The following is a 72,089-nucleotide window of genomic DNA, read 5'->3' as shown; positions in this document are numbered from 1 at the left end:
TTATGGTAACTCCCGTGGGAACTCAGCAGGACAGCGTTTTGCTGGTAAACGCCAAGCTGGCATATAACCAATTACCTAGGAAACATTTTACCTATAGGTTAATCAGTCATAGTGACTGAAGTTAAAGACGACAGATATCACTCTCGGGCCTTTTTATAAAAGTGGAGATAATGGCAGAGTTGGGATTCGAACTCTCAACCTTGTGATTATGAGTCCAATGCTTAACCACTGGACCACACGACCCGTTAAATTGTCCTTTTCATTATCATTAACTAGAATTAACATCGTCATCGATATCATCATCGATATCATCATCGACAACTTCATCATCTTCATCACCAACATCATCCTCGTCAATATCGACATCAATTTAAGTTCATAATCAAATGGAAGACATTATAGTAAAACTGAAATTGAAAACAACATGCTAGGTAGAATATTTATGATTCAGATGAATAGCCTCCGGGCTTGCTCTTGTATCATTTCAACAAGGTATATCACAGACTTTGACCAATGACCTTGCCAGAGGAGGATACGTCAGAACACAAAGAAAGTCAAAGAGGTGGCTGTCCGACGCCAAGGTATCAGTTTGTTATATGAGCCCCCTCTCTGTAATTATGCATCATACAATACCTGTGTTACTCTAGGCAATGATAATGATCATGAGAGTGCTTGCAATTCAAATTCGAACAGTCGAAAGAATTATGCGACGCCAATAAACAGCGATGAATATTAGATTCCTAAGTGGAAAGGGTTTCAAATCTTAACAGAAAACTTAAAATATAACATTGTTTTTAATATCTCTCAAAACACTTTCTTCCTCCTTTATAAAGTTGTCGTTCGCAATCAAAATGGATGAATTCCCTGACCACAAACATGACAAAGCAACTTAATATTTGTTTCTTCTGACTGAACTAACAAGTTAAACATGATGTTAAATAATATAAAAACAACGTTTTCAATTTGAAGGGCACAAAGAGAGGGTGATCGTATTCAGCTTTTAATTCCGGTGATCAAGATGACAGGTAAAAGTGTTGAAAGTGCTCTGAACTTGGATTGAATGCATGTTCTCAAAAAGATTTTCATCATGATTTATCTTTGAGTAATTGCGTTTTAAATCGACTCTCGGGAAACGTTAACATGGTTTAGAGGAGATGAGAGTACAGAGCGTATGACAATAATGACTAAACAAAACCCGTCAAAATAAAGAGCACTAAAATATCAAGCATCCTTGAAAATTCATGTTATTACAAAGAAAATGAAACCAATATTGTGCATTGGTTTCATCGGACATGACCTTGGGGTATTTATTTCTCTTTATTCGTTTAAAGAAGAAAAGGGCGAATAATAATACTAAAAATCTTTACAGCATATTATTACCCCAGTCATTGGATTCATTGCAATCCCGCACGAAAAGTGCACAATTTCCACTCCCTGGGGAGCATTCTTTGCATTCATGGCAGCCTCATAATAGCGCTGGAAAATTCAAACATACAATATCTTTCGCATCCCACCGGGTACCCATTTAGCACGTGGGTCGAGAGTGGCAAAGTGTGGGTTAACGCCTTGCCGAAGGACGCTAGACCGCAGTGGGATTCGAACACACGACCCTCGGTTTTCAAGGCGAGAGTCATAACCACTACACCACGGCATGTAGGAAGGAAGAAGAGGGGAATAGCAGAAAGATGGGGGTAAGAAAGAGTCAATTGTAACATTTTGAAGAACGAATGTGGCCCGTATTCTGAAGTCGGGTTTTTTTTAAACAAGGATGTCCCTGTTTTAAACTCTGGTTTAAAGTTGCGTTTGATCTATGGATAGCCAATTGTGACACAAATATCTAACACTACAGATTCTATCAGATCAATTGACACTCAAATGATTCACATGTAACTATCTGGAAAAAGTAACTAAAACAGTTTCCTTCATCATTTAAGTATGACAAAAGAGCACAGAAAAGATTGGCAATAAACAATTTAAAAAAAAAAGAGTTTTGGCACTTTTGGCTTCCCATAATTTAAGCACAGAGTTAGACAATGGCGTAAGTTAATCCCAGCTTCAGAATACAGGCCAATATGTTGAAAACGTTTCATCACAAGTAGATCATAAATTAAGTTTAAATGGTGTACCCGGGTGTTTACGAAGTTTACAACAAATAAATCACAAGGGTGACGAATTCGATGGACCTGTAAGAAAGTCTTAAATTTTCTAAAATTCGGTTCTCGGGGATGATGATGTTCTGAATCCAACACCCTCCTCTCTTTCTCACTTTTTTCTGTTTCCCTACCTCCTAACTTCGTCTTACTTGTAGCTTTGAATAGATCCATATTGACTCGTATGTTAACAGAAATAAGGCTAATTGCATTTTAATTTGTTGACGTCGATCACCGATGATCTTTCAACGGGCTCGAGAACATAAGCCCCGGAACGTGATTATATGTAAAGTGTCACATGTAAGGCTATGTTTTTTTTTCCAAGGATTTCTGTTACTATTCATCCGCTTTACAGCCCATAACCTCCGCCATTCCACGGTCACTTTCTCCCCTCCCCTTCAGTATATCTTGGTATCCATCTATGTAAAATAAATTAATTTAGGTCCCATCTATTCTTAAACCCTAAGCTTGTCATTACGTGACTATAAAAAAACGATAATTTGGTTTTAGGGCGCTCACTATAACAGAAAAATGATTTCCATAGGAAAGAATATAAACACAATTTAGAATTCGCAATAGAATTAGAATATAACTTCATAATTATGCTGTTTTGGTATTGGATCTAGTGCATAATATGTATATCTTTACCTCAAGATTTGCATAACTATTTTGACAATGACTGATACCAGTATGGCTTGATAATGAGGCAAGAATTGTGAGAGGGTTTAGGTTTAAATGTAGTACACGATTTTTAAACATTTGCGAGAAAGCGAAGCAAAGTATTCTGAATAAATCACACGTACATCAAAATCACGCCAAAGCTGGTACATTATGCAAGCAAATTATATTGCAATTATTGTTGTGGAAAAACGCAATGTTTAACATTAATAAAATTGTGAAAAAATTGGGGGTCTCAATCCCCCCCCCCCCCATCCAATAAAATGGGAAAGCTCTCCACCGTGAGTATACACCCTTTCTCCCTTTATGTCTGTTTGTATGTCTGTCTGTCTGTCTTACCATCGTTTATCAGTATGTCTGGCCGTCTATATGTCTGTCTGTCTATATTATCTGCCTGTATATCTGTTCAGAGTTTGGAAAGATAACCCGACAGTCCGAAATTGTTGCCTATTGACATATCAGTCCTCCGATTTTTTTTAATCTGTCTGTCTGTATATCTATCTAAAAATACGCCTGTGTGTCTGTCTGTTTGTTATGTCTGCATATTTATCTGTCTGTATGTCAGTCACTCAGTCTATATATATATCTGCATACTTGCCTATCTGTCTGTCTGATCGATGTTTGTCTGTCTGCATGCATGTCTATCTATCTGTCTTTCTGTCTGTCCCACTGTCTGTCTGTCATTCTGTATACCTATCTGCATATTTGCCCGTCTGTCTGATTGTTGTTTGTCTGTCTGCATGTCTATCCGCCCGTATGTCTGTTTTCAGAGTTTGGAATGGTAATTTTACAACCCTATATCGACATCTCAGTCCTCCGATTTTGCGATGAAAACATTTCCTTCTTCCTCGTATAACCAGGATATGACAGTCGGTATTTATAGGGCTCTTCGAGTTCATGGACACATTAAATGGATCCAGAACAAACGAAGACAAATGGGTATACTTGTACAACGGGGGAAAACAACCGTGGTGGGGGTTAAAGAGAGAACTGTCCTTTTAGATTCACGAATGGTTCATGATATGAACGACATTGTGGCTATTCTCCGTTAGAAAAAAGTCAAAATATGGAAATGATCGAAAGTCCTAAAATTATTTAGATTAAGATCTCATGTCATTTCTTTTCAATTTCCAACGTACAAATCAGTAATAATAACAAAAACAACGAATCAATGATATAAAACAATAAACATATGAAAATCCGAATTATGGTAATATTTTTACAGAGGAATCTTAAAAAAAAGAACTCATATGATTTCAACTAGATACAATCATATTAAAGAATTAAAATTTTGAATTAAACACAGACTTATTATTACTTAAATAGAAGAAAAGGAAAAAAATGAAGAAAAAAAGCAGCATTGATTTAGGTATACTGGCTGCATTTTGTTTTTAAAATAATGAGATAATTTGAGTATGGGGATTAAATAGATACTCCCTATTGTATATAACTATAACTCTAAGTACCGTCGGGGCGAAAGACAGAAGTCGATCGTATTTGTTATCCCTTAACATATATATTTAAGAAAATATTTTATTTACATATTTTGTACATATTAGTTATGCCTACTTATGCGGTTTAGGAATGATCGAACAAAGCAAGAATACCTGTCTTTCTTTAAAATACATATACAGTCGAAGACCCCCCCCCCTCCAAAACAAAACCCCTTTCATTGTCCATTTTTTTGTTGTGTTGTATATTTTTGTTATGGATGGGTATTTGAAGAGCAACTATCATCAGAGGTCATTCTTACTTGTATGAAGTTAGCAGTATTACTGTATAGAAGTTTAATTCGTTACATTACTATGGTGGGCCCCTTTGCAATGAATCCTGTAAATGATGGCACACCGTATAGAACAAGGACTGGCCTAACTGAACAAAAAAAAATCGACGTTTCCTAAAATTGTATTTATGGTATTGGGCTCGCCAGGCAACCGAAATAGAAATTTCAAAGCGAGTTATCTTAAAAAGTTAACATTAAATGGGTCATTTGTAGGTAGGCAATGTTTCATGTGAGCTTTATATATTATGAGCCCATAAATAAACGGGGGGTGGAGATGTTGCCAAAAAATTATTCGTTTACGTAATGACTTGATTGAGAGCTATTCGATTCCAAATTACCATTAACTATTGCAGTGACATTCTATCAAACTCTTGTACGGTGAAGGAAGCCCACAATGATATTTCATATCTACCAATATGCCTACCTATTCGTCTCTTTAAAGTGATTTGTTTTCTAGCTCCGAAAGTACGTTGGCTGAAGTACACGTTGTCGAGTCCCTGTAGGAAAGTGATTTATATTTAACCTAGCACGAGTGGTGTGATGAAATAGGAGCTCTGTTCACATTCTCATTTAATATCGCTTTCAGTAACTCGCTGGTCCAGACCAGGCCCGGGCTATAAGTCCTTAAAATGTTTGAGTTTATGAATACCGCAGGCTATTCAGCCCGGGCTATTTTTGATTGATTGATTTTATTCGTCAAGAATATCACAGATGATTACAATGAATTTGAAGAATACCTTGACAGGATAGCCCATGAAAGCCGTAAGGCTTATTTCCAATGGGGCCCTATTGTTAGTATAAAGCATTAATATATTGTAACAACAAAAAAAGTATAAACTACAATAAGTACTGGAATATGGTTTAAAAAACATGAAAATATAAAAAATAAAATAAATAAATAAATACATATCCATCAGTCAAATAATTTGCAAACACCTGAAGATAACAAATAATCTACCTAATATATGAAACAATATTACATTTTAGCATACCCTACATCATCTAAACACTAGAAACCAACTGCACAAAATGTGTGATTTTGATTTTTTTTTTGCTGCTTTTATCAGCACCAGACCAGCGCCATCGTAAGGTTAGCGTAAAAGTAGCGTGGCTCTGCTACGAGTCTGAACGCTTGTGATGCGGACTGTTTTAATGCAGGCCTGATGCGGATCCAAAAAAAGAACCATGTTACTGAATACGGCATCTGTGTTACAAATTGTTCTGACGGACATACTTTAAGGTATACGTATATATAAAAAGGCATGTATATATTATCAACATTTCCCCGCGAACATGCCGAATACTGTGTGCACATTGCATGCTTCTACATATTTTTGTCTGATTATTTTTTAATTAAAAAAACATTTCATTTGGTTTCATTATACACTATTAGACTTTATTTAATAAGGGCTCTTATTTAGTAATTTGCCATTTTCCGCCCCCCCCCCCTCTCCTCCCTCGCCGCCATTTTCTTTCATTGATTGCAACCTTTGAGTATCATCATTGGCCAAAACCATAAGACGAATTACTCTTGGGGTTTACTCTTTCATTAATATAATATAAAATGAAATAAAATACCTAATTGCAATACGTTACCAAATGAGGTGTAATAATAATAGCACCCCACATGTTACTTCAATACAGTTTTATATTTTAGAAAAGAAAATGATGAAAAGGTAAAATAATTACAAATATATTAGAATTTTAAATTTAAAAGTGTGATATTTATTCGGGGCACATACACTCTGTGTTTAGTATGCAAAATATCAATGTTACGGTCTGTCTACATGTAACCTATACACTTAACCAAAAATATTGTTTACCTATGTTGTTAGGCAAATCGATAAAATTATCAACCTTTTTTTACCACGTCCGACCCCCATTTTTCTCAAGTCTTATTTCACTTCATAAACTGACCAAGTCATGGTCCTTTGAGAACATTACAGACTGTCAAAAGAACAAGAAATCAGAGACAGAAATTTCATGACGCTCCCACGTATAGGGCGTCGGAGGTACATATTGTATGGAATTGCCCTGTTTCATTCCATCCAACTTGAATTACATCCATACCTTCCATTATCCTATATTAAATAAAATTCACTTCCGCTTGATCACTTCTCTATTTTTTTAAATTAAAATTGGTTGACATTGAGGCATAAGTAACGCATAAATAAATTAGTGGATGTTTTCCTCCTACTTTTGACATGTTGTTAATCTTAGATACATGTATTCAAACGCACGATAATTTAGGCCTATTTAATCCAGCACAATAGCCTATAAATGTGATTTATACTCCGAAATTATGAAAGTTGTACAAATGATTTAAGGATCACATCACAATGACAGCGCGTCCTTGAATAGATGTTTTATAACCTCATTTATGTCCTTGTTTTAGTGACCTAAAACTTTCTCTCTTTGATTTTTTTAATCTTCTGGTAGCAGATTGTGAATTATGTCGTTGATTGTGATAACTGGGAGCCGTATTTGTTAGGGTTGTTGACCTTTTGGTTCGAACCATTATTTCATATTTATCATGTTCATGAGATATATTCTCTTGAACTTTATCACATTCCCTCATCTAATAAATCAAATGATTTACATAGCATATGTTTTGTTGACAGTCATAGCATTGATTTATGTCACAGACAATTGAAACATACTTTAGAATATAATGATGCCAGGGGCCCGTCTTACGAAAAGTTGCGATTGATCCAATCAATCGCAACTATGGAAAGCCAGCAAAGTCATCATATAAAATGCATGTTTGTTAAAAAAAAAATCTAGATATGAATGAGATCCATAAATTCATTAATTTCTTGACGATTTGGTGTGTTCTCCTTTGTTTACAATTGACATTCTGCAAATTTCCTGCAGAAAAAAATTATGACACTGATGGATTTCCAAAGAGTGACGATTGATTGGATCAATCGTAACTCTTTGTAAGACGGGGCCCAGATCTGACATAGTTTCTATCTGCTAACAATAAACGGCATTCACCTCGATCAGTTTTTTCATTCCTTTCATATTCATTTGTCTGTACTGTCGTCCACTTTTCCTATACTTTTTCCTGTTCTTCTTCCTCTTTTTCTTCTTCTGCTTATTCTTCTATCATTATTATTATCAATGTTATTATAGTTATTACTATCGTTATCATTGTTGTTACAATTAATGTAATCATTATAATCTAAGTTATTTTTTATTATTACTGTTAGCATTATCATTATTGTTTATTATTATTATCATTGTCATCATTAGTATTATCATTATTATTATTATTATTGTTGTTGTTGTTGTTATTATCATTATTGTTATTATTGATATTATTACTATTATCATTTTCATTATTATTATCATCATCTTCATCATCATCATCATCATCATCATTATTATTATTATTATTATCACTATAATTATTATCATTATTAATATTATTATTATTATTGTTGTTGTTGTTGTTATTATTATTATTGATATTATCATTTTCATTATTATTATCATTTTCATTATCATTATCATTTTCATTATTATTATTATGGCCTGTGATCATCTATGATGATACCATGTGCAGAGGAAGTGCAGAAAGTAATATTTGAATATGTTTGCGAACAAAGTGGCTTGTATACCACACGGGGAGATAACATTTTCAATCAGGGCTATTTTTAATTATACATTTATTTATTCATTCACAATATATATTTATTTATTTTGTGCAGGGGATGGTCGAATTGAATCTGTATTTTGCTTAACTGATTTAAAGTTGTATCAACGTGAATAAACATGAAACAAATAGTGATAAAATGTAAAATTTGATTTTTTTTTTTTGAAATTACGAATTTGTATTTTTCAATTGTGGCGTTTGGGGATTCATTTGATAATACTTCACTTTTCTTCAATGTATAAAGTTCCTGACCTACCGAGAGCCCTGCATCTTACCCACCCCCCCCCCCTACACACACACACACACACACCCTCCCGCAGCGGCAATATCCGACAATACCCGTCTACATTCCGCATCATTCTTGTGATCACATACTTAATGGCCGGGCTTAGCCAAAATGTATCAATCTTAAATCACGTCATTATAAAACCAGCAAAGAAAATATTCAACCGAATTCCTACCTGCTTTCTCCTTTGTCTCTCCCTGTGTGTCTCTGGACATGTCCTACTTCACTACCGGTAATTTACTGTCGCTGGCTTCCAAAAAAGGCCACACTGGGACTTCCAGCAGCAGTTTGTTGCCAAACTATCATAAAAACAGCACTGAAATCGTTCTCTTTCTGTCAACTTTTTTTTCCCTCTCCAGGTGAATTTCCCGCCTAAATCGGGCAATCAATAAATTGCAGTGTCGGGAAATCTCCAATTGGACATCGATTGGTCTCAAATTGCGATTTTATAAGTTCAATGCACTTTGGGCAACATTTTCGCCAAGATATATAAAGACAGTGGTACAGTGGAGTACTTTAAATCGCGCCAGTAATAGTTACGTCTCATCTGTATCCCCGGAATATTCATCACTTATTCGTCTGCTCGTAATTCTCCTTCGCAGTGTGTCCCAGAAACAGGCAACTCGGTTATCCGAGACTTGAAGTTGAAAGCTGATGCTTGTTGGCCCGTGGGCCCTGGTCACTTGCGTGTGCCGTTGCTAAACGATGGCCCGTGTTTAACATGTGGGGGAGACAGACAAGTAATTGATGTTTAACTTCAGTCAGTCTTGATGCATGCTGAGCTGTGATTCGCCGGTAATGAAGCCCCCTTTGAAATCACGGAGTGTCAAATTTGAAGCGTGATTATTATTCATTTAAACAATTATTGTACATAAACCACGCACATGCATACACACCTGAAAACATTTCTCATAGTTGTCGCAATCTGCATTCTTGCTATACTCGTACGTGCATGAATTTCTTTCCAAGAGAGAAAACATATTTTTCACGAGCTTGCCCGAGAAAGAGAGCGAAGCGACCAAGAAATAATAATTAATAATAATATAGGATTTGTATAGCGCACGTATCCACCTTGCTAGATGCTCAAGGCGCTCCTATATTACCCCGGCTAAGCTAGTCTACCAATTCCGGTGCATTTATGAGGTATTACTTCCTACCGGTACCCATTTACCTCACCTGGGTCGAGTGCAGCACAATGTGGATAAATTTCTTGCTGAAGGAAAACACGGCACGGCTTGGAATCGAACCCACGTCCTTCAGATTGAAAGACGAGAGTCTTAACCACTAGACCACGACGCCCCCGTATATATAGTAAATCGCATTTCTGAATATAAATTGACTGATCTGCTACGGGGGGGGGGGGGGTGAGGGGTTGAGGATGAACATTTCTATCGAAAGGGAAGGCATTTGAAATTCGAAGTAGAGCATCATCGCCCCGACCTGAATAATCTGCTACACATGGGGGGGGGGTTGACAGTCGTCAGAAGCTTCGGGGGAGGGGTGCAAGTGCTATTTTTTATTCACTTTACCTTATTCATTGTTTTTACCTAGTTTGAAGAAACTTTACAATTTATTTCTACTACACTGTAAAAAAAATATTGGGTAAAATTTGTATCACCACAAGGGTAATTTATGTGTCCAACCAATATTTGGGGCAGTATTTTACCCAATGCGGGAAGCATATTGTCCAGCAAGATTAAAAAATAAGCAGCAATTACTTTAGAATGGTCATAATTTTCATCACACTGGATAGATGAAATGCCCAAAAGAAATGCCCAATGTTGGTTGGGCACATAATTACCCCCATGGAGCACTTTACCCAATATTTTTTTAGAGTGTAGGATATATGACAAAATGTCTTGGAATGTATAGGCGGTAGGAAGCACAAGCAATGATCTCCGTCACAATCGATAAACAGACTTTGGCAGCTCAAAAGGTACGATAATCATGAATCGCTGCTAGAAATATTTGCAATACCCGATAGCTATTTATTTTGTTGTCTATTCTACCAATAGTTTGGCAGGTCCCTTGGGATTAGAATTTCTTTTTTTATTTTTTATTTAAGTCTTTATTGATTTTCAAGATTCATAGAAATTTTAAGCATAGCAATTAATAAAGACAAACAACCGAAAATGAAAAAAAAAAGGGAAAAGGAGGACAGAGCACTGCTGCGAGTCTGCAAATAATGAAGAAATTGTTGGATTGCCATGCAGAAGGCAATATGCCTTCCATAAAATAAGAATAGATTAAGCCCAAAAGACCAATGCCCCACCACAGGACTATAAATATGTCTCGGAGACATGCAGACATCGTTTTACAAAAAATCGGGAGCTTATTAATAGCTGACGATGGGCCAGCGGGAAATTTACCCTGAATTTTAACTGCCTAGTAAAAACGGGGGTTTATTGTTATCTTGGATGCACAAAATATCAATCACTTCGCGGTCTTAAAATAGCGAAAGTCTATAGCGTCGACGTCAATGGCGATATCGCTATTAGGAAATGCAAGATAATTGGGTGATTAACATGAGATATAAACACAAAAATATGGTATACACCTTAAAAAATAGATGAAATAATAATAAATTTCTATGTTGGCGCGTCGTGGTCTAGTGGTTCTGACTCTCGCCTTTCAAACAGAGGGTCATGAGTTCGAATCCTAGCCATGACGTGTTTTCCTTCAGCAAAAAAAAAAATATCCACACTGTGCTGCACTCGACCCAGGTGAGGTAAATGGGTACCGGCAGGAAGAAATTCCTCAAAAGCTATGTGCGCACCAGAATCGGTAGACTAGCTTAATTAGCCAGGGTAATATAGGAGCGCCTTGAGCACCTAGCAAGGTGGATACGTGCGCTATACAAATCCTTTATCACTGAATGAAGAGATACCTTACTCAAAAAGAGTTTCCTACGGTTTACTTGTAACTGTGACTTGTGAGTTTTGATCTTGGTTATATTGACAAACCTAATTCCTATCAATAACTTTAAAGGAGAACTATATAGATTATGAATATGGTCTTATTATATGTCAATGGAAAGGTAATGATGTGGGGATTATCAGTGGGTCATTCAAAAATAACGAAAATAATACATAAGGTGAAAATCGCCGATTAAAAAACGCTCAAAATGCCTCTCCGAAATATGCCTCGCATCGGTCTCTGAATTGACTTGAATTTGATGACGTCACTTTCTGTACGAGATGCGTGATTGGCTCTCCCACGTGAAGCTCCACTTGCATGCAAAACCTGTTGCGAGGGTACGTTTTCTCCACACTGTCACTGAATACTTCGATCACGAAATGAAAGAAAACCCAGAATTTTATCTAGATTTGGATTTTCAAATTGATGATTTTGAAGATGAAGAGAATGATGGTGAAATGAACAACAAAGTGACGTAGTTGGAGGTAAATTGGGGGAATTACGCCGATGATGATGAGTCGGACAATTCAACTTGCAACACGATCACATGCCGATTCGCTACCTAACTCATGCAGCTGCTAAGTGCTAGCTACACCGCGCGGGCCAAATTGAATTCATGAAAATGAATTACCACACTGTCCAGACAGAGTCTCTTACCTCTGTGACTATGAAGAAGGAAAATAATGATAAAACTGTACTTACAAACAAGTGAATGAAATCCGAACCTGAAGGCAACTCAACGAATAGCAGCAGACGATATGCACCGACGATAAACTTCATGTGGCTGGGATAGATTGTCACTCGTTCTGTTAGATGTAATTTTTATCTTATTAATTTGACAAAATTACGAAACTCGGGGAATTATTTATCTATATAAAAATATAGTAACATCTCGTATTATTTTTCAAATTACGATAAAACCTTTTAAAAGCTCGTATATGTGATCGTAATCAAAATCACAAACATGCCGTATTGCTTGCTCGCCTTGGCTGAGAGAGTAGATCTATGCACATGTTGCACAGCTCTCAATCAAGCTACGCATGTTGGGGATCTTTTACATCTAATTTTAATTTACCTCAACGTTTTCCTTCAAAAAACGTTTTATCATCTTTTTTTTTATAAATTATACGAGATGTTACTATATTTTTATATAGATAAATAATTCCCCGAGTTTCGTAATTTTGTCAAATTAATGAGATAAAAATCACATCTAACAGAACGAGTGACAATCTATCCCAGCCACATAAAAGTTTATCATCGGTGCATATCGTCTGCTGCTATTCGTTGAGTTGATTTGCCTTCAGGTTCGGATTACATTCACTTATTTGTAAGTACAGTTTTATCATTATTTTCCTTCTTCATAGTCACAGAAGTAAGAGACTCTGTCTGGACAGTGTGGTAAGTCATTTTCGTGAATTCAATTTGGCACGCGCGGTGTAGCTAGCACTTAGCAGCTGCATGAGTTAGGTAGCGAATCGGCATGTGATCGTGTTGCAAGTTGAATTGTCCGACTCCTCATCATCGATTCCCCCAATTTACCCCCAACTACGTCACTTTGTTGTTCACTTCATCATCATTCTCTTCATCTTCAAAATCATCAATTTGAAAATCCAAATCTAGATAAAATTCTGGGTTTTCTTTCATTTCGTGATCGAAGTATTCAGTGACAATGTGGAGAAAACGTACCCTCGCAACAGGTTTTGCATGCAAGTGGAGCTTCACATGGGAGAGCCAATCACGCCTCTCGTACAGAAAGTGACGTCATAAAAAAATCCCCAATTTCGCGGACGTAATTCTGCGTGTTTAAAGCATTCAGAGAGAGAACTTTAAACTATCAATTAACTGAGTTCCATCGGTCTCCATGATAAATGATGTACACCATCGTGTTCTCCTTATTTTCTCCTTTGATTTGATATATGATTCTCCATTTTTACGATTTTCAATATATTTCTCCTTTAAACATCATAGGCATGACTTGTGACGATCGTCTGCATTCGCGGAGCGGATGTTTCCCATCGCAGTTCTGGAAGCCGAAATGAATATTCATGGCTTGCGTTTTTTTAATAAGAGTACGCATCTCCTTTTCATGACAATGAGGACAAAAATAAAACATTTTTTAAAAATTCAAAAGAAATTGTGGGTGGGTGACGTCATCAGTTCCCTCATTTGCATACCGAAGAGGATGTGCATATAACTATTTTTTGTGAAATTAAGCGAATTTTTAAAATTTAATAACTTTCTTATTTTACATCCGATTTTTAATGAAATGTTCATTGTCATGCTTGTTGGATCTCCTTTTATCTATTTAAGCTAAACCAAGTGGCAATTCCACATTTGGGGATGAATTCAACTCTGATTCCCTCAATAATAAAGAGAGAAAAAAAAATATTACAAATAAAATACAAAAGATAAGATAGTTAAAGGGAATGGTCGGGGTCGTGTTTCATGTGGATTACCATTGTTTTAACATAATGGTTCAGTCAACTTGGTCATTATTGTCAGATGTGTAAAAAATGAAATATTGTAAACAATAATAAAAAAAATAGTGAGGGACATCTGCATTTGCATATAATAAGCAAAACTTATTGTCGTAACTTTCTTATTTTACATCCGATTTTGATGAAATTGTCAATGTTGTGCTTGTTTGATTTTCTTTTATTGATTCCAATAAACGTTTTTCTGGGGTGGACTTGACCTTTAAATCTGCAAAAACGGAAATAATGTACAATTCATTCATTAAACACAAAATAAATAGCGAGTGTCGGAATGACATCATCGACTCTTTCATTTGCGAATTTTGCGCATGTACCGAGTTGTGCTTGTGTATTCTTTTCTTTAGAAAACAAGCAAATGTTTAAAACGTATTAACTTTCTTACTTTACAACCGATTTTGATGAAATTTTCTGCGATATGTTTGTCTGGAATTTCTTTGTTTATTCAATTCAAATTTTTTCTGGGGTGGACTTGACGTAAAATGGCGATAACTTCCTCACCTGTGTTTTACAATAATTTTGTATCATGGTTAGCATGGTTAGTCTCCTTGCTACAGTTCGGGAGTTTTGGATTCGTGTTCCTTAGGGGGGAAATCCCGATGGGGTAGTTGACGACGGATGCTACAGTAAAAAAAACCGGGGGTGTCTGTCTCCCACGGGAATGTTGTCTTCTCCGCATCTTTGCGCAGCTGTAAACTAGTGTGACAAACATTGATTTTCTCTTGATTTGAAGCGTATTAATGCACCCTTCACTAGACGCCTGATTGGTATTGTGTCGTTGAACCATAGAGCTATTAGCTCCATGGTTGAACCATATAAGAGCAGGTTTCGTCCACGGAAATACATTTCGTGGTTTCGTCTTGGTGCCCGGAGACTTAAAATCAAATGCGTGAAATGTAAACAGATTAGTACCGTTACCCGCTTCCACACACACAAACACACCTCCACATACACACACACCCACACAGTTGTGCACCCTCGCACACACTTTCCTTTAACAGGTAAATACAGAAAAAGATATCGTTCAAGTGCATTTTTGCTCTGTATCACGTTTACTTTGATTATTTTTAACTTTTCTTAAAAAAATAAAGTCATCTTAAAAAGGGGTATAGAAGCCCCTCAAAATTTCCACGGCTTAGTAAATAAAACAAAGAGAAAAAGATTGAGAAAAAAGGGCAACGAGAAACAGTGACCTTCATTTCCTCAATACTATGTAGAAATCTGTAACGATTTTAATTTTAATAAAGTAGCTTCAGTAGCTCTTTTTTTTTTTTTTTGAAATTTTGCCCCTTGCGGCATGTAGGGGTATTGAATCCCCTCACAAGTTTCAGGGTTAATAACAAAAAAAGAGAGAGAAAAAGATTGAGAAAGAAATGGAAACGAAAAACAGTGACAATTATTGTTTTCCTGAATATCATGTAGTAACAAAACTAAATTTTAATTTTGATAAGTTAGCTAGCTCCTTTTTTGGAAATTTCTGCCCCATACGCCATGTTCTTCCGCTCAAAATCTTTTGCTCTTTATGCCACTGATCACCTTTGTAATTGAAATCTGCGACGGTGAACTATTTTTTCACTCGGTCGCCCGCGTATTTTCATTTTAAAAATATTGCTACCTTCACTAAAAAAATATCAAAGAACCTGGGTTGTAGTACAGGTTTCACCACACTGCAAAATTAAGGTCCTTTTGTTTTGGTCCTGAGAAATTTGACAAGCAAAAAAAAAAAAAAGGGGGGGGGGTTCACTACAAAATGTAAGTCATTTTCGTTATATTTCTCCATTCTGTCACACCGTCAGAATTCCCCAGAATTCCAGGGGGTGCTGCCTATGGAGAATTATACATGCAGGCAGCACCTCCGCCTCCCAGGGCCATGTTGTAGCTAGCATATTAAGCGTGCTAATGCTGAAGGTCGCACACCACTAATTACTTCCGGTCACATCAGGGAGTTCCCCGACCAGTACCTTAATCGACGCCATACAATATGATTAATTCATTTAAAAATCAATAATGCATATCTAAGAATTGTTATCAAATGAACATGATTTGGGACTATACTGCTTCAGATAAGTCAAATGAAAATAGTATCCTTTAACCCTTTGACTATTTTATGGGGACTTTATTAGTTGCCCCAGATTATATTGCAGCAGCCAAGTTCCGGAGTATTCTGGGTCTCAGTCTCTATACTCTTCATATTCTCTAGATATGGAGGATAATTGACGATCTAGTAATGTATGAATTGTATCATTATTAACAATTATTTTAGTGATTTTATCGAATCTCATTTTAACACAAGTCATGAGCCAATCGAGAAATAATTAGTGTGTGACCTATAGCGGTTTTCTGGAAGTCTTTTAGTATAAGTTCTATAATTGTGAGTGTCGCATATGTGTCCAAAACTCAGGACATTCTGTTTTGCCTCTCTGACTGTCTGAGTCACAAGGCTCTTGGTTGGTTTTCCTACATGTAGTTTATTAGTGATTTTGCTTATAATTAGTGTTCCATAACACAAGTCTTTTATGATAATGCTACGGTTGTGATTCGGTGGCCCTCGATATGCTCAATGAAGAATGGAGAGTTATTACGTTTCTTAGTTCTAGGAACAAGATCTATCTTTCTAATTATCTTCTTCTCTCAACACTTTACTTCTTACCTTTGACAAATTACAGGTATCCCCCAGCACCCTCTCCCCGCGTCGGCAAATGGGACGTATATACATGTATATACAAATCAAAACATGCATAAATGAACGTTGAAACCATAGTTAAAAAATATGCGTAGACAGCTCAAACCTGAAACATTAAATTTCTCCATGCTATTTCACTCTCCTCATATCACCTCCATTGTTTTCAATGTGAAATTGGAGACGGGAGTCTTTCCCTACGGATCACGCGATTACTCTCTTCTAAAAACATCCGACTTTGACAGTGCATGGGTTGATGTAGGTTGAAAGTGGCGAAGACAGCACAGAGAATGCGTCGGCTATTTCCTGGCCGTGATTAAGAATTAATTCCTCAAAGATGCTCCCAATCTATCAGGGTCTCTTTCGGTTTGAAAGATTGATGATAGAGGTAGGTTAGACGAAAAGGTAGGTCATTCCGACGACGTGTAGGACGATGACCATGTTCACATTGACGGATAAATCATGGTCCATAGAGTAGTTAGGAAGCGGAACAACTGAAGGACCATGAGGGCGATGACCACGTACTAAAAAAATGTTCCTATAGCTTGCTGTCACTGACGTACATTTGGGGGAATCTTGCTTAGTTATACCCCCTCCCCCCTCCCATAAAAAGCTCTGCAACCAAAAAAAGGATAGGATAAGGGGTACAATGTGATATCATTTTCTAAATGTACACTCTAAATTACAGGGATTTAAAATAAGTCTAGATGGATTGTAGTTAGGGACCAATCGATTTCTGGATTTTGTTTTAATCCTAAAGACTTAAATTTAAATCTCAAATGATTTAAATTTAAATTAAATTTAAATCTTTCGAGATTTAAAAAAGGAATCTGAAGGATTCAATTAAATCCGGAATTCGATTGGTCCCTAACTACAGTCCATGTGGACTAATTTTAAATCCCTGTAATTTAGAGTGTATCATAAACATATGTCACAAAATTAGCTTTCCGTATAGTAAAATGGTCTGAATGTTTGCTCATTCGCTTCTCTCGCTCGCGATGTTTTTCTTTGACCTTTATGTTTGCACGATTTTTTTTTGCTCATTACACCACTGCTTGCTGTGCGAAGAAAGTGTCATGTTATTGTCTGCATATTACTTCAAATCCATCACAAAGTTAGATTTCCATTTTTAAAGGCCTTTTCCATGTTAATCGTCGCCCATATCATATGCCATTTCTCGGTGATTGAACCAAATTTTCTCTTAGCCGTTTGTGGCAGGAATCATTGTCTGTGCTTCATAGTCATACAGATCCTTTATTTCATTTTTTTTTAATCTTAATGAACTCAACCTTGCAATTTCAGTATAGCGCAAGAATTAAGAAGGGGGATGAAATGGAATGAATACATCTGTGAAACCTTTGAAAGTAATTTAAAAAAAGTAACTCCACGCTACAGAAGATACAATTTATATATTTATAAAGCCCGAGGATACATTGTTTTTATAAAACCCAACATTTCCTTTGTCAATAACTCCACGCTACAGAAAATACACTGTTTTTGTAAAACCCAACGCTTTATTTATAAAGCCCAACATTTCCTTTGTCACTATTCCAACCCAATGACCTAAAAAGAATCATGTTTACTGGCATCCGAACATCATTTTGACCTTTCTAAACGTTGAAAGTAACCAAAACACTTACCCAACCAAAGTAAGGTACGTCGTAGACTAATGAACCAGAAAATATTGGTAATAATATCAGTTGCGACAAAACGAACGGGCGGTCGATTGGGTATGAACTATCTTCAGGTGACTCAAGGGCATTGGCGGCGGAAGCAAAAAAAATTAGGGGGGGACCACCAACATGTTTTGACAAGCAAAAAAAAAAAAGGTTATCAACAAAAATTTTAGGGGGGATCCCCCCACCTCAAATTTAGGGGGGACACGTCCCCGTGCTTCCGCCGCCTATGCTCAAGGGAACTCGGTTAATAAATGCCTAAAAGTGGGAGCCAATTTACTACAAATGCAAACATTTATTTCCCCTGTCAAATTTCGGGTCGCCCATAAAAGATGTCATGGGTGTTAAACAAGAAAGTGAAGACAGTGGCGGATCCGGGCGGGGGGAGGGGGGGGGGTGGGTAGGACACATCCGACCCGTGCCCCCCCCCCCCCCCCTCTTGAGAGGCACACAAAAAAAAGAAATTAAGTGGAATATGTCATGCATATGCAAGTGAGGACTTTTATTATCATTATTTTTTTTTTTTGGGGGGGGGCTTGTCAAATTTTTCCTTCAACATAACGACATCAATTAGGTAGTGAAGACCATTTTTTTGGGGGGGGGGTTGTCAAAATGTTCCTTACAAAATGCCCCCCCCCCCCTTGGTAAATCCTGGATCCACCCCTGAGTGTAGACATGGTAGAAAGAGAAAGATCAATATATATATCCGCCCTTTCACACGGTAAAAAAAAATCGTAATTTGAATGATGATTCCAGTGAAAAATAAGGCTAATGACGAATTTTTAGCACGTGTGAAACCAAACTAGAATCACGAACGCTAATCACAATCACGAATTCAAATTCTACTCCGGAGGTGAATTCCAGTTAAGTTTCACTCAAATTACGGTACTAATTTTCCGTGTGAAAGGTCCGATGATTCTAAAGACGAATTGCAATCATCATTACAATGATTCATGTGTGAAAAGGCCCTTAGTGTATTATAGGAAGGTTAGAGGGATGAAATATTGATAACTAAACGCTTTAAAGAGTACAGCAAAACTTGTATTTATACTGACAATTTTCAAGCCAAATAGATCCATGTTAGTGTTAAACATGTTAAACAAGATATTAAATAAGATTAGAGTTTTTCTCTACCTCCCCTCCCCTTTCCTAGGGGTGGGGTAATAAAATATTTTTAGATACGTTCGATACGACGCATTTCTTAAAAAAAAGGGTTTTGAACTTTGTAAGAGATTTGTCGTCTAATATTCAAGTCGGTAAGCTATTAGAAGAAATCATTTTAAAAATTGGGATGTTAATAACACATTACAAGGATTTATTGAAAAAAATGCCTCTTTGTATATAAATATGGGAGAGCTGTTTGCCCCCATCAGACACCGATGTGCCCCTCATCTCGTTCGGTTTCAGGACTCTCTATGCTAATTTTATTTCAACATTGAGCACAAGTTTGCACGTACATACTGTACATAAGATTGCCAAGTTTTCAAGGTATTTTTTGTAAGGTACAGGTATACCTAAAGTTTTCAATTTCGCAATAATCTCTCAAAGCCAATCGGTTGCCCTTTCCCCTCCCCCTCTTTATATCCCTCCCCCAATTACCACGGGCTAACAATGCTATTAGGACGATCCCCGGATCAGCCTTAATCCCATTCCTGATAGAAAGATAAGCCAATGTGTCATGAATGTGACCCTGGGGATAAAAGGGGGGTAAGATTAAAGGAATGGAGGTAGGGATATGAGGAGATAACGGAAGATGAAGATGAGATTGGAAAGATGAAAGATGAGACGGATGTTGCATGGGAATGGCAATCAAGGTGGATTTGGAGATGTAGCAAAGTTTCAATGGATTTAACGTTTGAATGATGTTATGAAAGGTAAATTGGCCCATATAATCGAAGGAAACGTACTATGGCCTCTCCATTATGTCCATAATGAAGAAGCATCAATGCTTATTGTGGGAGGGTGACGTGGGAGGGGTGATTAGCTAAGGGGGGTAAGATGACAGTATCATAGGTTTGCTAACATGTTTAAAGGACAAGTCCACTCCAACAAAAAGTTGATTTGAATAAAAAGAGAACAATGCAACAAGCCTAACACTGAAAATTTCATCAAAATCGGATGTAAAATGAGAAAGTTATGACATTTTACATGTTTTAAGGTTTCGCTTAATTTCACAAAACAGTTATATGCACATCCTGGCTGGTATGCAAATGAGGAGACTATGACGTCATCCACTCATTATTTCTTTTGTATTTTATTATATGAAATATGAAATATTATAATTTTCTCCTCATTGTCAAGTAATTCAACGATTATTTCCTCCCTGAACATGTGGAATTAGCATTGTTTAATACTATATGGTTCACTCAAGTTGGTCCTTATTGTCAAATCTATAAAAAATGAAATCTTGTATAATTCAAACAATAAAAAACAAGAAAAATAGTGAGTGATGGACATCATCGACTGACTCACCTGCTTTTTGATGTAGTTAAGTGTATGTTATCAAAACAATATACAAATTAATGAATAGTATAGATATACGACAATATGTTATGATTATGTTCATTCATTCATTATGCACCTATATCGTTCATAGATTAAAAATAACATTTACAAACATATCTACAGTATATATAAATATACAAGAAATATAAATAATTTATGAAACGAGGAGACAGCTTAGAAGGCAGATAAGCCTTATTGTTGCCCCCCCACGCTGTTTTTTAATATATAAAATCTAATTTGGCTTTTCACATTCGTAATAAAAAGACTATGATATCTCAATTTACACACAGCTTCGATTCACCCTTGGATTACTGCCCGATCCGGCGACAACCTTTAAAATTCTAAAATTGGAAGAACCGCTCAGAACACAAATCTGTTAATAGAACAGTGATACTTGACTCCGCGCGACAAAAACAAAGTATAAATTCTGACAGTTGATAGTGATCAATTTCAAATTATCTATGATTAGCCGTTATTTACAACCACAGCTCGAGGACAACTCAAAACGCGTAGCTTTCATATGACGTCATGAGAAAGCATTATGACGTCACGAATCTACATTACTCACTCGGGTACAGATCTTGAAGTAGAAAGAGGAAAAACATAATTACTCACTAAATTCCTTTTGCGAGCTTATCTTAATGCCTTTTAGTATCAGTACCCAAGTGTCATGGTCCTGGGAAGCGGGGGTGCTGCATATTTTTCAGAGGGTGCTGCGTGTGTTATTTACCATATAGGCAGCACCCCCGGAAATCAGGTTGACAAAAAAAATTGTTATTGCTCCACAATGACGGAGATTTGGGAGCATTATTTTGGGGGCGGGGCTTGTCAAAAAAAAATTCTCACGACAACCTCCTGAACAAATCCGCCAGCACCCCTATTTAGAAACAATCCCCAGGGCCATGCCAAATGTTATCATTATTCTATGTGGGTTACTGAATCTTTAAGACAAAATACCAAAAATATAGGTTAATTAACATGGATTAAAAGAGTGCAATGACGTGTAAGCAGTAATAAAGTAAAATAATTTCAAGCTAACATTTCCCTCACTTCTTTTATATCATAATTCTGAAATTATTGTATATTATTTTTCTTTTTTTCCTTTTTTATCATTTTCTTTATTGTTCTTCTTTAATATTAATATAGGTGGTATATACTCTCAACCGTTAGACATGGTAGCCTTTCGTAAGAGAAATTACAGGAATAGACCCTAAAATGCCCCTTGCTTTTTTCTGTAGACTGGACCAAGGGCGGATCCAGGATTTTCCAAGGGGGGCACATTTTCCCGAGGAAGAATTTTACAAGCAAAAAAAAAGAAAAAAAGGGTCCTCACTTTCAAGGGGGGACACTCATTGTGCTTTAACGGCATTCTACATTACATATTTTAATTGTGCCTCTCAAAGGGGGGCACGGGCCGGCTGTGCCCCCCCCCCCCTCCTTCCCTGGATCCACCAGTGGACTGGACAATAATATACGTATACATAAATATTGAGACGTTTTGCAAAGAGTTAGAAAGTGATGACAGTCTACGGATTAACGTATGCTTGTGTCTTTGAACTTTAAAATTTATGCAACGGATCTCATCTGGTACTACATATATTTTTAGACCATGCATTTATGATCATAGAACATCTCATAAAACATTCATTGAGGTTTATTATTCAAGGACCGAATTACCTCGGACTCCCTTCAATAATCCAAATGATATCAACTTCATTGATAATTCATTAATAGATAGAATAACAATTTACTTTATTTAATGCAATGAGCCGCTCGGGCGCCCACCTCCCCCCCCCCCCCCTCACGCAAACACCCATACTCGCACATTGATTCTCAGGTGAGCTAAAATGTCACATCTGCGCACAGGAGCAGAGCTAGAATTGATCGGGAGGTCAAGGGTCACCCTCGTGAAAGACACATAAGTATGAGAAAGAAATTGCATGAAAACTAGAATGAGGTCAAAGATTACCACCACCACAGAAGAGACCCCCTAAAAAGATAAAATGATAATAATAACAACAATGAAAAGAACGACAAATGAATATATTAAAAAAAAAACAATATAGAAATAAAATAGAGAAATGTGGTCTAAGGATGTAAACATGGGGAGTAGGATACATAATATAATAATAATAATGATAATAATATGTTCCATTTACTATAATTGGATATACTCTACTGCGCTTGATATTTGGTATCATAATACCCCGCCGGTAGCTGAGCCGCCGTATATTCGCTAAAGCATTCAAGGAATAAATCCTACCGGGTACCCATACCTGCATTTCTTGTTGAAGGAACGGATTCGAACCCACGTCCCTCTGATTGAAAGACGAGAGTCGTAACCACAAGACCACGACGCCCTCATTCATCCCCATCTCTCCCCCCTGTGTGTGTTATGTTCGAATTTCATTAATATGCTTGTAACTTGAATTGAAAATAGAATTGATCTTACTTGAAAGGTATTTCCGTTGAAATATTGAAATGCGTGGCAATTTTTTTTTTACATTTGTTCAAATGTTACCCCCCCCCCCCTGTCCTTGTATGTTGTAAATCATTTCCACGCTGGTGTGTTAGAAAGGGCAACCACCATCACATCGCTATACTTTATTTTTTTTTAATCAAAGAAAATCGAAGAAAGAGACAATTGAGATTAATGTTGTTTTACTAGCTATACTGTAGCGTTACTTATGTACTTATACCATCGGCAATATCCATTTTTTTAAACTCAGTTTTGTTTATCTTGCCCCATCAAAACACCCGTACCTACTTTCACTGATACCCCCGACGACATGGTTAAAACCGTGTAACACAACCCTCGATCGTGCATGATTGTATCAGCCGAGTCAGGCGCTGCTCGAGACACGGAAAACTATGTTACGGGAATTCCCCCAATTTTCGTCTTCAAAGTCTCTTGAGCATAACAAGCTTTCAAAAGCCGTACCTTTCCGGGTAGCCTAGTCAAAGTTTTTGTCGCAACGATAAGAAATCAAGACGTTAAAAAGATTGCATGCGCTATTATGGGATTTCTAATTCGGGGAATTTGGATTTATTCCCCGTTTAGGGATGCACTGAAATTGGGCATGAAGATGAGTCCATTCTCTTTATCGCCAAAACCATGTGTCTTTTGTTGGTAGAAATATATATATATATATTGAATTGTGATATTGTAATTTGACCGTTATACCCAGAAATTGCAATGACTCGGAAGGAAATGATTTGAAGAAATCATCCTTAAAAATTCATACAAACAGATAACTGTAATAATTTTTTATGTTTATATTTTTTTTTCAATCGCAGACACGGCGATATTGATGGATGTATAGCATCGCCATTGATCATGTTGATGGCGGGTTGCATTATAGGCGCATGAGGGATTGAGGTATTTTAGAAGGGTACGAGAAACCACCCCCTGATGTAATGATAGTTTCAAATAATATATAAACGAATGGTAACATAAGAAACAATAAACCGCTATGTCGACATTTTGAAAAGCCATGGCCCCGCGTGGTTGCAATATTTGTTGAAGGCCACGCTTGGATTATGACATATATTTCGTCCATTTTGTACAATGCTCTTACAATATTTAGCTTGTCCCATGAAGTACGACAATAAACAACAAATAGTGTCTGTTGGAAAGGGAAATAATACAATACAAAAAGTAACTTAAGTAATTCCTGCTAGATATGAAGTGGAGGAAATAGTGTCTTTGCATTTTAGGAATTAATCAATCAACTGCGGTGAAACAAGTTTGGTTTGTTTTCATTCTTTTCCGGTAATTTTAAACTATATTGGATGAGGATGATCATGAGTAAACTGACGATTTCGAGTACGTGGACAAGCATCGAGGATGTTTTCGTAAATGCTAGGTCCTCATTTATAACGAATACTTTCACCCGACCGTTATCCAATCGGCACGGAATGGAGAATTCGCTTATGATGACACGAAAGACAACAGATACAGACACGCATCTCCGATTATTTTTAGATATCCGTCGCAAAAATAATATATGAAATTATAATAATAAGAGGAACATATCGTGCTCTATCAGGAAATTAATGCTACCCTGAAATAATAAACAACTCAGGGGATATGCACGCATATTTCGAAGAAAAAAAAGTTTTAAAGTCGATGTCCTTTTTATTTTAAAGCGACACATATTGTCTCTTCTTATGCTTTACTTAGAGAAGTTTATACATTTAGTGCTAGGACTAAAACAGCTCCCCGGACGATTGGCACATCGTATTTATGGAATTGTCTTTTGGTAAAATGCCCTCTCGCTATCCGTGGAGCCCTCAAACGTTCCGACAAAATAAGACATGCTTCCGTGGGTTGTCAGGTAAAATCAGTGAGTAATAATCATTTTTGGGTGAGTTGTTACCATGATTACGGAAATTTCCCCCTTTTGAACGATATATATACATTTGATCAAACTATGAACATGTAGTGAAATGGGTCAATGTTAGCTCATGAAAAGCAGAAAACCTATTCATTAAGAGATTTGCACAAAGGAAATGCAAATTAGGAAAACATGATGGCAAGTGGGCTATCATTCTGAATACTTTAAAGAGGCGATAAAGCAGAAGGCTGTTTTTTTAATGTTTATTTTTTTATAGGCCAAGTGCCTGAATTTTTTTTGGTAAACAAACATAATTATATGTTTTCTTATCTTATCCTATTTTGTATGTTAGACATGTTATTTTATATGCCAACGTCATCTGAACTTTTATATGTGATCCATTATATCATGGATGTTTTGTTATGTATATTTTGATGAAAAGGATCAATAAAACATAAATTACAAAAAACAGAGATTTGCCTGATCAGGATAATTTCAGCTGCATCAAAAAAGCATTTTGCTAATTTATCATCGTGATAATGTTTCTTCGGAACACATGGCCATCCCCACTTTCAAATCAGTGCAATACTGAAAACAAAAACGTTTAAAAGCATGTTCTGGATAAAACCAAAAGCAAGCCGCATTTTTAAACCTGCATGGATTTGAGGCTTCCAATTTTGTCAAATCTATTCCTCTTTGCTCCTAGTTTGAGGAAGCAATAAAATGTCAATAATTGTCAAGTGCGGAAATATATCGAACGGGCTCATGTGATGGCGGTCTCGAATGACAGTTGGAGGGCGCATGAACTTTTCTTCCTATATCTGGATGAACTCAATTTGGTACTGTCCTCAGAGACAATAAAAGTTACATGCTATTCCGTCCATCAACATTTCGTCTAATAACCATTTGGTCCTTAACCATTTTGTCCAATCACCAATTCGTCTAATCATCATTTCGTCTATGACCAATTCGTCTCATACCCAGTTGGTCTAATATCCATTTCATTTTCATTCATTTTGCACAATTAACACTAATTCCAATTTGACCAAATGGTATATGGACTAATTGGCTATTGGACCAACTGGTTATTAGACGAAATGGTGAGCGGACAAATTGGCAATTAGACCATGTGGATAGTGGACGAACGGATAGTAGACCAAATGATAGTAGACTAGACGAGTTGGCACTTGGACGGATTGGCATTGGACGAATTGGAAATAAACCGTTAAATGTTGTCCAACTTTAAAGGAGATATCTAGTAGTTATATCCTTAAGTTGGACAATATTTAGCCACTTCAGATTTTATCAACCCTTATTATAGTATAATTACCAGTTATTAGGAGAAACAATGGCGTTTACGTAATTCCATTCGTGATGAATTCATATTACATTTAATCTTAACCAAATAATGTGCGAGCTTTATTTTTCTCAGCATCTAAGCAATTTATATTCGTGCAGTTACATTAAAATTAAGACGGTCTAATTTTATCCATAAATTCTTTCATTGAAAACTTTATGATTTCAAATAAAAATCTCCTCTTTATGTTATATGCTACTTCATGCGAAATCTCATGTAAGAATCAGAAATTTACTTTAATTCATTCAATGAAGAATCGTCGCCTGCTGAGAAGCAAAGTGACGTTAACTAATTTCACGCGCGCAAATTTTTTTCGAGAAAATCGCATTTAAAGTTTTTTGGACAGTGTTTGAAGATTGGTTTCACAAAGTTATCGTGAATAATTTCCTTTAATTTTTCACACAAGAAAACCTAAAGATGTCTTTAAACTCATATCAAGGAATTACGAGAAGATATAAGCAATTTCAGACAATACAGACGATTGAAAAGTTAGCGCCCTTATGCTTCTTGAGTCTTTGTGGATCGGTGGGCGCGCTTGGGGGCGTAAACTACTTAGCGCCCTTTTGCTTTTTCATTCATCATTCACTTCAAAGGGCGGAAACCCGTACAGCGCATGCGCATTTTGAATCGAGTGGTGTCTACCACAATATGATGAAATAAATATGATTGTTCCGTTCTCCCTTAATTTTTTTCCGAAAGTTTTTTCGCAGGTCATTTGCATTTTTCTGCCTTCTTTCTAATCTTCATCTCCCTCTTTTTATCTTTCTTTCTTAATTTCTTGTTTTCATTCTTCACTTCATTTCAAACATGTCGGGTTTTTTCTCATTAGAGGGTAAACATTTGTTTCCCTTTCCTCTATTCTTCCCTTGATTTTGTGGCTTTTGTGGCTTCTGGATCTGGATCTGGATGTAATACAGTGCAGGACAGTTAGGTATAATGTACCGGGTTAGGAGAGGGTGCAAATGAGTTTAGTCAAAACGTAGGTGGCTTTCTTCGATCTTGGCTTCAAACACCTCTGGTGATGTACTGCTGACAACTGCGTTAGGGAGTTGATTCCAGGCCAACGTTGTATTCACACACAAAAAAATAATTTCTTCGTCATATACCCATTTATATCATTTCCCTCTCAAACCTTTTCGCTCTCTTTTTCATTCTCTGATTTACAATCTTATTCATATTTTCTATTTGTATTCTTGTTCTCTTTCCTTTTCCTGCTTTTTGTGCTCTCTTTCATACTTAATATTTTCTCTTTAACTCTCGTTATGAAGCCAGTTTCTTACACTTTTCACATTCCTTTTGATGTATTTTTTTTTCTTGATTTCAGTATCGTTTCTCCTCCGTTCCCCCTGTTATGAAAAATTTCTTCAAAATAATCTGATATACAGATTATTTTTTCATTGTAATTGATAACATCTCTTAATATAATGCACATATTTCAATAAAATATTTTTTTCAAAAGGAACTGTCTAGGATTTTGATTCATGCGGCCATAAGGCCTCTTCCTGGACCAACGCTATCAAATGCACTTGAACCAATTCACAAAATTCAAGTGTTTTGCGGTACATTACAATAACGGCTTAGAAACCTCATACTTCAAACATTTTGTCAATCTGTTGAGCAGGTTGAATAACATCTTTTGATCATGTCCTAGTTTTCTTCAACGAGAAATCGAACGAAAATCAGTCAATTATTCACAGTTTAAGATGTTCTTACATTTCATTTCACTTTGAATAAAGAGGGCACGATAGAGATCGTTCTTATGCACAAATCTACACGCCAAGATCTCACAGCGCCGGTATGAACATGCGAGAGGTGCACAAATTTTCCGCCATTAAATATTCAAGAATTTATATTGTAACTTACTAATCACGTCTTCGTCCAGTGGTAAGTTTAGGTAAAATTTTACTTTTAGATTATTTTGTTTATCTAGTAATCCATAATATTTTCCCTTTCATTATTTTGTCTTTAATCATATTCATGTATAAATCTTCAAGCATTAGATTTTCCCCTATATATATTTTCCGTTTTATGCACTTCATTTTATATAGCAAATTGAGAGTGCTTATTTTGTATTCCATATGATTATTCAATTCAAATATTCAGTTCAAATAAACATTTATTTTCTTCCATTTTCACAAGATATCAATTTACAATCCATACAAAATCAATTATCATAAAAGACTGTAAATATATAAAAGATTTGTTAACCGAAGGAGGCATAATTCCCTATAAAGCAAAAAGCTTGTGGCGTATGTATGCAAAGTTTGTTCATCTTAGTTATGTAATCATATCAAAGTTTAGTAACGTCATGGATTTGGGGAAATAAAACCCAAATGAAATGAAACGAAATGAAATTTCCGCAATTTTACAATTTCCCTATCTGTTTCTGTTTATGGTAACTCCCGTAGGAACTCGGCATGACAATATTTTCATGCTTTTGCTGGTAAACGCCAAGATGCACTGGCGTACCCAGGATTTTCCAGAAGGGGGGCAAATTTTTTGGAGGATATTTCGTCCGCGAAAATATTTGACAAGCAAAAAAATAGGTCTTCAACCACAAATAAAGGATTTCTTACCAAAAAAAAATTGACAAGCAAAAAAAAAAGAAAAAAAGTCTTCAGGTTCAAAAGAGGGGGTACGTCTGTTTTTATTGTATTTTTACATTACATTAATTTGGCTTCTCAAAGGGGGGGGGAGCACGTCCCCTGCATGAGTTGTGACTCGTCAGGGGGGGGCAAGACCCTTAGGTACACTATTGCCAAGATGGTATATAACCAATTATATAACCAATTTTACGTCTAGTTTAATCAGTAATTGTGGCTGACCTTATAGAAAGATATTACTCTCGGGTCTTTTTATCAAAGTGGAGACAATGGCAAGTGGGGATTCGAACTCACAACCTTGCTATTATGAGTCTAATACTCTAACCACTGGACCACATGACCGGTGTCGATTGGTGTGGGGCTCGCAGTTTTACATGCAGTTCTAAGCTTGTTTTTATACGTGCCATCATTTTTCTTTGACTGAAATTAAGCTTTAACTTCATAACTTGAGTGATTGTATCAGTATGTTACTTGTACACTTATTGTCTATACTTTTTTTTTATTATACACTATTGCTGTTGTGCATTTTATGTGAAACAAAATGTCAAACGAAATCCATGATGTGCAATTGGCACGGCAGAGGATTCATTAAAATCGGTGTCAAAATGACCTTCAAAAATATTGTAATACATAGGGACAACTTCAGGTTTGAGTGTCTTCAGCAGTATTTTTGCCATGAGATAAAGTTACAAATAAAAGAGCTATGGATTTTATTTCACATGCTAGAAGCTGCTATCGACCCCATTTCATTTTTTTTTTATCATGTGGGCGTAATAAAAGGCTGAATATCAATGATCGAAATATTGAGCGTTGAACATTTTGAGGGGTGGAGTTTTGTACAGCTTGGGTAATTGATTTTCGAAATATGTGGCAAGGGGCATGCGGGGATGGGTATATTGTAGACAATAATTTGCGACAGGGCGTCAGGGGCGAGCGCCCCTATATTTCTTTCAATAGATAAAACACTTGGGGGATATGGGGCATTGAAAAGAAGATATGGGTCTTATAACTATATAGATTAGGCCTATACTACACGTGTTTTATCTTAAAAGTAAAGAATGACGTCACCTTTAGATTATCTTGTCATCAGATGTACCCCCTAAACTTTCCTCGATTCATCATTATCTTTCTGCATCAAAGCAGCTCACTTTTCTTAAGTCTTTTAATATTGCAAACTGAAAGAGATCACAAACATTCCATGTAGAAGGGTGTTAACTTTTTTAACCAAAATTAAAGTAAATCCAGTTAAGTAATTTGTGCCGTACACAAACTCGACCCCTCCCCCTTTCCTCACTCCCGATGTAAGTGTGTCTTCAGGGGTATACAAAATTAATGTCATGTACTCCCCCAACCAAGCGCAGATATTATTGGAACCTATAAGGGGGAGATTAGAGAATCGTCCATTTTTACTATTTTTTATAGACTTCTTTTCTAGACTTTCCAGATTAGCGATAAAAGGGGAGTTAGATTCTGACCCCTCCCCCCCCCCCCGAATTACTCTCCATACAGGGCGAAAAAATGTCAAACTTCTAACAGTGGAAGAGGCTCATTTTGGTATAATGAGAGGCAAAAGGAGCGAGGGTTTGCGTTATTCACCGCCCCATCCGCCCAGAACAGCTCCGGGCCGTCTTCACCTTAAATAGAATCAAACCTCGGGAGTGTCTCTGGCTTGACATCGTTCCTATTCGAGTAGATTTCAAGCATGAATACTGACAATAATCCAAATAGCTTCTGGATCCTTGTGATATTTCAAGGGCAGGCGATATGTATTTCGCAGCCTCCTACGTGTTCTTTGCAATTTAAAGGATCTTATCCACCAATTTTTTAAACATTAAAGGACAATTCCACCCCCCAAAAAAGTTGATTTGAATAAAAAGAGAAAATCCAACAAGCATAACACTGAAAATTTCATCAAAATCGGATGTAAAATAAGAAAATTATGACATTTTGAAGTTTCGCTTAATTTTACAAAACAGTTATCATGCACATCCTGTTCGGTATGCAAATGAGCAGACAGATGACGTCACCCACTCGCTATTTCTTTTGTAGTTTATCATATGAAATATGGAAAAATTCTCATTTTCTCCTCATTGTCACGTGAAAAAAATATTCCTCCCTGAACAAATGGAACCACCATTATTTAAAAATGTATGGTTAAGTTAAGTTGGTCCTTATGGTCAAATCTGTAAAAATTGAAATATTGTGCGCCTTGGGTGTCATCGACAGACATGTGCGCTATACAAATCTTGAATTATTACAATTATTATCATTATAATTATTATTATTATCATTATTATTATTGTACAATTCAAACGATGAAAATCAAGTGAGGGACGTCCTTGACTTTCTCATTTACGTATCACTGAGTTGTGCATATAACTGTTTTGTGAATAAAAAAATAAGTGAAACTTAAAAATATCATAACCTTTCTTATTTTACATCCGATTTTGTTGAATTTTCAGCGTTATGCTTGTTTGATTTTCTCTATTTATTCAAATCATCATTTTTCTGGGATGGACTTGACCTTTAGCGATCACTTTAGCCTGTGTTTGGTGACCATTTAATTCAAACCTAATTGCATTATTCCGGAGGCCTTGATGTCATTCTACCTCTAACAAAAACGATGCCCCCCCCCCCAAAAAAAGGCGAACATGCCAACCGATGCAACAAGACGTATATAAACGTTGATGATAGCAAAGAAAGATATCATGACTCCCCAAGGCGACATGTTTTCCACTCACTGATGAAAAAGAGACTTCTGTAGGGTATAAGTTTACCCTTCTTAACTTTCAGTTCAAGCAGGACAAAAACCCAACTTGAATGACTAGCTTCGAGTGGGCACAGATCTTGAGAGCGTTCGTAAAGGTTTGTAGAATAATGATAGAATGATCGAAAGGTCGTTATAAAACCACTCAGCAACCTTAACATTGTAGGCAATTGTCACTGGCGTATATACCTCAGATACGGGGGCGGGGGAGACTCGGGGCATCTCTCCGGTGTAATTTTACCTTTTACATTCATCTTTTTCATGTTACAATGCAATGTTAACGTCTTGACTCTGGAGAGTCGCAATATTTTCGGTCCTCTAAGTTAGAAGTTTCTTATATTATAAATCATGGATACGTTTTATGTTTCTGTTTCTGTTTGTGGTAACTCCCGTAGGAACTCTTACAGGACAGCTTTATTCTGGTAAACGCCAAGCTGGTAAATAACCAGTTACCTATAATCAGTCATAGTGGCTGACGTTATATAGACGACAGATATTACTCTCGGGTCTTTTAATAGCAGAGTGAGGATTCGAACTCACAACCTTTTGATTATGAGTCCAACCCTCTAACCACTGGACCATAATTATGACCCGTTTTCATGGTTTTGCAAACCTGAAAATTCAGCGCATTTTCTGCACGAAGTGCAATACATATTACATCAAAAAATCTTTTTCAATTAGACTTATAGAAATACAATTCAACCAGAATTATAGCAAACTATTTTACATACTCATTGTAAATCATTTCCCATTACCCTAACACTCAGTAGCGTGTCAAAAAGTTTGAGTGGATCAGATATTGGGGATGGTGAATTTTTTTACAAAGATGCGAGCGAACGAAGCGAACGAGCAAAAACTGACATTTTTAATATAAAAAGCAAATTTTTGGACAGATTTTAAAATAATATTCAGAAAGTAACAAATTTCCACTCTTTTCCTTTCTTTTATTTTTTTTCTTTTTTTTTCTCGATCGTGAAGCTCTTTAACGGGGGGGGGGGGGGGACAATGTGCCACAGCCCCATCAGTGCCAGTGGCGTAATAAGCCAACAATTTTGAGAGGTCACAACATGGCGCATGTGTGTAATTTCTGAAAAGTTGCGAGCGAGCGGATCGCACTCAAAGTGATTTTTTTTTTCATTTTCAAAATTAGAATTCACTTTTTGTATAGATTTTTCAAAGCATTGATCAGATATCATATTTCACACTGTTCCCTTTCATTTTCTTTATTTCCATTTTTCCCTCTCTCTATATAGATCATGGAGCTCGGGGGGGGGGGGCTGAGCCTCCAAGCTCCCCCCATCTGTATACCAGTGGTTAAGGTCCCTCTAACACTATTTCGTAAAATAATTAGACGTGAGTAAAAGGAATAATTATACGAAGTCATTATAAATTTGACGGAAAATGATATCAATCCCCCCCAAAAAAAATTATTAGAATTATAGAATTTTTTCCACGCTCAATTACTCGACTTATTTGCGAAACGCAGCGTGCAGGGAAGGAGATGCCAACGAGAAACTGGGTTTGTAAGAGGTCACGGTCCGGAGCAGACCTTGATGAAAATTAATGATCGCTGAGAATCGTTCAAGATGAAAATAAACTTTCAATAGGCGCCACATGAGATTCATGCCAAGGGTCTTTGATGTGGGTTGTGTGGTAGAAGATGTACTCAGCCAGAATAGAGCGATATTAAAGGGGAAATATTGGCGATGGTTTGAGAAAAATCCATCAAGGAATAAAAAAATTATTAGAATTTTCTTTATTTTGTGACGTCACAGGCAACAATCTTACATAACGTATGGTAAAAAAATGAAAGAAATTTCATTTTCTCAGAAAAATTGACAATGGTTTTTATTTTGCCTTCAGTATATCAATACACAAATTACTTCACACCCCATTTTAAACAGAAAATAAGAAATAAGACATCACGAACCATTAAAAATGAAATTTGTGTTTTTTCATATTGCATAACATATGGGACAGCTGCTCGTTTATGACGTCGGAAAAAAAATAATATGTCAAATCAAAAACTTGAAATTCTAAACACTTTCTTAATCTTTAATGGATTTTCCTCAAACCTTCACGAATATTTTGTGCATTATTTTCTCTGCTATTTTTAAAACAAAGTTTTTGTCAGGCTGAACGTCCCTGAACAGAATGAATGAATATAAGTTCTAAAAGTCTCTTAACATTTGATAAATCATAGACGATTTTACACGTTGTCATGGGCGCCCTAGCTCCAGCATACCCCAGAAGCTATAAGAGTTCGTAAATGTTAATGATGAAAAAGATGGCCCTGCGTATGTCACGTTGACTTTTTTTAATAAAAAAAATTGGGGTGGGGTTAGTTATCTTCGGGGGGGGGGGGTGATTGCCCCTACTGCGTGAAGCCATGCGTGGCAGTGATTAAGCATAACCATGACATTTACACCGGATCATTAAGATTGTAAAAAAGGCACACAGCAAAAACTGTGGTGTTAACCGGTGTACATAGAGGACCACACCAGTTATTTTACACCGGTTTTAAATTGACAGTGTTAGTTGAACACCCATAGGTGTTATTACAACACCTCTGGTTGTTACATTTACACTCTTTGGTGTTATGTTCAATCTCTAGGGTGTAATTTTAACACCTTAGGGTGTGGTCCTCTGTTAACACCAACTGGTGTCAGTTTTAACACCGCAGTTTTTACAGTGCACCATGGTGGTTTTTGTTTCAGTACCCCATCTCTTTCTCAAGTCTCTCTCTTCGGTTTATCAACCCGTCTGTCTGCCTTATTTCTTGCCCCTGTTTTTACCATTTCTTTCTCCTTTCAACCCTCACGATCGTTCTCTCCACCCCCCCCCCCCTCTCTCCCTCTTTCTATCATTTTTTTTTAAATACCCAATTGAATTTGAATTTTACTCTCCCTCGTTGTTTCTCCCTCTAGCTCCTCTCCCTTTCTTTCTTCCTTCTCCCCTCTCGTCTTTCCATCTCAAACCCCTCCCTTTCTTTCTTCCTCCCCCTGCACTATATCTCTATCCATCTCCCATCTTTCAGAGTCACCCCTCTCCCCCCCCCCCCTCTCCGTATCGCTTTAATGATTTATAGCACTGATATCGCGTCAAATGACAAGAATATTTTCGTTTAGAAATTGGAAGCACGTGCCACCCTGATCGCATGTCATGAATCTTCAACTTGCCTGACACAAACATTAACTTGCTCCAATTCCATATCTTAAATATCTTCTTTTTATCACGGAGAGGTCAGAAGAAGAATGTAAATTTGTATTTAAAAATATAGAGAAAGCGTCTTTTGCGAGTTTTCAAACAAACTCTGTAAATAAGATTACTCGATATTGTCAACACTTAAAAGGGAAACTCACCCTGAAGAAAATTTGTTGCAAAATAACCAGAAAAAAATGATAGAACATATTGATGAAGGTTTGAAAAAATCCAAAGATTAAAAGTTATTAGAATTTCAAAATTTTGATGAAGTCATAAATAAATTTAAAGAGCGGATGTGAAATTATTTGTTGATATATTGTACTTAAAGGACAAGTCCACCCCAACAAAAAGTTGATTTGAATAAAAGGACAAAAATACAGCAAGCATAACACTGAAAAATTCATCAAAATCAGATGTAAAATAAGAAAGTTATGAGAATGTATGAGAATGATAGCTCAGAATGTTCTGTTATGCTGGCGAGATGTGAGTAGTTGAGGACTTGGCATGCTTGAGGTGGCGTTCGTCAAAGCTGCTGCTTCGTTGCTGCTGTTAATACGTCGAATTCATTAAAATTCCAAATCGCTGTTCTTCGACTCACTCACTTTTCATTCTCGCAAATTTACTAAAAATAGAACACCGTATCCAAAATTTAAATCTTAAGTTTTTTTTGCCTAATCAAGTAATTTCTCTAATCTGAACGATTTACTCATCAGTTATCCCATCACACCTTTCATTGCAAACCAAGGACATGTTTTCCCCGTTAATACGTGTCTTATAAATAGATTAGATAGATTAGATAGATTAGATAAGATAGATTAGATAGATTAGATAGATTAGATAGATTAGATAGATTAGATAGATTAGATAGATTAGATAGATTAGATAGATTAGATAGATTAGATAGATTAGATAGATTAGATAGATTAGATAGATTAGATAGATTAGATAGATTAGATAGATTAGATAGATAGATAGATAGATAGATAGATAGATAGATAGAAAGATAGATAGATAGTTTTTTAGATAGATAGATAGATTAGATAGATTAGATAGATTAGATAGATTAGATAGATTAGATAGATTAGATAGATTAGATAGATTAGATAGATTAGATAGATAGATAGATAGATAGATAGATAGATAGATAGATAGATAGATAGATAGATAGATAGATAGATAGATAGATTAGATAGATTAGATAGATAGATAGATAGATAGATAGACAGACAACGAGACAGACAAACAGACAGAGATATAGATAGATAGATAGATAGATAGATAGATAGATAGATAGATAGACAGACAGACAGACAGTCAGACAGACAGATAGATAGATAAAATAATTAAATAAATAAACAAATAAATGAATACACAAACAAACAAACAAATAAATGAATATGCATATGTAATCTGAAACATTCATGAATACAAGAGCATTGTCCCGTACGTAGACATACATAGCATGGACATGGAGGTATTCCTTCATGATAAAAGGACAAAGATATAGTGTGACATCTCGCATCCTGGCCCTGATAGGTTCCAGTCCAATCCAATCAAATATTCATTCATTATTTGCTTGTATCCCAAAGGGAAGCCCCCCCCCCCCCGCGCCCCGAGGTCCTCCTGTCATTTATCTCCGCATCATTCTCTAAAGGGAAACTTGCCGAGAAAGAGAAATTGTCACGAATCAAGTGCAAACGAAAGTGAAGGTCAAGCATTTATTTGTCTTGTTTTATTGTAGGATTAGTGGCCCGACGTTGCTTTGCATCAATACTATAAGCTATCAAGCTATCAAGCAAGAATCTTCAAACAATCAATCTTTCCTTTCCCAAACAAGGAATAAACAAGCATAACATGAAAGAATAAACGTCAATTTTCCGTATTAACTCTTAACTCAGTCAGAGGCGGAGTTGCAAGGGGGAGTAGTGACGATCGCAGGGCCCTGGAAATGGTTTTCGCAAGGGGTGATAGTTTAAATTTGACAAGCATTAAAACAAAAATTCACAATAAGGTCATTTTGGGCACGAGAAATTTGACAAAAAAAGGGATTTCGCTACAAAATGAAAATGAAAAAAAAAGTTTTTTTACATAACAAAATGAAGATGATTTCTTAATATCTGCTATTTAGCATACTGCCTACCATATTTCCAGGGGGTGATGCCTTTGGTGAAAAACACACGCTGTGGGTGCTGATGCACCCCTCAAGTATATATTGGGGGGGGGGGGGGGTGCTTGCAACCTCAGCACCCTGCTTCCCTAGCCCATGGACAATCGACACCTATTATTTTTTTCAAGTAGAGGGAGGGAAAAACATAAAAAGGGGAGATAAAGGGAATAAATACAAGCAAAAGAGAGGTTTGGATCATTTAATAATACCGCCATGATTCAAATGAGAACAAAAATTATTCAAATAAATATTTATTTGCTTCCATTTTAACAAAATATTTTTTTTTTCAATATAAATCATACAATGTGGAGCATTGCGGCCCAATGGATTAGTCTTCGGACTTTGAAAGTGAGGGTCGTGGGTTCAAATCCCAGCCATGGCGTAATTTCCTTCAGCAAGGAATTCATCCACTGTGTGCTGCACACGACCCAGGTGATGTAAATGGGTACCGGCAGGAAGTAATTCCTCGAAAAGTTGTGTGCGCCTGAATCGGGTGCCTAGCTTAGCCGGGGTAATAATAATAGCAGGGCCGTTTAAAAGCGCCATGAGCACCGGAAGGTGGACCTGTGCGCTATATAAGTAGCCACCATTATTAATTAATTTCTGTCATAATAGAATATGAACATGCCAAAAATAGGTAGTACAGTCCCCGATCCTACGCAAACTTACGACACGCCCTCAACGCATAGTCATTCGAAATACTAATACGAATGGATGGCGTGCTGAAATAGATTAAATTTCAAAGGTGGATCCAGGGGGCGAAGTGTCCGCAGCCATCCTATCGGGAGTGAAAGAGGGGGAAAAGGGAAAGGGAAGGAGGAAAAACAAAGATGAAAAGATAGAGAGATAAAAAGTGAATGAAACAAGTGGGGGCAAATACTTGGAAAATATAGGCAAACTTTCGGATCTTTATTGAAAACTTAAAATTTTGCTCGCGCTTCGCGTTCTCATCGCCCAATGTTGCCTATTGAGTACATTAGATAAACACTTGCTCAAGAGGGTAGCCTAAACTATCCCATTTGTAATTCAATATGTACAAATTACTCTGCTTGCGATTCAAGCTTTATTTGGTTTAGCGAGATATACATCATGTTCATGATTTCAAAATAGAATATCCCGTTTGTAGGTCTAAAGGATAAAAAAATCTGCTCGCATCATTTATTTAGTGGGAATAGCTATCCATAACTACTTCAAACTTTGCTACATGATAAACAGTGCTTAAAATGCCTTTTCATGATAACAACAAAGTGAAATGTCCCGTTTGGGGTCGAGATCTCACAAAAACTCAGCTCGCACTTCGCGCTGGCAATATTCGGAGATACATATGAAAGTGAAAATGAAAATCCATATTTCGTTTTCGAAATAAAAATACCTCGAAAATTCCCAATTGATCGACGATGCTCTATCCCTTATATTATTGAACTCCAAACAGTGTAGCAGGAACCCCCATCTCCTAACGTATTCCAGGTCGGAATGTCGAAAAAAATGTCACGCTTTCCGCTCACGTTATTTGATTGGTGACATGTGTACCGTTTTCGTGAGTCACTGTTAAGAGTCCTTAACAGGTTCCTTTTCAGTAAGTAGGAGCCTGCAATAGAAATCTCATCTCGCGCTCCCATGTTTTTGTTAAGCTAAATATGCATCTTCATTTCAAAAATTGTTCAGAACGTTAAATTTTCAAGTCAATATACATTTTTGGAAATTCGATCTCGCGTTTCGAGCTCAAATTATTTACTTAGGGTTGATAAGAATATCTAGTACGTACGAAAAAAGATTAGACGTACTTAAAACTTCAGTCTTTAGTTTGGATTACCCCCTATAAAAGAAAAATCAGCTTTTGGCGGCCGATCGAGTTTGAGATGACTGACATAGTATGTGTGTTTTATGTTTATATTGCTCGCATGCCACATATTATCCAACGTACAATAACATAAAACGAATTTCGTTATGGCGGGCTAGCCTGAACGCCACCCACACATCGCCAAATTAAAGTGATTTTGGAACGGTGCTCGAGGTCGATGAATCGATTCCAGGTTTTCATGTGTTTTCTCATGTTACGAGTCACATGGCAACTGATCATTGCTCAATTACTTCCAGATGAATCGGAAAAAGAAGTTCCAAACGAGGGAGTGATTGAAAGCCGAGATGATGCGCACGCTTGATGTTGTTTTATAAGGAGAATATGTGAGCCCTTTCGATCGAAGAGAGTGGGAGTATCGAGGTGCATCAGGTAACAAGGAGGGGCGACTCAATCGACTGTCTCGAATATTATGTAAAACTACATCAATTTTACATTATTTCATCAGTGCTGATTAAAACTTGATAAATTTCCTACAGCGCTTTCCCGACCCCCCCCCCCCTTAGATATTTAAAAGAAAAATAGTCATTAAATTTCGGTCAGGCCGGGGCATCTGCCCCGTACGCTATTCTAACAAAAAAAGACAGAAAATCGTTAACTTAATGGTTGGGTAGTTTAATTGTCGAAGAAAGTCATATAAAAAAAAACAACTTTGTATCGAAAGATGCGCAAGAAAGAAAAAAAAAAGCATAATCAGAAACACAAGAAATTGAGATCTTTTAAAGCTGCGAAAATTATAGGGATTTCAAACTGGTCGCATAATAGATATTTTCAAATTTCATCGTGATGTAAGTTAGATTAAACTTCTTCCTTATGCTCAAGTAAAAAAAACAACTTAAAAGTCAATTTTATCAAATATCTACCGAGACATTTTCTTTCATAAGGACATGTACTAAAACACTTTTATCAGGGTTGTCGCCGCAGGGGAGGGCCAGGGGCCCGTTTAATAAAGGACTGTTACCATGGCAGTTGCCATTATGGCAAAGTTACAACAGTTGCAAGTCCTTTATATATATGTCATATTATTTCTCATGTTACCTTGACTGGACCTCTAGGAAGAACAGAGCCATTATATCAATGGCTCTGAATAGAGTGATCCATCCGTATATTTTTATGTGCATGTTCATATATTTATATTTCATCTAATATTTTGTGAAATGTATTTTATTGTGATTTTTATACGGAAAATAAAACCAAACCAAACCAAACCTTTATGAAACGGGCCCTAGGTAGTGATTATTCAAGTAGTGAAAACAAAAGGGGAAAAGTGGAAGAAGAAAAAAAAAGTGAGATAAATGGAAAGAAAGATGAAGAGAGTATAAGTACTACGTCATTTTTAGGTTGTTTATTCAATAAGGGGTAGCCCATTCAACATCAGTTGATCTCCCATGGGGTCCCTATCTTGACTTCCCCAATCTAAATATCCTGGTGTAACCTCTGCCTATGATCATTTCATTCAGTCAGTGTTGCCATGACAACACTCTATCCTTCCAATTCTGTCTTGATCACCATTCTCGTCCAGACCAACATTACTTTCTGCTTCCCCTCGTCGCCATCTTCCCATTTAATCTTTCGTCGTCCCTTTTCTCACATGCCATCCACAAGATCACATGCTCTTTCCACACGTTCATAATCTACTCTCAGCACATCGTCCATCCATTTCAAACCACTTCTCTTTACCACTTGCAAATATTTTCTTCAAAGCCCAAACTTCCTAGAGTTCTTTCTATCAGATGTTATATTAATGTCAGTTCCTAATTAATCAATCAATTAACAAAGAAAACAATATTGTCTAGTGATCTAATTTTACAAACAGCAACACACTTAATTTATCCTTGTCGATTTTCTTTAAAACTTTTACCATTATTCTGTTTTACTTTTCTGATTTCAAACAAATTTCAATAACTCCCTCAAATACAAGATGTAATTCTGTATTTTTTTCTTTTGTCCACACATTCCTACACTTTTCTTCTTTTCCATTTCATCTCTTTTCAGTTCATTTACCCTTTTCATCAGTTGTTCTCAAATAATATGCAGGGATGTAGTCAAGGCCAGCCTTGAGGCTAAATCTTGACATCCTCGGCCTCAGCCCGAGTCACGGATTCAAAGTCTATCATGGGAGTAGGTATTCTCGGAAGTACCATTTCGACTACATCCCTGATATTAGAGGTTGGAGTACAGTTTGAGAAAAGAAGGAAACTTGAAATAGTTTGAAGTAGTTTTACTGCTATATTATTTCCATTACAACTCACTTACAGTCACTGGTATTTTATCCACTTCAGATTTTCACACCAATGGCGCTCTTTACATCTTGTTCCCGTCTTGCGACAAGGGAAAAAGGGTCATATGGGACCAGCCACCCCCAAACCAACAATAAGTCGCCCAAAATGATTTTTTAGATTTGCATTGAGTTTGAAAAGGCACATCCTTAGCTTTATGATTTATAACTTGTCAAAATTGATCAACAATAACTTACAAAAGGACTTATTTTGGGTTGGCTGGTCACAAATAAATAGACATTACCATGATAATAAGGATACCAAGCAGATCTACTCACTTGGCCTGATAAGCAGCCAGAAAGTTTAAGCCCCATATATGCCATGCCGTACAATATAAAGCCCTAAAAGCAAGATATGGACCCAATATCAGATAAAAGCCGGAGACTGGCAGCATTTTTCGACTTATGGCAGGGCTCGACATTAGCAGTGGCCCGGGGCAACCAAAAATGAGAGTGCATGGGGCCACCAAAATTCTGGAAAAAACCTGCAATTGGTGGCCCAGTCAGGCTACCAAAGTTTTGATAAATTGCAATGTTTTCTATTGTTTAAGGGCCACCAACTTTGCTTTACGGGCCAACAAGAATATGATAATGATGATTTTGGTGGACCGATCGGGCCACAAAGAAAAGAAGTTAGTGTGGAGCCTTGCCTTGCCTATGGATGGTCGACTTATGCAGAGACTACTGTAGTAATGTTGTCATAAAATTAAGTGACTTTTTCTAACTTTGAGATGCGATGTCGTTTGTCATCCCAGCAACATATTCTATCACATTCTATGCTTCATAAGCACTATCAACAGACAATTCATTGGTACCCCCCCCCTTTATTAAATGAAATGCAAGAATAAATGGATATAAGAATAAAGGAATGGATAGATGGATGAATGGAAATATTGATGATATTAATGATTGATGGAATGTATGAAATGATGAATGAAAAGAAGAAAGAATGAATGAAAAATTGATGAATGATGAAAATGAATGAAGATTGGAATAAATGAATGAAGAAACAAAGAATGAATGAAGAATGGAAGAAAGAATGGATGAATGAAGGAATGGATGGATGATGGAATGAATGGATGAATCAGTTAGTTAGTGGATGGTTGAATGAATGCAAGGATGGATAAATGAATTGATAGATGGATGGATGAATAAATCTAATAAAAGTTAAAAGATATGAAGAAGTGAATATTATATTAGGAAATAAAACTATATAAAAAAATAGAAATAAAAAACAACTTCAGCTAAATTAGCTAAAATGAAGGATGCCCCCAAAATAGCTGAGGGCCCTATACGTACAACAGATGGAAAGCAATAGAAATGAATAGTCAATATAGATTACAGACAGGACTGTATAGAAAACCATTAGCATCAACTATAAGACCAATTATCTGTATCAAATACCAAAGTAAGATCAATAATTTGCATCATAATAGATGGTTGAAATTCATTTGACATATTCATGAGGAACATTCTTGCAGTACATTTCTGTTACATTGCATAAATACACCACTTACCAATACAATGATTACATAAGAAGCTAACATGTATGTCACAATGCCCACACCTGTACACTCACTTCAATCCAAATATATCTGAGGATCATGATCACTTTTTACAATTCCTATCTTCAATTTCTACTGACAATGCAGGCATTTAGTCTGTTATGCCTTGTTCAGATATCAAGCATCATAGGATGGCAACATTTTCTGTACAAAGTCAATGGAATATAAAGGCTTTTATCTTAGAAGCAGCATATAATAGCCATAGAAGTCCTTTCACACTAAAGATTATCCTAGAGTCATGCGAATGACTTTACTCAATATGAAAGGGGTAATATCAGAGCTTTTTCAATATCAATTAACCCAAGAGATTGACTTATGAATGTAAAACTAACTGTGCATGGAAAAACACTATCTTAACCAATCAAGATTCAATTTCAGGGGGTATTTCACAAAGATTTAAGAGTGACTTCATATCGCGCGCAAGTGCCAATGATCAAATGGTATTCAACACATAACCTGTGATGACTGAACTGTATCAAGTGTTCACTAGGGCATGATCTCACTAAAGTAAAGAGGTGTTCTATTCTGCATGAAACTTAACATTCGAGAGTAATTTACGTCACTCTTACCTCTTTGTGGAAACTCCCCTGGATAAACTTCATAAATCATATACACGTGACCCTGCATATGATAAAGCATTTTTTTTCTGAAATAATTTGTCTATTATGGTAAATGGTAGTGACTTTTTACCGGATTGCTAGGAAAGCATGAATGCCTGTAAGCAAGCAACCAGAAGACCGATGGCTTAAGGTCCTCTCCGAGGGACCTGGAAATGAGGATGAATGCCTTACTACAGGGCACAATTGCACCAGGTGGGAATCGAGCCCAGGTCACCAGAATCCGACTGAGCCATCGCGCCTCCCATCTAATTCATATGAAAGGTTGTAATGGTCTTTAATTATTACAGCTTGAACAGTTCATGAAGTGATATAAAAAAATGGGTCGGACTAATACAAATGTCTCTCAAGGATTCTTTTGAGATTACAAATGGAACAATTACAAATATCACATTGCCCTCATATGATGAATGTTGATAGCGATGGTGGTTTAACAGCTGTCATCATCAGCAAAGTTGAGGACCTTTAGAACTTGGTCTCTCTTGGAATGTCTGCAAGTTACAATAAAGAAGGGAATTTACATTCAGTTATGCCTAAACAAAATTGTCTGTTGGCTGTATGGAGGAAAATAAAATTAGGGTCATCAATTAGGTCAGTCAATATTTTTTTTTCGATAGGTATGATATAAAACAGCTCCAAGATCTATTTCCATCCAGAGATTGGGGGTTGGAGTACAATCGTCTTCGGCTTACGATATGGACAATATTCCACCTCACCTATTGTAAGTTTTTACCAACTTTATTTTTTACTTGAATAAAATAAAACGAAGAAAAATGACTAATAATAAGGAGAGTTGACACCGTATTTTCCATATTTTTTCCTCCAGAAATTGACAACAAAAAAAAAAGGCTCCTAGCCCCCGCGCCCCCCTATTTTCATGGTGGAAAATTTACAAGTACAGCAAGGATTAACACCAATAGGAATGCAAGCCGGGGGGGGGGGGGGGGGGGGGGTAATTGCGGTTTCATTCTAGTATTTCGAGACACGAATAAAGATAATAGAACCTCAGAAAATTGAAATATGATTTTTGCTTAAACGTTTTCAGGGGAGACATAATGCTCCTCTAAAAAAAATAATGAAAATTAAAAGAGTAAACAAAAATGAAAAGAAACTTATATAGGGTCAAATATCCCTTGGATTATAAATATAATCAAACAATAATAAGGAAACAAAAGCCCCGATACCGACCTTGTTCTTCCTTGGAACTCAGCATCGCTGTCATCACTAGACATCACTAACTCAGCAAGCTTAGACATATTCCTGACCCGACCATTCGCCTTTGACCTTGTCAGGTCACTCTCATTCTCATGGTCACTAGAATAAAATATGCACAAAAACATTGCACAAATATTAACCACTAAAGACTTTATTGCAATCAGTGCCATAAGGTTGCAAGACTACTACTCTGCACTGCCAATCTGTATTAATATTTGAAGATTTGTTTAAAAGGGGAAGTTAACCCCAAAAGAAAAGTGTTTTTTGGTAAAAGTTGCAAAAAAAATAATTAAAAATTATTGGTGAAGGTTTGAGGAAAATCTGTTAGAGATAAAGAAAGTTATGAGAACTTTAAGTTTTGGATTTGTGATGTCATAAACAAGTAGCTGCCCCATGTGTTATGTAATATAATTACATGAATTTCAATCGTTCAATGGTTCCTGATGACTTTGTTTTCTATTCATGATTGAGTGTGAAATGACATTTCATTGAATTTTTACCATTCGCTATATAGGAATGCTGTCCGTATATGACGTCACAAATCAAATGATTAAAATTCTAATAACTTTTCAATTCTTTGATGAATTTTTCTCAAACCTTTAGCAATATTTATATTTTTTCTGCTATTTTTACAACAAACTTTTTGTCAGGGTGAACTTCCCCTTTGAGGAGTGATTGTTTAATGTTAGTTTTGGTAACTGTTGTATCTCACAAAAGATTTGGTAAAGTTTCTCAAAAAAGGTCTGCTTGTAATATTCCCGAAATCTAGGTCATTACCTCGTAATTTCTTCTTTGACTACCTTCTTCCTGCCTCTAGTACTGGGAGTCTTGAGTGGCTTCTTAGCAGCAGGGGTCTTGGTTGATTTGCCTGAAAATATATCAGAAAACATTGGCAAGATAACAACTAATATCTTTATCTAGGTCTTCAAGTAATTCCCACTGGGCAATTTGTTACCGATTACCAATTTTACCGGTTATTACCGGTAATATCACCCGGAAATTTGAGTAACACCAAATATTACCGTTATTACCATGTTATTACCGAAATTATAATTCCTGTTGATACCTGTTACTGTTATCACCCTGATGAAACCTACATTTACCTAGTTACAACAGGGTGATGAGGGGTAATAAGGGTAATGTTGAATGACTTTGATTGGTTATAACATTGCAAACTTTAGTAATATAAGAGCAATCTTACAGCAATCCCAGCGAAATTTTCAAAGTCCAAAAAATTACTGTTATCACCCTGATGAAACCAACATTTTACCCAGTTACAAACAGGTTGATAAGGGGTAATGGGTAATGTTGAAACGCTTCCATTCCCAGACAGCAAAGTGATCACATACGGTTCTTATCTGGGATATCTGGGTCCCATATGGGCCCACATGGAACCCAGATGAAAACATATACTTGAACCCACATGGTGCCCAGATAGGACTCAGATGGAAACGAGACCTCCAACCCATGCGGAACCCATTAATATTGGGTAAATGGAGTAATATCAGATGGTAATATCAGGAAAATGCTGGGAATATTAGTTACTCATGAATATTCATTACTACAATAAATGGCCAAAATTTTAGCTAATATAGCTGTAATAATTAATGTGTTTATGTTTATGCAATTATTCCACCCAGAAAATTTTCAGAAAAATGTGTAGTTTATATATCATATTAGTCATAATCATGACATTAATTTTAGAAAAATGTTTTAGGGTTGAATAATTGTTAACCATAATTTGTCAAGTGTTGTAAACTCGCTCAATATATAGAAGTAAATGACAGGGTTTGGTGGATAGGTGTAGGATAGGATTAGGATTAGGATGTAGGATTTTAGGATAGGATAAGATGATATGGCTTAGAGTATGGAATTGTAAAAATGTGCTTCAATGACCCTAATGACACTAATTGTTTTTTTAATGAGCCGACATTAATTGGGTAATATTGGGTAAACAGAGTAATATGAGGTGGTGATATCATTAAAATGCTGGAAATATCGGTTACATCATACTGGGTAATATTGGGTAAATGGAGTAATATCGGGTCCGGGTAATAACGGGGAAAGATTGGTCTACTATTTCCCCGTTACTACCCACTGGTGTTACCGTGGTAATAACTACGTTATTACCTGTTACAACCCGGGTAATATCGGGTAAAATGCCCAGTGGGTTATCATGTTAATATTTTTCATTCTTTATAACAAAATTCTCTTCTTTTTCGTGCTACTGGAAGATTTAATTTGGTATGGTATATACTGCCTGAAAACAAATAATTTCTGTATAAAGATTTTTGTGAATATTTAAGATATTTTTTTTTGTAAATATGTTCACTAAAAATGACCACAATCATCTGCATCAGTAATAAGTAGAATTAGTACTGAATTTTATGTACGATATTGTGATTTATTTAAAATGATTAAAACTATGATAATGACATTATTTGGGGCTAACCTCGATTAGCGTCTTGCTATTATGTTAGCTCCAATTACCAAATGTTTTGTTCATATGTGATGTACTATTCCATGTAATTGTACCTGACAGTGAGATTTGGTAATAAATTCAATTAAATTCAACATCGTTTCAGATGTGGAATATAAAGCACCTTATCACCTCCTGATCTCTGTGAGATGGATGTAAACGCTATCTTTCCAAAGTGAAGTTGAGGAAAGATAGCCCGTTCATCCAGCTCACCGTGGACACTTTGTCCATCCCCTTCAACGATGTTGATTTATATTCCAACTAACCTCTGGCCCTGGTCTTCTTCTTGCCCGTCAGTTCTTGTGCAGCGAGCTCCTTCTTGCAATCCTCAGAAAGCTCTTGAGCTGCGGCAACACTACGAGCCGTCTCGTTCATCTGGAGAAAAGGATATAAATAATCAACAAACCAATGTAAGATGTAGATGACAGCTGTCAATTGATCAAGTATGACTGATCGTCTACAAGGGATGCAATCCAGGTCGGTACTTCCAACAAAAGGCCGGCAAATGTTGACAAAAGGCTGGCAAAATGTGGCCTGAATGCCGGCCTTGACTACATTCCCTGTCATCCACCACTCATTACTTATAATTGCAATGTGTACATGTATAAATCATTAGTGTGTTAAAAATTTGTATCTAAATATTCTTTTCAAAATTGAGTGCACCTAAAAAAAAGCTTTACTTTAGAAATGTGACAGTGGTGGAAACCTCATCTTATCTAAAAAAAGAGTCTCTAAACTCATATTGAATGATTTTTAGACCATGGGAGTAAATACATGACTTCATACTATTCAAGTGGGGGGGGGGGGGGGGAGGTGGAACAATGGTTCATCCCCCCCCCCCCTCCCACCTGAATAATAGGTTTGCTGCTTGAATTTACACAAGTGTTCTAGACTAAAAATTGTAGTCAGTGGCTCTTCCAACATTGTCTTCATGACCCTAAATACAAAACTTGTGTAATTTATGTAACCACCTACCATTCCATCATTCTTCTCTCCAGCCTCATGTTCCTTTTCCAACTTGTCTGCCCCTTCAGCAGCTGTTCTATCCTCTGTCTTTTCTCCCCCATCCTCATTCTCCACACCCAACAAGCTGTCGATGTTGTCGGAGAACTTCTCCACTTGGCGCAGGGCAACTTTCTCATCAACATGCTGTAAACAAAGAGTTTTTTTTCCGACACATTTATTCAAGATGACAAGTTCAATATCCAAGTTGTATTCCAGAATAAAACAATAAGCACATTTTGTATAAATAAGTATCATTTCAATTTTTGAAAATTGTTAATTACCTTTCTTCAACACCACCGGATTCTATTACTTTTAAGTGCTTGCAATAGCCCTTTGTCTATCACACAGTGCCAAATTCAAATTCTGGGAAGCCCCGGTTTTCAACAATGCACTTTCTGCTTACAGTAAAAGCGCCCTTTTGTGCCAATTTGTATTTTTTTTCAAAACCTATAACTTCCACATCTTCATTATAAGTTTTGTATACTCTTTCTGAAAAGCACCCCTGTTGAGCTAAGATACAAACCTCATCTGAAACTATACAAACCAACTTTTTGTTCGAACATAATAATTTACCATTCTGCTAAATGCCCCTATTTATCCCTAATTAGTTCTTCATTTTATGTGCCAACTTAACCTATGATAAATAAAAAAATTACCTTCCTGAAGTGATTGGTCCTTTTTTTATAGTTCAATTGAAAGGCATTGGTTTTATAGCATGCTGACTTGAGCTCTTCATGTAGTGAAGTAAGAATGGAAAATGTTGAATATTTCATGGAACTGCCCATCCATCTAAGTTAAGAGGTATTGTTATGAAAGATCCTTCTACTTACGTCAAGAAGCATATCAGCTAGGACCTTGATGTCCGCTAGGTGAACCTTGTTGTGTATGTTGATAGTCAGCATGGTCAGTGTCTTAGACAAGACCCTGGTTCCTGGGGCAGCAGGGTCCTTCAGGATGGCATTACAGAGCTTCAAGGCTAGATTGTCATGGACAGTTGTCTCCTGAATAAATAAATAAATAGAGAAGTGGAGGCGTCATGGCTCACTGGACAAGTCTCGACTTTGAATCATAAGATCCAGGGTTCAGATCCAATCACGACACTTGCATCATTTGGAAAGGCATTTATCTATTTGCTACTCTCAACCAAGGTTAGTAAATGGGTACCCAGCAGGAAGGAATTCCTTAAATACTCCAGCAATTGACAAGTCGGGGTGATAGCATGATAACGCGTGATATGAATGTCACACATTGTCATTATCATTATTAGAAGACATACAGGGATGCCAGTAAGATTTACTTCCTGGTCCAGATAAGAAGCTAGAAAATATTAAAGTGCTTCAAGTGCCAAACGATACAAAGCATGAATAAACCCAAATAGAAAAGTGTAAGGGCCAGGGCCCCATTTCATAAAAAGTTGCTATCTTAGAACATCATCTTTCAATGGAAGAGCCAATCACAAAGTAGAATTTTCACTGTTGTCATGGAAGTTGACATTCCAGCAAGACTTGCTATCATAGCAACTTTTTATGAAATGGGGCCCTAAAGATGGGTCTGTCTGTTTAGATTTTTAAACAGAGGATTGTGGATTCAAATCCCAGCCAGACTGCCAGAGGCGTAATTTCTTTCAGGAAGAAATTAATCCGCAACCACGTGCTGCACTCAACCCTTGTGACATGAATGGGTACCGGCAGGAAGAAATTCCTAGCTTAGCCGGGGTTTTAAAGGAGCGCCTTGAGCACCTAACAAGGTCGATTCTTCCTCCTCTCCTCCTCCGTTTCCTTCTTCTTCTGCTTCAGTGCTATATATTATCAATATTATGTTTACCTGTATATCTGAGGCCTGTTTATCGTTGAGCATAGTGTGATCCGTGAGGTGAACCATGAACTCCGCTACATTGCTGGGGTTGATCTCTGCCAGGGGTGAGGTGATTGGAGCATTGAAGAGTGTCTTCAGGGTCAGCAGGAAAGCCTCCTCCCAACACTCCTGGTGGACCCTGATATGAAGAAAAACAAGATAATCAACTAATACTGAAGAAAGAGAGGAGATAGTTGGAGCATTGAGTGTCTTTAGGGTTAGCAAGAAAGCCTCCTCCCAACACTCCTGGTGGACCCTGAGATGGAGAAGACAAGATAATCAACTCATAATGAAGAAAGAGAGGAGATAGTTGGAACATTGAAGAGTGTCTTTAGGGTTAGCAGGAAAGCCTCCTCCCAACACCCCTGGTGGACCCTGATATGAAGAAAAACAAGATAATCAACTAATACTGAAGAAAGAGAGGAGATAGTTGGAGCATTGAGTGTCTTTAGGGTTAGCAAGAAAGCCTCCTCCCAACACTCCTGGTGGACCCTGAGATGGAGAAGACAAGATAATCAACTCATAATGAAGAAAGAGAGGAGATAGTTGGAACATTGAAGAGTGTCTTTAGGGTTAGCAGGAAAGCCTCCTCCCAACACTCCTGGTGGACCCTGAGATGGAGAAAAACAAGATAATCAACTAATAATAAAGAAAGAGGGGAGATAGTTGGAGCATTGATGAGTGTCTTTAGGGTTAGCAGGAAAGCCTCCTCCCAACACTCCTGGTGAACCCTGAGATGGAGAAAAAACAAGATAATCAACTAATAATGAAGAAAGAGGGGAGATAGTTGGAACATTGAAGAGTGTCTTTAGGGTTAGCAGGAAAGTCTCCTCCGAACACTCCTGGTGGACCCTGAGATGGAGAAAAACAAGATAATCAACTAATAATAAAGAAAGAGGGGAGATAGTTGGAGCATTGATGAGTGTCTTTAGGGTTAGCAGGAAAGCCTCCTCCCAACACTCCTGGTGAACCCTGAGATGGAGAAAAAACAAGATAATCAACTAATAATGAAGAAAGAGGGGAGATAGTTGGAACATTGAAGAGTGTCTTTAGGGTTAGCAGGAAAGTCTCCTCCGAACACTCCTGGTGGACCCTGAGATGGAGAAAAACAAGATAATCAACTAATAATGAAGAAAGAGGGGAGATAGTTGGAACATTGATGAGTGTCTTTAGAGTCAGCAGGAAAGTCTCCTCCGAACACTCCTGGTGAACCCTGAAATGGAGAAAAACAAGATAATCAACTAATAATGAAGAAAGAGAGGAGATAGTTGGAACATTGATGAGTGTCTTTAGGGTTAGCAGGAAAGTCTCCTCCGAACACTCCTGGTGAACCCTGAAATGGAGAAAAACAAGATAATCAACTAATAATGAAGAAAGAGGGGAGATAGTTGGAACATTGATGAGTGTCTTTAGAGTCAGCAGGAAAGTCTCCTCCGAACACTCCTGGTGAACCCTGAAATGGAGAAAAACAAGATAATCAACTAATAATGAAGAAAGAGAGGAGGTAGTTGGAACATTGAAGAGTGTCTTTAGGGTTAGCAGGAAAGTCTCCTCCGAACACTCCTGGTGGACCCTGAGATGGAGAAAAACAAGATAATCAACTAATAATGAAGAAAGAGGGGAGATAGTTGGAACATTGATGAGTGTCTTTAGGGTCAGCAGGAAAGTCTCCTCCCAACACTCCTGGTGGACCCTGAAATGGAGAAAAACAAGATAATCGACTAATAATGAAGAAAGAGGGGAGATAGTTGGAACATTGATGAGTGTCTTTAGGGTTAGCAGGAATGTCTCCTCCGAACACTCCTGGTGGACCCTGAAATGGAGAAAAACAAGATAATCAACTAATAATGAAGAACGAGGGGAGATAGTTGGAACATTGATGAGTGTCTTTAGGGTTAGCAGGAAAGTCTCCTCCGAACACTCCTGGTGGACCCTGAAATGGAGAAAAACAAGATAATCAACTAATAATGAAGAACGAGGGGAGATAGTTGGAACATTGATGAGTGTCTTTAGAGTTAGCAGGAAAGTCTCCTCCGAACACTCCTGGTGAACCCTGAAATGGAGAAAAACAAGATAATCAACTAATAATGAAGAAAGAGAGGAGATAGTTGGAACATTGAAGAGTGTCTTTAGGGTTAGCAGGAAAGTCTCCTCCGAACACTCCTGGTGGACCCTGAAATGGAGAAAAACAAGATAATCAACTAATAATGAAGAACGAGGGGAGATAGTTGGAACATTGATGAGTGTCTTTAGAGTTAGCAGGAAAGTCTCCTCCGAACACTCCTGGTGAACCCTGAAATGGAGAAAAACAAGATAATCAACTAATAATGAAGAAAGAGAGGAGATAGTTGGAACATTGAAGAGTGTCTTTAGGGTTAGCAGGAAAGTCTCCTCCGAACACTCCTGGTGAACCCTGAAATGGAGAAAAACAAGATAATCAACTAATAATGAAGAAAGAGAGGAGATAGTTGGAACATTGAAGAGTGTCTTTAGGGTTAGCAGGAAAGTCTCCTCCGAACACTCCTGGTGGACCCTGAAATGGAGAAAAACAAGATAATCGACTAATAATTAAGAGGGGAGATAGTTGGAACATTGAAGAGTGTCTTTAGGGTTAGCAGGAAAGTCTCCTCCGAACACTCCTGGTGGACCCTGAAATGGAGAAAAACAAGATAATCAACTAATAATGAAGAACGAGGGGAGATAGTTGGAACATTGATGAGTGTCTTTAGAGTTAGCAGGAAAGTCTCCTCCGAACACTCCTGGTGAACCCTGAAATGGAGAAAAACAAGATAATCAACTAATAATGAAGAAAGAGAGGAGATAGTTGGAACATTGAAGAGTGTCTTTAGGGTTAGCAGGAAAGTCTCCTCCGAACACTCCTGGTGAACCCTGAAATGGAGAAAAACAAGATAATCAACTAATAATGAAGAAAGAGAGGAGATAGTTGGAACATTGAAGAGTGTCTTTAGGGTTAGCAGGAAAGTCTCCTCCGAACACTCCTGGTGGACCCTGAAATGGAGAAAAACAAGATAATCGACTAATAATTAAGAGGGGAGATAGTTGGAACATTGAAGAATGTCTTTAGGGTTAGCATAATTACCTATTAACATTAGAACAACATCAGATATTTTAACTCCTTATTTCAAAGTACATATTTCTTTTTATTCCTACTTTCCAGCAAATTCATGCGAATAATAACAAATCCCCCCCCCCCCCCGGACAAACAAGATGCTACTGCTAGTATTTGCTTGCACTCAAATGTTCAAATTTGCATTTGATCAAACCCCTATTTTTATTACTCATTTGATCAAAATCATCAAATCCCAAATCAATCCCCATCTTATTTAAAGTTCCTATTTCTCCTTTATTTGTTATTATTCCTACTTTTCAGCAAATGATTGTGCAAGGAACAATGCCTCCAGACACTGCAATGCTTCTTCTACTGAGTGATGTACTCATCCATTAGTCCTCATCCCTAAAGGAATATTCCTCAATCAAAATTTCTTATTCTTTGTTACTAGGGTAATAATCTTCAAGTCCTTTGGAAGCATATAGAGATGTTATATCATGTGACAGGCGCTAAACAAGATTTGCGTGTCCTTATTACGATTCTTACCTTCCTGCAAACGAGTATATCGGGAAGAAAGCACCCAGGCAGGACCTGAGATGCTGATCTTCCTCGGTGGTCGGGTTGTACCAGAGTAGCAGGAGACGGGAGAGCAGCTTGGGGCTGGTGATGCGTCCAGAGAGAAGCAGCTTGGCCAGGCCTTCGGCAGACACGGTGCGCAGCTCATTGCTCTGTTTTGAAACAATGTGAAGGTACAAAATTATGTACAGGTCGATTTGCAAAAGTCATACTCCTCACTAATGCAGAGTCAAACTGGGAGAAGATTGCTTGGGCTAGGGGCGATTTCAATGTGTAAGAGATGCATTGTAACATTAGGCATCGCTGCCACATTACCGGTTGTAACAGGGCCTCTGTTAGCGAATTGTCAGCGCTAACAATGTTTCTGTGCGATTAGTACAGGTTGATGATGATATTTTGGGAAATGACACTCACTGTACTATTGTTTAATTTAAAAAAAAATATAATAAATGTTTGAAACATCACATCCACCTGTGTATGACACTTTTCATCATAATGTACCTACTTGTTGTATACAGAATTTCATGTCTACATAAGTAATAGCCGGTTTTCACTAAGCGACGTATGGGGCTTTCAGCGACGCGGGTATATGGCAAGAAATACAATTTGAGATATGTTTTAAATCAAGAATTGAATGTTTGATGTTAAGAATACAACAAATGTAAATTCTTCATAAAAAAAACATTTTCCATATCAAGAAAAAGAATTCTTTAATCCATAATTGTATTTCTTGATTTAGAAAATAGGAATAATAATATAAGGACTTGCCCTACGCCCAAGTCGCTGAGTGAAAACATGCTAATGTTACTATTTTGTTTACCTTAGTAGTTATAGAAGAAGGATCAAATTTGAAATTTATCTAACTAGTCTTGACAGTCAACCAGCCCGAAATGTTGAGTCTTCTATCCTACTCCACAGCTCCATTCGCCGACGTAAGCCAGCCTTCTGTCATCTACTCAAGCCTCTCTTACCTCTCCAACCCAACCAGCCTCCTACTCAAGCCTCTCACCCTGCCTACTACTCAGCTTTCCTCTCCCCTGGTTTACAGTCCTGTTAAGGACTACAGTCATTCCGAAAAGAATACTTATCTTCTCAACCTCCACTTTCTCGCCTGTCCATTTCACTTCTATCTCTATCCACTTTTATCTCAGTCCTTCCAGGACTTTACACATGGTGTACCGTAGACCATTTCCGCGATTGCTAATGTTGCAATATCACATACTGTATAAACGAGTGACTTGACTCTTAAAAAAAAAAAAACGTTTGCCATGACCACCTTCCAAATGGGAAGACATTGTCTTGTACATGTATTTCTCACAGGAAGCAGGGAACGTACATCTAATACAAGTTGAAAACAATTCACTTGACGAATCCATCAAAATACACTTGGATCTTTCTACATACGTGTTTCTACATGTATAGTGCTGAAGGTACATGTAGACAAGTAGATATTTGGGAGCAATGTGAGAAAAAAACAACTGAAAAACGCTTCAAAATTGATGCGGTTGATAAGCTTCCTGTGGAAGATTGTCAACATTCATACCTCCGAATCCAATAACTTGGTAAGAATGGAGAGGGCGCTGTTGGCTGCACTCTGGGCAGACTGCTCCTTGTCTTTAGTTTTACCTTCCCCTTCTTCTTCCTCCTCCTCTTCCTCTTCATTGTCCTTCCCTTCCTCATGTTTCTCGGAGCTTGTCTCTGGCAATGTGAAGATGTCAAGGCCGTAGGTCTGGGCGATGTCAAAGATCGCTTGGAGAGCTGTTACCTGGACTGTTTCTTGATCTACCTGGGATATCTTGAAGTTTTAAAAACAAAAACAAAGAGATCATAGTCAAAGATTGCTTGGAGAACTCTCATCTGGACAGTTTCCTAATCTACATGTACCTGGGATATCTGGAAGATTAAACAAAATAAAAGAAAACTTATAGGCCCATACTCTGAAGTTGGGTTAAACTTAAACTCAAGTTTAAAGTTGTGGTTTAAGTATGGATAGCCAATTGTTACATAAATCACTAACGGCAGAGATATCACATTTCAGCTCATTTGGCTCTCAAATCATTCATAATTGTCTAGGAAGTATAAATAGATGATTGTCTTCATCATCAATGAATCAGGAAAGAGCACAGTAAACATAAGAAACATACAACTTAATAAAAATTTTGACACTTTTGGCTTCCCATAATCTTTGCAGAGTTAGACCATGGTCTAAGTTAAACCTGACTTCAGAATACGGGCCTAAGGGTTATAGTAAAAAAAATTGTTCGAGAGCAGTCACCTGGACTGTCCCCCAATCTTCTTGGAATATCTTGAAGATTAGAAGCAAAAAGATGTAGGGATAAGTGTCAAGCAAGCAAGTGGAGAGCAATCACCTGGGCCCCTGTAACATGACGCTAAGTGATTAATCATGGGGCTGCTTTTTACAACTGATCATAAACAATAATCAATTGAATTAATCATAGAAATCAGTCCCAATTATTAATCACTAGTTGGTTAGTTATTGTTTTTTTTTTTTTTTGGGGGGGGTGAGGCGAACTGTTTCTTAATCTGCTTGGGTAATTTTGAGGTAGAACAACATGACATTGTCAAATATTGCTTGGAGAGCTGGGATTTCACAGATCAGATGTCCAACCCCCGACATGAACAAAGGAGTCAAATTCTTTCTAGAAATTGGAGTGAATGCTTTGTTAAATTTGTAGGCTTGTGGCATATAATCATATTCAGAGATATATATAGAACAAGTGGAGTGAATGATTAAAATATTTTTGAATGTATAGTAGCTTTCATGAAATGGTTCTGTGACACCCTTATCTACCATTAAGCATTCTATTATGGGAGGAGGGGGCATCTGGCCATCAAATTCACTTGCACATTTTAAGAATGTTTGAAGCTGTTTCTTTTAAAATTCATTGAAGGTGATTTTTTTTAAATAACACTTATCTGGGCTCAATGGGGTCATGCACTTCATACAGGTAAATGAATTGAATATTCGCTCACGTCAAAACAATCCGTCAGACTAGGGGTCCACTTCATAAAACTTGTTAAAATAACAAATTTGCAATAACAGTTAAAAGCTACTGAAATCCTTCAATCTGATTGGCTGATAGTGAACTGTTTATAGAAATGATGCATTTGTTATTGTAAGAAGTCTTTATGAAACCGGATCCTGATTGAGCTGGTTTGAATGGTTCCCTACCTGCATGAGGAGGAGGAGTTGCTGCATAGCGAAAACCCTGCTGATCTGGGCACCTAGACCAAGGCACTTCACAGCCATGTTACGGACAGATGCATCCTCGCTGGTTATACCGGGGAGAACCTAGTAACAATCACACAAATAGGAATGAATAATGACATTAAACGGCTACTCCGGGATGATATATTTAAACCTATATATACTGAGCAAGATTCAATGAGCAAAATACTGAAAATTTCATCAAAATCTAATGAGAAATAACAAAGTTATTAAGATTTAAATAATATTTTGTGAAAATGCACGCTGTCATGAATATTCATTAGGTAGGCTGACGATGTCATGTCCCTGCTTTCCTTTTATTACATGAAATCATAATTAGTTGATATCGTTATATATATGTTTGTACGATATGACTTCCTTGTAACAGCATTGATTGCAAATATGATTATCTTATGCATTGTATCAGTTGATAATCCATTTTATTTTTATTCTTTGTGGACAAACTTAAATTAATATGATTAAATACAAAAGAATATAAAAAGGGAATATGACATCATCAGCTTGCTCAATACTACATGAAGACATGCATAAAACTGTTTCACAGAAAATAAAGCAATTTTCAGTGTTTTGTGGCATGATTTTACTCTTTCTTTTCAAAACATATTACAAAACTTTTATAAGATTGAAAGATTAATAAATTTGCAACACATATTTCACTTGCGATTAAATGATTCATTTCTCCAGCACAGCATCATTTTTTTTTCTTAATATTCATTTTCAAAACAATTATCACAGGCCTACATATAATACCAAAATGGTAGCGACTAATTTGCCAGATTACAATCATTTTGTATGATGTTACAAGGAGAATCCAAACCTGATAATAAAATTATTTATATAAAAGGAGAACATTAAGAAAAAGAGTGAAAGCCTGAAATAAATTTGACCATAATTTTGAAAGTTATTGTAATTAAAAAAAATATATATATATATTATAACACAAGGACTATGTCCACCTCAAAATTGGCAACTTAGAGGGCAGATTGTGACAAGTGGTTGGGACAACTCTCCCACTTGTCATATACTAAACAATAAGGAATTCATGTTTTTCTCCTAAGCACCTATTACAATTGTCGATTTACCATAAAAAACAAGGGTGTGTTCTGCCTTTCTTTCCTCTCTCAAAATAAACAGATTTTATCTATAGAAAGGGATCACTGTCTGGATTAATGCACTGTGGACTGTTTTCGATGAAAGTTAGTTAGCAAACGATCACTTCCTCTGCCATTTGAATGTAGACAACACTTTACCTAAGCTTTCCTTAAGAAAAATTTGTACATCCATATGGCCTCAGAAATTATAGCTCTTTTCTCATAACCCTTACCAACACTAATTATTTGCCTACTTACCAGAACAGTGAAGAGAGTCTGCAGTGTCGGGTTAAGCTCCTTCATCGATACATGCTGCATAAGCTCTGCTGCAATCGTCAGGCACTTCAACAATGTTTCTGGATCACTCTGTAACATGGGGCACAAATCAGGAAAATGACTTTCTTTGAAAAATCAATATAAAAACACAATTTTACAATTGCATCACTCTACAGTTACAGTACAATTTATGTAATGGGAATCCAATGGGAAATATAAAACACAACTTCTCAGTAAATATTCAAATAATGTATGATCAGGTGTTTTTTGTTTTTTCCCCCCCCCCCTTTTATGTTTAATGTTTATGTCTGGTATTCAGTATTTATTACATCATGTATTTTACAATATCATATATATATATTCAGTTTCCAGATTTTGTAAAGGTGGCAGCGCTAATAAGGCTTTCCCTTTCTAGTTGCCTCCTCATTCATTTATAAATCATGTACTTTATTCAACTGTTTCCCAGATTTTTATCATTGTAATATCTGAAATTTTCCCATGTAATTTATGTAAACTTTGTATGTGCCTTGTATTTGTTTTTATGATGAATGGAATAAATGCTATCAAATCAATGGGAAATAATAAGCACCGTCTTTAGGCTTTTACACTTGCTGTAAAAAGTTGAATAATTTCCACTGATAGGCAGAGAACCTAGAAAGAGTCCTTGGCTTTTGTGTTTAACAACTGGCCTAGGAAGTCTTGAAGTCCTTGGCATTGGCCTTGACCTTGGCACTGACCTTGGCTTTCTGGCTGTGCATACAACACTGTCTTAAAGTCAGTTGGACATCACCTTTTTGGGGGAATGGATTCTTATTTGCTGAGCCCAGACTTTGTGAAAAGCAATGGAAATACTAGTTACAGAGACATCTTTAGGGATAAGCAAACTCGGTGTACCAGCAAGAAAGTCTTTGGCCAAGCCTGATCAGCCTCAGGCTTCTGTCAGGCCAGGGAAAGAGAGATAGTGACTTTGCCATATTAAGGCACTTTTCCAGTGGCATTTCATAATGTCTGCTAGTCTTAAATCTCGTTCTACCGTGGTTCTATCAGTTGTTATTTATATCTGATTGGTGTTGAATTCTCCATGAAAACGAGACGACAATCGCTCTAAAAGTTTGCTTACCTTCTCCGTGCGAATCTCTCGTGTGGTGTTCATAACCAGGGATTCCTCAAGAAGGGAGTTCTTGGTGCATTCCAGTTCTTCGACCCTCTTCTTCATCTCAGCAGCCTGGCCAAAGTCCTGGTTGGCTACGGAATCTTCAAGAGCATCCCTGGCCTGGGTAAGGTCCAGCCGAACGCTAGCAAGCTGAGCGGGTGAACATACAGTTAAAATCAAAGGCCTTGTCACATCGTAACGATGATCGTTCCTTGCTAGCCTTGTGTGCGATTTGCGGGTGACTTTTTTGGTACACGCAAGTGGCCTGCATGCAGTTGCCTGCAGGAGTGCCCCAAGTCTGATTTGCACGCAATAATGATAATAATAATAATAGGCATTTGTATAGCGCCATCTGTCTAGAAATTTTTTATTCCGAGGCGCGTTGTTATTATTATTACCCCGGCTTTAGCTCGAGCTGCCTTTCAGCGTTCATGCATTCAAGGAATTAATCCTGCCGGGTACCCATTCACCTCACCTGGGTCGAGTGCAGCTTAAATAAATTTCTTGCTGAAGGAAATTACACCATGGCAAAAAAGTATTAGACATGCTCAAAACTTTGTTGCTGGTGAATTGCAGCCAAACACCTGCAACTCGCCCGCAAGGCTTGCATGGAACGATGTGACTGGGCCTTAACATCCATTCTTCACCAGAATGACGAAAGACTACTGACATTCATGGGTTGTAAGTTGCTACTGGGGCGCAAAAGAAAAAAACTTCACGTAAAACTAGATGAATTCTCATGCACATAGTCCAGATTATACCTCCATCATTGTCAGATCAAGACAAGAAATTTGTCTGATCATTTGCTTATAAATAATTTACTCTAACCTGCAAGTACCTAACAACCAACTCATAATGGTATTTGATATGAAAACAAATCATTGAAACATGGAATCAAATTCAACAGGTGATGTTTGTATCGAATGTGCAAATCCAAATTTAAATAAATCTGTTTCTTACTTGTATTTATCAATGGCTTATTTCATTAACAAACAAAGAATTATCAATATCATCATATATAATAAAAAAAAAAAAAATATTTTATTAGTAGTATACCGGTAATTTATTGTGTGCTCCAGAGGTAATGCATTCCATTTCTTGATTAGAAAAATGGAATAAAATTGTTTAAATAAATGCATGTAAACATAAACAGATGCGCGAGAAGTAACATTTTGTTAACATAAATAAGTCAGCGAGTGGCGCGTTCATTCCATAAGTAAAGGCTAACTGATTCCATAAGTAAAGGCTAACTGATTCCATAAGTAAAGGCTAACCTTGAGTTCCCTCTGACGAATCAACTCAGGTGCTACAGGCTTCTCCACGGTAGTAATCGGTACCCTGATGTCAGATATAATCTGAGCCATCAGCTCAATCCGTTCCTCATCTTCGCTATGGAAATCTTTAAGACGGGTTACGAGGATAGCTACGAGGGACGGGGGCACGTGTGGGGCGATCAGGAGGTCTTGGACAAGGCTGTCAAGCTTCTTCCTGCAAAGTAAAAAAAAGTGGACATTAATTAACCTGGAGTTGATGCACTGAAAACTCAAATCCATTTCAAGCACCAGTGGACCAACCAGGTCCTGTAAAGGTCAGCAATTAATAATATGTTTGATTTTCATGATTTATTGTACACTGTAGTCAATGCAATCAATCCTAAAAAAATGTTCTATGATCATAGCTAACCATAGTGTTATGGGCCCTAGGGTCCCGTATCACAAAGTTGAGCAATTAATCGTACGCTTGATGTTTAGGATTGATTGTACATTGTAGTCAATGCAATCAATCCTAAAAAATGTTGTATGATGACTGCTAAGCTATGTGTTATGGGCCCCAGATCTCATAAAATTGACTTTACCTAATTTTAGAATTGATTTTAGATATTAGTAAATTCCTCGCTTGGTATCAGGGTTCATGATTTGACAGCATTTTTAGTCACCATGAACCATTAATATGTCACAAATCAAAAACTTAAAATCCTTATTACTTTCTAAATCTTTAAAGGATTAAATTCTAACCTCCACCAATACTTATTATTTTCCCTCCTATTATTTTACAATAAACATTCCGTCAGGGTGAACTTCCCCTTTATCAAAAGTCTCTGAGCGCTCTAAAGTAATGCAGCATGATTACCATGGCTTTAGCAGAGAAGCTGTTATGATGATACAAAATGGTATTATTACACAAATAATAGACATCAGTGAGGGTATCAAACACTTTATCCACACTTGGTATATTCAAAACACATTAAGAAAAATACACACATAAAAAAATCAGCTATAGCCTTGGGCATTAAAATTTTTTCTACAGGTATTGGAAAGAGCAATTCTCCCTGATGCCCACACTACTGTGTATCATCTAAATTATGTCTCTAGCAGTCATCGATACCCAAAGCTGGATGGAGCTTGTATGCACGCTCGCACGCACGACCTTAGAGGCCGACGGAAAAGTACATGTACTCCATGACGCAATAAACAGTATATGGGCCCATACCAACGCGTAAATACTCCACGTATGCACATGCACATGTGATAGAAAAGTGTGGAACTTTGTGCGCGCTTGACCTTTTGGTGTACTTTTATTGTTTTCGGTGGGTCTCAAAAGAGCGGGTGGAAGCTCTATCCACCCACTGATATTGATGCTTGCAACAAACTGCATATTTATTGCATAATCTTTGTAAGTAATGAAGCGTAAGCTTACAAAATATCAGTGAGAAAGAGGAAATGGCTTACCGTCCAACTTCATCTGTTTGGTCCAGGCTGGCGGTCATCTTGAGGAGATGCTCGGCTACAAACTCCTTGCTCAAGGAATTCTCCACGGCCGTCATGTTATGGACGTTGGTCTGTATCTCATTGCAGTTTCTAACATTAATAATAATAATGATATAGAGTATTTCTAAAGAGCCAAACACATATTGATTATGTGCTCAAGGCGTTGAGGAAAGGAAATAAGAACGATTACATGGAGCAGGAAAAGACAAGGGATAAAAGAAACAATATCATGACAATGAGAGGAGACTACTGGGAAGCATTTTTAAACAAATGGGTTTTTAGAGCAATTTAATCAAAGACTTTGAGTATTCAGAAATATCAACATGATTATTTTTATTTTAAAGTTCCTATCATACATATGATGAATTGATCATTTTATTTAATATGAAAATGCCCAGGGGTCTGTTTCATAAAGCTGTTTGTAAGTTATGCCCGACTTTATGAATGACTGGTGACCCCTTTTTTGTAGAAAATGTCATACACCAAAATTTTGTTGCTGTTGATTTAGCTCCGAAGAAAGGGTCATCAGGGTCTAGCATCACAAAGGTTTACGATTAATCATAAGCTTGAATTGTACATTGTAGTCAATGCAATCAATCGTGAAACGATGATTGCTAAGCTTTGTGTTACGGGCCCCCGTTGTTTACAAAGTCGCTCTTAACATTCAAGCGGCTTAATGAAACACCCACCTAAAGTCTGTCTCATACTATGCGATTTGTTGCAATCCGAATTTCAAATTAATTGTGATAACATTTGATATGGATATTCCAACTAATAAAATATTATGGATCAGAGTTCAGAATAGTGGTAGGACTACTGAAAATCAAAATTCAGTCCAGTTAGAGCCTTCCTGAATGAATAAAAACAAATTCAAAATTTCCAAATCGTAATGACGTCATCATCGGCTGCGACTTGAAGCAGATTTGGACTTTACTCCGACCATAGGGCTTGTCGCAAAGTAAAAATATGATTTCAGTTTTCCTAACAATATGCCAAACTTTATATGAATTGAATATACTTCTTGGAACTTCATATTTAATGCAAAATGCAATTTCTTGAAAAATCGCGTTGCATCAGATCGCAGAGTATGAGACGGACCTAAGATCAATCTTCAGTTAAATATCTTACTTGAGGACATAGTCGCAGAAAGCAGAGGCGGTAGGGAGGAGCTTGTCCATCAGAATATCGTCTCCCTTGGATCGAACATGTTCAACAAGACAGCGCCAGTATAATACACTCTCACAAGACAGCTCATCAATTGGTATTATAAGACTGTGTAAAAGATATAAGATGAGGAGATACATGAAGAAGGAGAAATATTGTAGAATTATTGTTCTGGGGGCCGTTTAATAAAGCTGTTCTTAAGTCAAGAGCAACTTTAACCCTAAAATGGCCGGGGGGGGGGGTTGAATCAACCCCCCCTCAACATTTTCTGCGATTATTCCGCCGCGCGAAATTTTTTGACCGCGCCACTCGCAGAGTTAATACTTTTAAGTCTCGCGCATCTTTTGAGACCAAATTTGCGATGCCCGGGTACGCGGTTCCGAAATTACGCAACATTTTGTAAGTGCATGTCAGACCAAAAATTGTTCCAAAACGTGATTTTGTGTACAAAGTCAATGCAAATTGAGTTTTCTCATCTTATTCATAAAGATATGATTATTTTTACTTTAAACAGCTGAAAGCAATTGATTTTAGCATAATTATGCTTCAAAAAGCTTGTGCAATAAATCTGGTGAAAAAAACAAAGAAAAACAAAAGGTTGACAAACAAGGAAATACATAAGAAATTCATAAAACAATAAAATACATAAGAAATTGATTTCCAAACCGAAGTTTTTTTCAATTACCATTGTTAAGAATACTACAAAGAATATTTTTACCAAAAATTAGCATTCTAGGAGCTTTATTTAGTGAATTAGAGCAAAAAGTATGATTTATGCATAAATTAGCATAATTAATTCATATAAAATAACATCTCATTATTTTGGAAAATTTTACCATACAGCCTTGTAGATTACATCGCACACTACCAGCGTGCAAATTTTTGCGGCGCTCGCGCGATCGGCGGCCGAGATCTCAGGGGGGGGGTTGAATCAACCCCCCCCCGGCCACAGAACAGCCAAAAAAGCCCGGCCTAGTTAGGGTTAAGAACGACTGGTGATCCTTTCTTGTGGTAAAAGATATTCACCATTAAATGTTCACTGGTGATTATTTAGCGCATTAGAAAGGTTTACCAGTAGTTCTTAAATTCGCTCTTATCTTTGTGAAACACCCACCAGGGGGTATTTCACAAAGATTTAAGTGTGACTTCTGTTTCTGTTACAATAACTCCTGTAGAACCTCAGCAGGACAACTTTCTGCTGCACAATGCTAAGCTGGTAAAAACAATTACATAAGAGATATTTTCATGTTAATCAGTCATAGTGGCTGGATCTATAGTTGACAGAAATTACTTTTGGGCCTTTTGTAAAAGTGAAAGCACAAGACAGAGGGATTCGAACTCACATCCTCACGATCATCAGTCCAATATTCTATCGACGAGACTACAATAATTTTAATAAATGGAATGGTTTCAAGTCATAGTAGCATGTGGAATTGATCAGATTATAAAGGTTGTATACTACTGCATTATCATAAATGAGGTAATGCATTGAAGATGATACAAACAACCATTTAAATGTTGTAATTGTAACCTTGTTTATGAAAGGAATCAGACTTGGTATTCACTTAAAAGGACAAGTCCACCCCGACAAAAAGTTGATTTGAATAAAAAGAGAAAAATCCAACAATCATAACACTGAAAATTTCATCAAAATCGGATGTAAAATAAGAAAGTTATGACATTTTAAAGTTTCACTTAATTTCACACAACAGTTATATGCACATCCTGGCCAGGATGCAAATGAGGGGACTGATGACATCACGCACTCACTATTTCTTTTGTATTTCATTATCTGAAATATGAAATATTCTGATCTTCTCACCCATGTCATTTGAAATCGAGCTTTATTCCTCCCTGAACTTGTGGAATTAACATTGTTTTAACATTATGTAGTTCAGTCAAGTTTTACATTATTGTCAATTCTGTATAAATTGAAATATTGTATAATTCAAACAATAAAAAACAAAAGAAATAGTGAGTGATGGACATCATAGACTCTCGCATTTGCATATCACTGAGTTGTGTATATAACTGTTTTGAGAAAAATATGCGAAACTTTAAAATGTCATAACTTTCTTATTTTACATCCGATTTTGATGAAGTTTTCAGTGTTGTGCTTGTTAGATTTTTCTCTATTTATTCAAATCAACATTTTTCTGGGGTGGACTTGACCTTTAAAAAAAAAATAGCAAGCATATCCTGGGGACCTAATCTGGGTCCCAGAGTTGTGATTGATCCAATCACCCTGAATTATATGGCAATCCAGAAATGTCATAACTTTTACTACCAGAAATGTGCACGATGTCCTTTGGTAACAAAGTGGAGGGACACTAAGATGTCAAGACAACAATGAATGTATGAGTAAACATATCGAGAAAACATTTTGAACAAATATGTGGGTGTTGCTGGCTTTCCATAGTTGAGGTTGATTGGATAGCATCTCTTTTAAAGAAGGACTCCTGGTGGGTGTTTCATAAAGCTGTTCGTAAGATAAATGACTTTACGAACGACTGGTGATCCTTTCTTGTGCTCTGTGATATCCCTATGTAATTGAGTTATGACCTAAGAACATGTGTAAAGTCGTTCGTAACTTTACGAACAGCTTTATGAAACACCCACCTGGGCCCCGTCTTACAAAGAGTTACGATTGATCCAATCAATTGTAACTCTATGGAAATCCATCATTGTGTTAATTTTTTCTACAGGAAATTGCACAATGTCCTTTGTAAACAAAGGAAAACACACCAAATTGTCAAGAAAGCAATGACTTTATGGATATACATTCATATCTAGAACAATCTTTGAATAAACATGCATTTCATATGTTGACTTTGCTGGCTTTCCATAGTTGCAATTGATTGGATCAATCACAACTCTTTCTAAGACGGGCCCCTGGTATGACTTACTCTTCATTCAGTAGATCAAAGTCCTCCACCAATCCCGAGACGGGAACCTTCTCGAAAATGGTCTTCAGGGCGAGCTCTGCGGTAGCGCAGGAGTTCTCAACATCCAAGCGCTTGAGAAGATCAATGGCATTACCATCAAAGGCTCTAAGCCAGCTCTGAAGCATCTTACCAGAGCAGATGTCCTTGACAATGTCTAGGTTACAAAGATAACATGGTTGACAATGAAGTTTAAAAAACTATTCTGCAATATCCATTTCTTATGAGGGCTTTTAATCAATTAACTATGTACGAAAGATTTTGTTTGTGTTCACGCAAGTCCTAATTATGGATTTCATTAGGGCATGCATGAAGCAGTTCAATTCCTGGGGAAATTTTGGTATTTCCCGCTCTGGTTGGAAACACTGGGAAATATTTCAGATGTACAGGGAGTGCATGTACAAGGAAATGCTAGAATATGCTGAGAGACAATGCCTGAAAATATTCAAGAAGTATAGTTTGTAGTATTTCCCTGTATTTCCAACTATTTTCCATTTTCCTCAAAGACCAGCAAAGGCAGTATTTACCGGAGTTTGCCAGTATTCACCGTCCCAATTTCCAAATCTGGCCAACCCTGATCAAAAATTTTACAAAATCTCGCACTACGTATGGTATTAAATGTGGACCAATTGTCTCCTTCAAATGATTTGTACAAATTCGTCTCGTTGCATTGTTTCAGGTGTCTTCGTTTGCTTTTAAAGTTCAGATTTACCCGGATCGTTGTCCAGCGAGAGTTAGAATTAGTTGTTGAGAGTTCCCACACTTCTGGATTCATCATTTCCAAGAAAGCAAACGTTCTGTGGTGATAGCTGTGTTACGATTTTCTGCTTGCACTTCAATTATTCGTTGCTCCTGCTTTTTGGCTCTAAATCTACCTTTTTTACAATTTGTGACTTTCAATACTTGGAAATCATAATACTCTTTCTGCTTCCAGAATATATTCTGTGCTGTTTTGTATCATTGTGGATTTATTCTTGGGACTTTACCATACTTTGGATATCATCAATTCGACATTATGTGACCCTGAGAACGATGTATTGGACACACCTAGTCCCATACACACTTTTGGATTCGCAAACCGAGCTAATCCTTCGTTGTTATATTTGTCTACCCTCGTAACACCAGGTAACATATTATCATCTTGTGCATGTTTAACTATATGAATTCAACAATATCCTCTTCTTCATATGATACTGAAGCTTCATAATGACTAAATCAAAACATTGCACGAAGATAAAAACTAATTCCTGCCATGGAACCATTGGTTCGGACGACTTTAGATGTAAACTACCAAAGCATATAACAATCTCAAGTATTGACGCAGTTCTTTCACATCTACTGATTCATGATATTACTGATGCTATTTTAGATGATGAACTTGTGGACTATCTTACATCTGAATTGGGGTCTATTTATCCTAATTTAAACCAGGATATAGCCCGCCATTTTAGTATCATATCTCTTCAAAATGGCCGCCCCAAACGTCCAGAAAGCTACAAGCCGAGCGTTAGGCAACACCATGACAACAGTTGCCAAACTGATGTAAGCGTTGCCATTAGCAACCATTATACGGAGCCCGAAACTAATCCTATTGAAGGGAGGTGCGAAACGGATTATCCTCCCTTGACCTCCAAAGTTTCTAATCCAATACATCGGGATGAATGCCCAGTGTTGGTGGAACCCCCATGTAATTACCCAAACACAAAGGATTCTATGGATGATTCACAACCCACCGAGGATTCCCCCGTTCTCGACTCTTGTGCCGAGCATTGCTCATCGTCAAATGATTCTCATGCGCAGACAGCAACTATAACTTCCAATGTTAATCTTCGTGAAAAATTGGATTATCTTGCACATGAGTTCAAGCAATTCAAATCCCTTGTAAATAGCTTGCTTGAAGCTATTCAATCTAGTCATGCACAGATATTTAACAGCCCCAATGAAAACACTTCTTGTCTTTCAAATGACCATCCTTCAGATGACCATCCTCAAAAAGACCCACCTCCCGTTCCAGTACCACTAACCCACAGTGGGAATGACGAAGCTTTCCGAACATCATAAGATTTCGATAAGCAACTTCATGATTACCGTTACAAACATAGTGTGAGATTTACTCATGAGTCTCATACCAGTGAGAATTTAAATTGTATTGAATCTGATCGTGTATTCGTTTCCGATGAGAAAATCAATACCCTTGTGATTGGTGATTCGATAATTAAACATCTTAAACCATTGTCAATGTCTAATCACAAGAATCGAGTCTACTGTAAAACTATCCCTGGTGCCAGAGTAGAGAATGTCTTCGAACATGCCCATCATCTTGCAAATAAATACCATGCAAAAGTAGTTATTCTTCATGTCGGAACCAATAATTTGATTAACGCTGATCCTAGCATGTTAGTTGTACAGATTGAATCTCTTGGCGATCAGATTTTAGCTAACTGTTCTACTGTTTCAACAATTGTCTTGAGTTCCATCATCCCTCATAAGACCTTTCAAAAGGAACTTGAATGGAAAACCTACGAGGCAAACTAGCTGCTTCACCAGATGGCACTGCGAAGGAACTGGAAGTTTATTGAACATAGATCCTGAAAATCATCTCGCCGCAGATGGCGTCCACTTGAACGCTGAAGGCGCTAGACTGTTTGGTTGTGCAATTTCTTCCCATATAATTGACACTCCAAAAACTCAGATTGAATCCTCTGCCACTCCACATCCTTCCTATACAGGATGTTACAACTGTGGTGAACTCAACCATAAACAGAGAAATTGTAGATATGAATCAAAATTACAGTGTAACTCTTGTTCTCAGTATGGCCACAAAGCCAAGTTTCATCGTTTCAACCAAAATTTGTAATTAGTTGGCAAAGAAGATTTTGCCGTTAATGAGCATCTATCCTCCCTCATATGCTCATCTCATAATATGACTTCAAACACATCTGTAGATTGTGATCCTTCACAGTCTTCAAACACATCTGTAGATTGTGATTCTCCACAGTCTTCAAACACATCTGTAAATTGTGAGTCTTCACAGTCTCTTATACATGACTTTAAATATAAAATTAGAAGTTGTTCTGGTTTGAAATTAGCCCATATAAATACATGCAGTCTTTACCCGAAGATCGATGAAATGAGATATCTACATATAACACTTGATTTAGATATTCTGTGTATATCGGAAACCTTGCTCAATGATAAGATCGTAGACCAGTTCATCGCTATTGAAGGCTATGATATAATAAGAAAAGACAGAATTGATAAAAGAGGTGGAGGTGTTTGCATTTATGCTAAAAAATCATTAAATATTATTGATAGATGTGACCTGCTTACTGACTCTACTATTAAAATGGCTCTCATTGAAATTAAATGTAAATCTACAAATATTTTTACCTGCTGCATGTATCGTCCACCTAACACAGACATCGATTTCCTGAATCATTTTTCCAATGTCTTAAAAAAAATTATGATGGATGATAAAGAGTTGATAATTCTCGGCGACTTTAATGTTGATTACCTCAGTGGAAATAATACAATAATACATTCCATTGAATGTGTATTCCCACTACAGCAGCTTATTAAAAAGCCAACTCGTGTTACTGCACATTCGTCCACTTGTATTGACCTAATTCTTTCCACTATACCAAATTCCCATACTACTAGTGATGTATGTGAAATATCACTCAGTGATCATTTCATGATTTTTACTTGTGTTGACTTTGATTTCAAACGTTCTGGTCATAAAATGATAAGCTTCCGAACATATAATGAATTTAATTTGGATGACTTTTTAAGCGACATATCCAAATGTAGTCGTCTTATGAATGATTTTATTCCCGAAACTAGCACGACATGTGACGATATTTGGCTTTCTTGGATCAATGCATTTTTAGGCATTTGCAATAAACATGCTCCTATTAAATGTTCACGAGTTAAAAACAGATACAATCCTTGGATAACGTCAGAGTTGTTAAGTCCATAAACAAAAGGGACTTTTTAAAACGCAAAGCTAAATGTAACCATTCTTTCGAAGATTATCGTAAGCAACGTAATTTTGTGACCAGTACTATTCGAAAGGCTAAGGCTGAGTATTTCAGTACGGTATCTTATGAGTTTAATAATAACCCTAAAAAACTGTGGACTAAATTAAATCGAGTCACTGGCAATTCCAAGTTCTTGAGTGACATTAATAACGATATTACTCCTGATGATTTTAATGATTTTTTATTAATGTTGGTCAAAATATTACTAAAAGTATTTCCCATGACCCTCTATGTTGGAATAATCCACCATGTCCACATGAATTCAAGTTTTGTGAATGATGTTTTAAACTGTTTGAATGATTTACCTAGTAGAAGCAACATTGATGTGTTAGGAATTGACTGTAAATTGTTAAATGTTGCTGCCCCATACCTAACAATGAGTCTAACCAATATCTTTAATTTCTCACTGAAAAATGGGTTTATATTTGATGATTGGAAATATGCGCGGGTTACCCCAATCTACAAAGGAAAGGGAAACAAAGATGTTCCTTCCAACTATAGGCCAATTTCTGTTGTCTCACATTTAGCCAAAATAATGGAAAAACTGGTACTCAAACAATTCATGTCGTACCTAATGGATCATGATTTTATCACAGTGGAACAGTCGGCATTCTTAAAAAATCACTCAACCATTACTTGTCTACACAGAGTTATTGACGATTGGCTAGAAGCCTTGAATGATCGTGAAGTGGTTTCGGTATGTTTCTTAAAAATTTCGAAGTGCTTTAATGCTATTTCTCATGATCTATTAATATCTGAACTACAATATCATGGTATTCATGGAATCGAATTACGATGGTTTCAAAGTTACCTCAATGAAAGAAAGCAATCTGTTTATTTTAATGGTAAAATGTCAAAATTAGGCAAAGTAAAAATAGGAATTCCCCAGGGTGGGGTCCTTGGCCCCACCCTGTTTCTCTTATATATCAATGATATAATCCAAAGAGTAAACGCTGGTTCATGTAGCATATTTGCTGACGATGTTGCCATTTATACAACAGGTAAAGATTTAATAGAAGCTGAATCTAAATTGCAAATGTGCATCACGGAAATTGATAAATGGTACAAAAATAACAGATTGAAAATCAATTCCGATAAAACCCATGTTATGCTAATTTCGACAAAAACCAATTCAAATCCTACTGAATTGAATGTATTCTTAAATGGCACAAAACTTGAACAAGTCAGTTGTACTAGATACCTTGGTGTTAATATTGATTCTCATTTGACTTGGGATGAGCACATTAAACAGTTGACTTGTATAAAAACCTTTCTTACAAAGTGTATATGTTGCGTAAGCTTAGTAGTATGTTAAACACCCATTTACTGAATACCCTTTTCAAATCCTCCATCCAACCTGTCATTGATTATGGAAGCTCTGTGTGGGGAAATTGTTCATCGAAAAATCGTAATCTTATCAAACGGATTAAAAAAAGAGCTTCTCGTGTAGTCACTAAGAATTATGGTGTACGTGATATTAGTGTTTCAAAATTATTTAAAGATTTAAAATGGCAAGACTTTGAGATGCAAAGATATTATTTCATTAATGTACTTATGTATCGTTGCATACATGGCTCTACACCACTCAGACTTTGCAATGAAATAGAAATGTTTTATGACAGACATGGT

The 72,089-nt window shown here is 36.9% G+C and overlaps 1 protein-coding gene across 1 annotated transcript; it reads right to left on the bottom strand.

The window, feature by feature from the left end:
- Positions 1-41,333: 41,333 nt before the first annotated feature.
- Positions 41,334-67,986, bottom strand: LOC129272643 (condensin complex subunit 3-like). Its single transcript, XM_064107206.1, has 17 exons — positions 67,959-67,986; positions 66,385-66,577; positions 63,443-63,586; positions 62,276-62,404; positions 60,821-61,034; positions 59,514-59,696; positions 58,376-58,483; positions 56,970-57,089; positions 55,320-55,571; positions 53,747-53,928; positions 50,101-50,269; positions 49,107-49,277; positions 48,247-48,420; positions 47,538-47,646; positions 45,570-45,660; positions 44,766-44,891; positions 41,334-44,068 (listed from the first exon to the last, which is right to left on the bottom strand). Exons 1-17 carry the CDS (start codon positions 67,984-67,986, stop codon positions 44,008-44,010), a joined length of 2,454 nt encoding a protein of 817 aa, XP_063963276.1. The 3' UTR covers positions 41,334-44,007.
- Between the last annotated feature and the right edge of the window lie 4,103 nt (positions 67,987-72,089).

This window comes from Lytechinus pictus, chromosome 12 (genome assembly GCF_037042905.1).
Source record: "Lytechinus pictus isolate F3 Inbred chromosome 12, Lp3.0, whole genome shotgun sequence".
NCBI lineage: Eukaryota > Metazoa > Echinodermata > Echinoidea > Temnopleuroida > Toxopneustidae > Lytechinus > Lytechinus pictus.
This window is presented reverse-complemented; position numbering and strand designations above follow the sequence as displayed.

Bases quoted from the DNA above. Each gene is read 5' to 3' on its own strand.
- LOC129272643 (XM_064107206.1), bottom strand. From the start codon at position 67,986: ATGGTTGCTAATGGCAACGCTTACATCA. The intron at 49,278-50,100 runs GTAAACATAATA...TTATTTATTCAG, and splicing joins AACAGGCCTCAGATATACAG to GAGACAACTGTCCATGACAA. The intron at 48,421-49,106 runs GTAAGTAGAAGG...CTTTGTTTACAG, and splicing joins TAGCTGATATGCTTCTTGAC to CATGTTGATGAGAAAGTTGC.